We start from the raw sequence: 72,089 nt of genomic DNA, 5'->3' as shown, positions 1-72,089 counted from the left end.
GTTAATTTTACAAATAAAATCTAGGGAGTCCACCTTAAAAGACTTAGATGTGGTTGCCTCCTAATCTCCAGATAAGAAGCATGAGAAAAACGACCTTTTTTGTCTGAGATATATATCAATCTGTATGTAGACTTAGTGTCTTAAATATACTAAATGCTTAATAATTTTTTGTCACATGAAACAAATCATCTTTCTTCTCTTGACTTCCTGAGGAAGTAGAAAGTTGGGTAAACAAGGGCAATGAGGGCAAATAAGTTGCATAAGCACAATGAACACATATAGTAAGTACAACATGGGAAAATACCACAAATGACCCTGTATCCTTGGCTTTCCTCTAATATTTTGCTTCTGAATGTCCATCAATGAAGATGTTACTAGGTAAAGCTAGAGTCTCTCTCCATGACTTTGATATTAGTAAGAGACAGATGCAAATCTGAAATTCTTTATATCCCAATGAAATGAAGTGACACAGATGGGAAGAGTGGATATTTTAGCAGATTTTACTGGTTTGAAAAAGTGATAATTCCTTATTTGAAAATCACAGAATAGAAACCAGAACATTTTCCTTATGGTTGTAGGGTTGCTTCTTTTCTATGATTGAAAGTCTCCTTCATTTGATTTTTCTCTGCTTCCTTTTCCACCTTCCTCTTTCAGTTAGTGCAACTCCCAATGTAGTAGCATGAGATAGATAACTAATGAAAGGACCAAAAGAAAAAAAAAAAAAAAAAAAGAAGGTTAGAAGAATCTGAGTTCAGCGATTAAAAGAGTAGCCTCTGGAACTCTGGGTTTGAACAGTGGTTTTGCCTCTGAAGATCCTGAGAAAATGATCTTATTTCTCTAAGTGTGAATTTCATTATCTGTACAAGGAAGATAATAATGGTCTACAACTCATAGGATTAAATGACCTATGAAAATAAATGCTCTCAGCCCAGTAATAATAAATAATAGATACCACTTTTTAATAGTAAGCAAGTTTCTCAAACCTTCTAAAAGAAACTTCAGATTCATTGCAAATGCTAATGAACTGAAATGAACTCAACACTATCTGTGAGTTGAGATAAATCCTAGTTGGGTCTGTTTTATACAAATATTCAAGCATCAGCAGGGTAATGCACCTAAAATAGAAAGATTTAGAGCTCTGCACAAACTGTACCATTGCTGCTTATCAAGACAGCAGAAGAGAACAATCATTCAAAAGTCTGTAGAAGAGCCAGAGTATCTTGACTACACATTGAGCAATTAATGTTCCATATGAATGTCAATCTGAAGAGAAATAGTGCGTGCTGTTCTCATGGCTGGAGAGCAAGGGTAACAGCAGGACACTCAACTAGCAATAGGAGGTTGTTCTCATTTAAGTTCAGATGATACATTACAGCTTATTGATTGGCACAAGCAGATTCTTTCTACAATAAAATGGAAAACTGAGCCCAAATCACAGGATGTAAACTGAAAAACACACGATACATCTGATCAAATCCAGCTGATAAGATAGATAGTGAATTCTTTTTTATAGCTTTTTTTTGTCTGAAGAATAAAATTTCTTCTTTTAAAAAGTTATCTTTTTATCTTATCACCAATAAATCATAAATGCTTTATTTAATATACCTTTACCTTTCATGTTAGTGCTGTTTACATTTTTATACTTAAAATGATACCTAGATATTTAAGGAACAATTTCAAACTGAGGAATAATTAAGTCTTGCAGATAATTTTTAGAGATCATGTGACTTCAGTGGTTCTATGTGAACTTTCAAAGATGTAGAGAGTATATCTATGTTTACCTGGACATTTGTTTGGTGGTGGTGGTTGTTGTTTTGTATGCTTGTTTTATTAGTCAGAATATGAGATTTCTTCCTGAATTGGGGATTCCCAAATTGAAAATTCTAGATTTCTACTTTATCAGAATCTTATAATCTTGTCACCTTAATTCAGCAACAGAGGGTTGATAATGTAGAAACTGAACAGTAGGCTCTGAACACTGAAAATATTTGATGCAACATAGACATTTCCTTAACACAGACTATTATACACACACGCACACACACACACATGCACACACACACACACACACACACACAATGTGCACACACAAAGTTGGAATGTGTTTATGTTTCTAACAATTTTGATTCAAAACCAAATATGACAGTCAAATAATATTTTTTCTATTATAGACAAAAATAAGAAAAGTTTTGCACTGTAGCAGCTACTGCTAACCAGTCCTTAGGGGAGATTTATAGTTGTGATACAAGCATACAAATTTACTATATTAAAATATAAAAAATTTTTCAAATTCATGATCTAAAATTCCAGTTTATGAAACTTAAAAAAATAAGAGCAAACCAAACCCATAGTAAATAAAGGAAGAAAATCACAAAGATCAGAGTAAAAATAAATGAAATAGAAACAAGAAAAACAATAGAAAAAGACAATGAAACCCCAAGTTTGTTCTTTGAAAAGATCAACAAAATTGACAGAATTTTAGCTAGATTGACCAAGGTTAAGAGAACAAACACTCAAATTACTCAAATCAGAAATGAAATTAGGGATACCATTACTAATCTTACAGAAATTAAAAGAATTATAGGGGACTATAATGAATAATTGTATGCTGACAAATTTAATTAGGATGAAACAGATAAATTCCTAGAAAAAAAAAGATGAGATGAAAAAAATCAAGAAAGATGAGCTGTGGAAACTAAGTGAGGAAGAACTAGAAAGTTTGAATAGACTTATAAAGAATAAAGTGATTGAATTTGTAATTTGGAAACTTTACACAAATAAAAGTATGGGAATAGTAGACTGAACTCGTGAATCTATCAAGCATTTTAAGAGTTAATGCCACTCCTTGACAACTATTGGAAAAAAAAAAAAAACAGAAGACAAAGGTGAACTTCCCAACTCATTCTATGAGGCCAATATTACTGATACCAAGATCAAAGTCCATCCAAAACCAAAAAATTACAGAACAATATAAAAAAAATCAAATAATGCAAAAGTAGATACTAATTAGCAAAAATTCAGCCTTATTGGCTCTGATGTCAGAGAACTCTAAGAGTTAAAATTGTTTATGTAGAACAGATTAGTCCAAATAGCCCCCAAACATCTGCAACTTTGGTTGCTATGTTATTGGCTGCTGAATAAACTGTAATCTGAATGAGAAAGCATGATGGAAATTTGTTCTTATCCCATTCCATCATATTTTTCTTCCACTCCTGAATTCAATTGTTCAATATTTTACACATGCATGAGGAACTACCATGAGTCACATTTCTAGGTTCTAGGTAATAGCCTTTGGAAAAACAAACAATAGACATAAATCCCTCTCTTCTTGGGTTAATGTACCAAAAATAGAAAGTCTCAGCAAAGGAATACGTTATAAGAAAGACCCAAATAATCATTTTAGAACTAAATGAAATATTGAAAATGAAATAAAAAGTTTAGTGGATGAGTTCAGCTCTAGAATGAGTGGGGAAAAGGAAAAAATCAGTGAACTGGGAGACAAAACAATCCAAATCAACTAATAAAAAATAAGCAGATAATACAAACAAAGTGTCAAAGATCTATAGGATTCAATGAAAGGCTATAATGTTTATTGATCAGAGCCTAGGAAGGAAAGTATTAAGAGGGCACAGCTTAAAAAGTAGTAGAAGTTTACAATGCTAAAAACCTTCCAAAGTCAACAAGAGAAATAAATCTACAGAATCAGGAATGCAGAAATGGCCCAAACATGATACACCCAAAGAAACCCATTCTATGACACGTTATAATGAAACTTCTGAAAACCAAAGACAAAAAAAAAGAAGAAGAAGAAGAAGTTGAAAACAGTGAGGAATCAAATAATACCTTTTCTGGAGGGAACCACAATTCTCATAAAAGGAAATTTCTCATCAGTAGACAGAAGCTAGAAGGATGTGACAAGATGTTATTCAAGTACTTAGACAAAAAAGAACCATCAACCTATCATACACAGTGAAAATATCCTTTAGGAGAGTAGGAAAAATTAAGATACTTTCAGATTAAATTAAAATAAGAGAATTTGTTTCTGGCAGATTAACCCAAAATGAAAGGTTTAAGGCAATTATCTTAACAGAAAGGAAGTAATAATGGAAGCTTGGGACAACAGAAAGGAAAATATAATAATAATAAACAATATGAGCAAATGCAAGAGGTGTATCTTAAATTTCTAAATTGTGTTTGAGATTGAAGCAAACATTATAAGACTGTCTGACGTGGTTGTGAATGTACGTAGAGAAAATATTTAAGACTGTTTTGAATGAGAAAGGGTAAAGGTGAGTAATGTTTGTATACTTCACTCCAATGGTGATACATAAAGAGATAACTTATGTATATATAGTGTAACATATAGAACAAGCACTGGAAAACCCTACAGAGAGATACATTTGAAGACATTACAAATAAAAGACTCAAAAGTGTTCAAGTAACAATAAAGCATAAAAAGAAAAAAGTGGAAAAACACAAAAAACAAAAAATAAAATTGTAAATAGCAGCCTTAACCCCTAGTACATAAATTATTATATGACATTTAAATAGTTGCAGTACACCAATTAAAGGACAAAAGTTTTCAGAGTGGATTATAGATATTGCTGGTGGGAAAACAAAATGGTGCTCTGGAATAATAGTTTGGTAATTTCTTAAAAGATAATAAATGTAACTACCATAAATGTAAACTACCATAAGACCTAGCAAATGTACTCCTGGGCATTTGTCCAGAGAAATAAAGATGTATGCTCACACACACATACATATACACATATATATGCACACACAAAGTACATATGTTTGTGACAGCTTTATTCACAATGGGTCAAAATTTGGAAACCATGCTAGAAACTGTTCAAATAGCCTTTGTTGAGTGCATGGTTAAAAAAACCATGGGGCATTCATAATATGGAATACTACTCAGTAGTAAAGATGTATTGGTACATTCAAAAACCTGGGTAAATATTGAAAAGAATGTACTGTGTAATTCCATCTACATAACTTTCTTGAAAAATTATAAAATGGAAAACAAACTCATGATGCAGTAGAGCTGTGGCTATACCTGGTCAACATTAAGAACACTTGCAGTTAAGGAAATATGATGTATCTTGAATACATAAGGTCAATGCCCTGGTTGTAAAGTGGTGTGACAGTTTTTCAAGATGTTACCAATGGGGAATATTAGCTAAAGGGTATATTGATCACTCCATATTACTTCTTACAACTGCATACCCATCTACAATGATCTAAAAAAATACAAATAAAATTGTAATTCATCAATATGCCTTCTGAGTTCCATTGTTTCTTTTGAAAAGTCTCATTATATTGTACATTGAGCTACGTTCAAAAATGAAGAAAACCATTTTCCTTGCCCAAGGAAGCACTTGATGTGTGGGAAAAAACTGAGTATAAACACATGACTGCTGGGTAGTAAGTGCTCTGAGAAATCTCTAAATAAGGGATGTGGATACTCAGGACAGATTAAATTACATTTTCCAAACTAGGGAAAATATTATCTTGGACTAAATGGTGAGTTCATTAATCAGAAAAGGGAAAGGAGGTAGGTTAGCCTAAGCAATGGGAGTAGGTATTCATCAGGTTTCTCAGGAACTTCTAGAGTTCCCCAAACAAGAGTGTGATGAGGAAAAGGGGTGGGTCCCTAGAAATGATAGGAAACCAAGGTAAGAACTGAAAATACTTAGAAGTCACAGTGTGAAAAACAAATGTCCTTGATAAGGAATATCCTTTAAGAATATACAGAAAGCCACCACAGTGAAGCAGGTAAAAGGTGAGAAGTCCTCAATGAAGTGATGAAGAGGATGAAGAGAAACAGAACTTGAACTGGAATCCGATCCTCTCATTACCACTAAAAAGCTTGAATTAATGTTGTCTTTTATGTACTTTTAAAAAACTCTACTTAGGATGCAATGTACGTGGGTGGTTAAGACTTCCTTCTGTGTTTTCTTCTGCCTGTACTTTTCTCTCCTCAAATCCTCTACCACTCTGCTCCAGCCTGGGGGACCCACTTCTGATTACGCCATTGCTCCGCCTGCAGGGAGTTTGTTCCAATTATCCCAAAGGTGCCTGAAACCATGGATAGCACATCCCTATAAATACTGTGTTTTTTCCTATATATGTGCAGGCCTATGATAAAGTTTAATTTATAAATTAGGTACCATAAGAGATGAACAATAACCAATAATAAGATGGAATTATCATACTACAGTAACAGTTTTATGAATTTGGTCCCTCTTGAAAGAGTCAATATAAATACTTATGAATATTTTTGGATTGCAGTTGACTGTAGGTCACTGAAATTGTGGAAAGTAAAAATGTGGATGGGGTTGAGGGAGTAGTGTTGTCTCAAACAGAAATAAATGAATCTCAGACCCTTCTTGATGTATTGTGCTTCATGATCTAATAACACGCTACTGTTCAGATTTCCTAAGATGGCAGAATTCAGGGTTCTTCCCAAATGATTCTCTGCTTGACTCCAGCTTGGTTTCTTGGAAAGGAAAAGTTATTTTATGTTGAAGTTTTAAAAAACATAATTATCACTTCGTTACTGGAATCTCATCTTCTTAGAATTAAATCACTTGTATTTGAGGGTTGGTGAGTTTTATTTAACCTGAGTGATCTGTGAATGGATCTTGGAAGTAAAAACCCCGCCTATCTATAGGATTAAGAATCGAAGCTCAAATTGTTTTTGAAAATAGTCTGAATAATTGCATCCATCCTCAGCTAATATTTCAAATTCATTTTGACTTAGATGAGTTAGTTTCAATTTACATAAAAGTGCATTCAGAGTTATGCATGCAGCGGAACTGCATGAACATTCAAAAAATAAGTGATTAAGGAAGCAAAATACAGGATTTGGTGAGAAGTGAAAATACCCACATCCTAACGTTGTAAGGATGAGTGAATTGAGTAATTACTTTCCAGTTCTACATGAATCGTAGGCATTTTCCAGAGACCAAACATTTGGCAACCCATAAATTTCTAGCATCAATGGGGCTCAGATATTTCCTCCTATGCAGTTTGTGATTCCTTGCAATTTGCTGTACCATTACCACCACTAACAGAGGGGAGAGGTTAGGAGGTGAATGGCCTGCCTAAGTAATAGCTGTTAGATTGTCCCCTGTATGGCCAAATTACTCTCCATAGTACATTAGATCTGATTAATACAACAAATTAGTCACTTGTCTTCCAAAGCAACTGTGCCAGAGAGGTCACTTGTAATCTGCCAGTTTTCAAACACTAAATTCAGTAGCTCGTATGAGGTCCTCGGGTAAACAGCAAAGGACACAGTTGATTCCTTCCCTTTTTGCACTGAACTCACCTTCCGGTTTTAACCCTTCTTTATGTGTGTTTCCCCATCAGAGGCCCTTCCTCCTACAAGTCCATGTTTTAAAATGTGACTAGGTTACAAGTTGTAGAGAGAAACTCAAATTGATGAAAGCAATTACTCCTATATGTGGAAAGCTGGCAAGTTTGATTCTCCTGAAGGACATCCACTGGTGTGCCCAGGCAGATCAGGAATATTGAATGTGCTTCTGTCCTAGCTATGTCCCCTTTTATGTCGCTTTGGGAATTCCCCAAAGAAATAGGCACTTCCACTATGGATCAACCTGTGCTTCCTAAGATTTCTTCAGTTTTTATTCTCCAAATATTTGTTAATTTAGCATAATTTATCATAGTAGCATAATGTGTCTTTGGCATTGAAATGAACCTGACTCATAAAATAATGTTAAAATCAATATATGATTTAGTTATCTTAATTCTAGCTCTGTGTCATCTCTGCTTAATTCAAATTTGGGGACTGAATTACAGTAAGACAAGCAAAACCTGAATACGAATACTTCCTACTCCAATCCCCCCCAACATAATATTTCTAATTTCATCAAGATTCCTTAGAATTCTATGGATGTTCATACAATTTTATTCTGTTACCTATAAAAAAAAGAGCTATTCTTTCTGACATATGTTCTCACTAAATCACAGAAATTGATATTCTGCACATAAAAGTTGCCTATTCTTTCAATTTTATTTACCTTCTAAGCATGTTCCGTAGATTCGAATCTACTTTCAAAACTATTCAGTAGTTTCAGAAAGTACAGGATAAAGTTCAAAGACAATTCCCAGGGATCACCACTGTGAATTCTTTAAAGTAGGAGTTTGGGGTCAGGGCAGAGGGCTGCATATTGAGAGAATAGTCTTCATCTAGCCACTCCAACATTTCTGAACTCCAGTTTTCTGCACTATAATGAAGGAAATGTGTTGAGTATTTTCTCAAAGGCCTCCTTTTGATTCAAAGCTTCCCTTGAATCATCTGACTAGTGGAATATGCCTGCCTGGTTTGGTGGCATCTTGATCAAGCAGCCTCTTTATGTTACTGTTCTTAAGATCCTCTGTCATAGTCTTAAAGGGCAAATCTTTGGAAGAAGTATTTTCCCTTCCAAACTCAAATAAACATCCACAAAGCTACTCATCCTTCTCAGTAGCTAACAACCAACAAGCAAAGTTTGTAAAAATGAAAGCTTGAATATGTTGGTGACCTTTAACTTGGTTCACCTTACAGGCAGATGTATCTCATAGGCAGATGACTTGAGCCAGAACAAAAATCTGAGCATTAGTAATAGCCAGAAAGGATGTTGGATGTCTGTGTGTAATGTCGCCATCATATATGCTTTGAAATCAAACCCAGTAATGCTGATGATGTTCTCCTGGATTTTGATTAGACAAAAGACACTGGATTTCTGGATTTAGGTTCTAGACAAAAGACACTGATTTATGTATAATATGTGTGCATCCCAGGCAGGCTTAAATACATATATAAGTATTTACTAATGGTTTTATGAATAACCAGAAGTTGTGCACGTATAGTAATTGACAACTTACAGTGTATAAAGGAGTTTACTTTTGGGGAAAAAAACTTCATAGATGGTGCCAGATACTTTGTGTTGCATCACTTAGGGTGGTAACTGTATCTGGTTTGAATGAGGCTAAGATGAACTGGCTAGCTCATGTGAAGACAGCTTGAGCATCCCATCATTAAGTTTTCCATCTACCTTTCATCAAGTATTTTCTATTTATAACTTAATCAATTATTTTATTCCATGATGGCAAATTCTATTTTTATAATCCCATCCTTTTCATATTTATCAATGAGAATCCTTCTATAAAAAACACTCCTCATTAATCAGGTTTCTTTGGTCACCTTTAAACACAGCTAACAAAGGAAAAGTATAGGTAATTCTTAATTTGTTCTTTCTAGCCACCAATTTTCAAAGTAAAATATTAGTGTTCTAGTTTTTTCTATAGTGGTTAATGTGTTAATGTTTGTTATTGTATTAGTCAACATATTTAATATCATTGTGAATTAATAGGCTAGCATAAATAAAATGTTTCTAAAATTACACTCATTATCATTCTTGCATCAATTGCTAGTGTTTGGTCGATGAATGTAACTTGTTGAAACACATTGAACAGTATCTTCTATAGTCACTTGAAGTAATTTCTCTGTGAAATTACTTTACCAAATTACCATATAATTAGTTAATGTTTATTTAAGATTTTTCTGTTTTACTGTTTATTTAAGTTTTTCCGGTTATTTTCAATATTAGTCATGTCTTTTTGTTATTTTGATTTAATATTTTTTGAAATATAAAATATATAGTTGTTGAAAGTGTCACCTGGGATTTTTTTTAAACTCACGATCCCTCAAAGGTTAAATAATTTTATTTAGTGGAGAAGCAAATGGAGAGAGAAAGAAAGCGAGCACATGCCAGCTCAAGATGGAGATGTTTCCTCTATGCTTAGAGACAAATGATTATAGTGAGGAGATTGCTTGCCTGAAGGAAACAGAAAGAGAGGGCTTATTCAATCTATTAATAAAAGATAAACCAGTAGTGTACTATTAATTTGTGCAGCAGTAGTTAATGTTGGAGGAAGCCACTGACAAGGAGAGCAAATATGAAATAGTTATTGAGAAAATCAATAAAAGCTAACATTGAAGTTTTGTCTTTAGATCACTCTAAGAGTTGCTTCAATGCAGAGATTAAATTAACCACATGGGAAAGGGGACTCCAGTCCTGTGTCCTTAGAGATGTATTAGAGGTTCCAATTAAGCTCAATAACACATGAACAAGTAACTTATTTAAAATCAACTGAAAAGAGACCAGTGGGATTAACTTTCCATTTCTTCAAACTCCACACTTATTCACTGTATAATTTTTACTTCTCACATTTTAGTACTTCAAATTTGGTAGAAATGCCAAAACTTCTAGTTCCAGGTCTCTTACTTTTGAACCTTCATCAGTGCTAATCATCAAAGCTCCAGCTTATAAAGGGATGACAAACCTCTCAAAGGCAAGTGAAGAAGTAAACCCATGGAGAACACTATCATTATGGAGAATAAGGGACTGAGAATGAAGTACATCTGTTTTCAAAACAAAATGTGTTTATGATCAAATTGAACACTTATGTCTTTCCATAATCTCTACTGAGCTAATAATTCCAAAAAAGAGATTGTATGATAATAAAATTTTATTTTTGTTTGGCCAACCACCCAAATCATTCTGAGGTTCCAACTCTGCACCAGAACTCACCCTCCTTGTTTGCTGTTCATCCCCACAAGTGAAGGGACACTCCCAAACATGGGAAAGCATTTCTATTTCTCCCATCACACTGTGGCAAACATGTTGTTAGTGTCTTCTGTATTTTCCTCAATTCATGGGTATAGGTTGTGTTCTGTCTGTTGTTACCCTGTTTTACTTCAATACGTTTTTCAAAAATAATTTTCAAATAAGTTTTGGAAATGCTGATTTTGATAACTGAAATGTTCCCTTTTAATTTTAATGTATGAATGTGGTATTGATTGAATCATAAAATTATTTTGCTTTACTTGAGGAATATAGTACCATAAGTCTACGAAGTCTCAAAGCAAGGTCAGCAGGGTTGAGGATATAACTCAGTTGGTAGAGTGCTTGCCTCACAAGTACAAGGCCCTGGGTTCAATCCCCAGCACCACACAAAACAAGCAAACAAACAAAAAATGTCAACACTGGGGATTTTGCTTTGAATACTATGCGTTCCAGCTTATCTGAAGTGGACATAATACCTGACAACTGAGAGACATGTGAATGTATTTATTGCCTGGGTCCTGAAGCCTTGGTGTTTTAGTCTGCTCTTTCATCACTGTGACTAGAAGATCCACCAGCACAATTTTAGGGGAGGAGAAGTTTGAGGGTGCACAATTTCAGAGGTCTCAATGTATAGACAGCTAGCTCCATTCCTTGGGGCTTGAGATGAGGCTGAACATCATGGTGGAAAAGTGTGGCAGAGGGAAGCAGCTCACATGATGATCAGGAGAGAGAGAGACTCCACTCTCCAGATTAAAAAATAGATACCCCATAGTCATACCCCCAATGAACCACTTCCTCCAGCCACATCCCACCTGCCTCCAGTTACCACGCAGTTATTCCCATTAGGGATTAATCCACTGATTAGTTTAATGATGTGACCCAATCATTTTCCTCCAAACCTTCTTGCATTGTCTCACACACGAGCTTTTGGGGGACACAATATCTAAACTATAACACTTGGCCAATTAGATAGAAGACAGGTTGGGTATGACTCACAGATGATTGGAGAAACCCAAACAAGTATGCAAGGAAGCTCCATTTGACAAAGAAGTCATGCAAACCCAGGGGTCTGATTCCTCCCTGACTGCTACTTCAGGGACTGCTTTACAGATAAAAGAAAGTTTGCCAGACAGCTGTTCCTGAGAGTTGTTTTATTTTGTGTTTTCTGGTTTTGTTTTGTGGAAAAGACCTAGACAACCAAATATTTGTTCTGGAATTATTTTCTTGTCCTGCCTCTGCCAGATACAAAGCCAAGAGAACATTCTATTTGTTTGCACCACAGGAACTGTAGATAGATGATTTAACCAAATGGAAGGCACTGAGCTATCTGAAAAACAAAAGCAAGAGGCATACTTTGTTTGGATGATAAAGGAGGGTGGGGGAGAAATAAATCTTTGTCTCACTGTTTCATTTAAGGACAATATTAAATACTAAAATTCTTTTTGTTTTCAAAGTTTCAGGTGGTCACCTTTGCAAGAAAATATATGCTTCTGTGTTTCCAGTACAAATTCCTATTTTCAATTGAGATGGTAGAAAATACAACCATGGGTTAACAGAATATACCTACACCCACCCATGCCTCACTCACTCACTCCAGCAACAAAAACAAAGTTTTACATACATATACTCAGTGTTCAGAACTGTTATAAATATTCCATTTGGGAGCTATTTTCACCTGGCTTAGAGAGTTAATGTTTTTCTAAACATTATTTTAGGAAGGACACAATTTTTCATCTACATCATTTTATATTGTTTAATAATAATAATAATTGCCTGTGTCAATAAAAAAAAAAAATTCCCTAGATGTAAAGGTCGGGATCTTTATTTTGAAAGTGTCCTATTAAATAAAAGAGATCCCCTGAAATCTGGGGAACGTTTTATTCAGGCTTAGGAAGGGACAATCAAGGGAGTTGCTGATGAAATTGATCATCAAGATTACCATCCCTATTTTAAAGTTGTCTAAAGAAATCTATCAGGATATCTCCTTTAAAGAGGGAGGCCAATATGAAGCAGTGTGAAAGGCACCTCCCAGATACAGTGAAATACAGAGAAAATCCTTCACAAAAGTATTCCAGATGTCATGGAACACTCAATGAAAAGTAAAATGTAGAAGAACTCAACTTCTTCTAAACACAACAACTGCTGTAACACAGGAACAAAGGAGTGCATATAGGATTTCAAAAAGGAGGAAAGAATTCCGGCTACTAAAATTGGGAAATCATTGGATTTGATGGCATTTGTGATCTCTGTGAACTATAAAGTCCTGTGATGTAAGCATTATAGGAGCAGAATGTTTATTGCTAAATAAACAGAATGTTAATGTTTATTAACTGTGCCCTCGGCAGAACATCTGATGATCAGATTGATGGCAACTTATACATATTTATTTGCTAGTTTTTCTAGTAGACAGATGTAAGTGTCCTCTTCAGCTCTTCTCATCTCAAGACCTTTGACTAGGAGGTATTTCGTGTTGCTAATGGACGAGGGGATGCCAATGAGAAATTATTCTTTGGGATGAACTGCTCCAGAATTATATCATCACACCGGATCATTGTACAAATCTCTCAGAAACATTGTGTTAAGGACAAAGTGTCTGCAGGAAGAAGAAAAATTAAGAAAATGAATACAATAGCATTAAAATTTTAAAAGCTCATAGAAAAGGAAAGGAGACCAACCAAGAAAATACCACAATGATGCTATTTGAGATTGAAGGAAAGTTTGATGTCTTGACACCCTAACTCAGGTAATCACCCAAAGCAACAGGTGGTTAATAATTGTCAATATGAAGTGAAAACCCAGTGACAGAATCTTATCTATTTTAGTGGACACCTTCCATTTCCTTTTCTTCACCCAGGCATGGTTCCTGCTCTTTGCAGGAAGAAATTTGGTCATCCACAGATAGATACATTGTGAAATTCTGCCTGTCAGACTTTATTTGGAAATAGGATCTGCCAATCTTGCTTGTGATTTTAAGCTTACAGAGAATTTTCTGAAGAGACTTACTCCCGCTCTATTGATGACAAATTCTAACAGGTGTTATTTTCCCATCAAACTTTTCATTCCTTGTATGACTGTTAGAGACCACCTCCAAATTCAATTTTGAAGGTTCACGGTCTACCTTCTATTTTTATCTCCCTCTTGCACCCCTTCCTTTCCTGTGATATTTATGATATTTCAAAAACCTCCATTCTGTGTCTTTCTATTGCCTGTAGACATTTTGAAGCTTCTGTTACTTCTGTGTCCATGTTCAAATCTCTTGCTATCCATTTCCTTCTCAACCCTGAATGTGATATACTAAATGATACCATCCACTAGGAGTTTATTCCTTATAAAAATATTAATGTCTTTATTTGCCAGGCTATAAGTGCCTTCTAATAAAAGATAGGGGCTAACTTTATGAAGATGATAGGCTCTGAGGTATTTGGGCAGAAAAACATTTTTTTTAAATATGCAACTTTCAAAAAGTCACTAAAAATATTGACCAAAAGCTGTTATGGATCTTCCAAAGGTCACATCTGAGATTACATCACCTAAAGGAATCTATCACAGTGAAATGACTTTTCTTCTAAACTATCTCTTATGATTTATAGTGTCTCTGTTTGAATTAAGGGTATTTTTGGAAAATATTTGATTTTTATAATGACTTGGAAATATTGATTTGGGTAACTACCCCACATGAATTTTTTTGTCCAAAAGCATCCCAATTTTGTTTTCTTACACCTGAATTTTTTGTATAAAGTGCAAGATTTTTCATCATTTTTAGCATTATGAAAATCTGGTTTGTGTAAGGTTTTCCTACTGGAACTTGGGCTACTACATAAGTTAATGTGCCACTTTAAGAATGTAGTCAGAGTTAGGTACTGTGGCACATGCCTGTAATCCCAGCAGCTCAAGAGACTGAGACAAGAGAATCACAAGTTCAAAACCAGCCTTAGCAACTTAACAAGGCCCTAAGCGACTTACTGAGACCCTGTCTCAAGATAAAAATAAAGGGACTGGAAATGTGGCTCAGTAGTTAAGGCCCTCTGGGTTTGATCTTTAGTACCACAAAAAATAAACAAACAAACAAAAAAGATAATGGTCAGGAAAAGTAATTTCTTTTGTTGTCTCCTACTTGAAAATTATTAACTTGCATTATTTCCTTTCCATCTATTGATTAAGGGTCCTACTACTCTCATGCAGTGGTTTACTTATTATGGACAATTATGTACATCTTAAGCATTCCTAATCACATATATGATCTCAGGTTTCTGAAAAGATGATCTTATTCCATGTTAATAAGACCATTGTTAAAAATTCCATCAGAAACAAAAGATCATATTCTCAAAATTAACCTCATTTATTTTTGTGTGTGCATGCATGTGTGTGTGTGTGTGTGTGTGTGTGTGTGAGTTTGCATTTGTGTGTGGCAAGATTTACCAGGCTCTACATGCAGCAAGGAGACTTTTAGACAACTAATCTTTAATTGTTTCTCCTTCATATGTAAAATAGCTTTTGTGAAGAAACATATTAAACTCTTTTGGTAGTAATGTCATAGGAGAAGAGGTGTCTCTGGAGAAGGATCTGAGGAGTTCTCAGAGAGAGGAGAAACCTGACTCATGACCAGAGGGGTCCTTGGCTTACATGACAAAAAAATTACAGTACAAACCAGGCAGAGGCATAGACAAATATTTCTTTAGAAAAGTAGGTACACATAAGGGAGAATGCAAGCCATCTTGAGAGAGATGATTTTTTTGGCTGGGGGTCAGGGGTACTCTTCTTTTAAAGGAAATTTGGTGAGAGGTCAGTATGGGAAGGTGTGGAGGAATGATATCAGTCTGTTGATTACAAGATGGTTAATGGAGGTCTGGCCATTGACAGGATCCCTGGGCTGATGTCTCCATTTTCTGGTCAATAGATAATGTTGGAAGGTCCCCTAAATTATAGTTTTCTCAAGGTATTTTATTTCTCTTTCTTAGTCTATTTATGGGGGAAATTCACAGTGTATAAGGTTGATTTACAGATTTCCCAGGAATTTGGGAGTGATTGACCTGGGAGAGAAACTGGCTTAGGAAGTGAGTGACAGGCCTGGAAAAATATGTAGAACTTCTGAATTAAAATTTTATTTCCTGGCCCTTCTTTTATGTCTCTTTTCTACCTACTTTTTCTTTCTTTTCAATTTTTTAATTTTATTTGTTCTAATTAGTTGTACATGACAGTAGAATTCATTTATGCATTTTGATAGATCATACATAAATGGAGTATAATCTCCCAATTTTCTGATTATACATATTGTAGGATCACATTAGTCATGCAGTCATATATGTACATGAGGTAATAGTGTCTGTTTCACTCTACTCTTCTTCCTACCCCCATATCCCTTCCCCTCCCTCAACTCCCCTCTACCTAATGTAAAGTAACTCTATTCTTCCCTATTCACCTCTTTATTGTAAATTAGCATCTGACCTCACTAACACTGTAATTAGTCTTAGGAGGTTTTATGTTGGACATAACTCAGGTGTGTGAGTGAGCATGCTACTTCTTCCTTTATAAAAAAAAAATACAGCAAAGTATGTGACTTTGTAGAAGTTGGATGATCGGCATTTCCATTTGCATCCTGCCAAGGCCACTGATCTCTTCACAAGATATTATGCCTTCTGGTACTATCTAACAATTTCTCTTCTCTTTGATACCACAATGCCATGTAAGTGTAAGTTATTTATTTAGACTGTTTTGGTGTGTACAATGAGGTTTTTTTTTTTTTTAATGTTCTTTTGTTGATGGTGGTGCTGTTTTCAGAATTTGGAAATGTTAATCCAAGTTGACACCTACAATTATCAAAATTTTGTAGGATAATATGATGGCCTCTTCACTGTATTTTTCATTCCTTTTCTTCATTTTGGATCACTGGCCTTTGAGAATAAATGAACACGAAGTTTTAGGTATTTTCCATCTGGGCATTATCCTTGAGTTCATTCTAAATGTTGCATTTGAATTGGTCTTTAAAATGTCTTACATTCTTGGATTAGGAAGACCAAAGACTAAATTTGACACACTGTCTAAATACCCAGATTCACAGAATTCTGATTAATCTGGCTTTGAAAGATAAGAATTGCATAGCAGGAAGATTTCTACATCTCCAGAAATGTATTCAGCCTCTGAAGTGACTCGGTAAAGCCATCTATACTGAACTGAGTCTAGAATTTTAATCTGTATGGCAAAGCTAATTTTAGTTGCTAAGATAAGTACTGAACCTTCTGAGAATGTGACATAAAGATGCAATTCCATGCTTATACTGAAAGGTCATATGTGAACTTACCAGATTTTCCATTTTAGCTATTATGGTAATCCCAAAGGAAACTTCTATGATGGTTTGTTGTATGTGCTGTGGAAATATTCTAAGAAAAGTTATTTACTATTTTGGATTGTTTCTGGAAACTGTCCTGCACTTTACTATTAAGGTAACCACTACAATTATTACAATCTTGTTCTTTCTTTTCTGTCACTTACAAACTTCTCTTACCTAAATACTGTCAGAAGTAGCAATTGGACTTTTTATTTCTTCCCTTTGTAATTTTTTCTCCAAAGCAGATTCAGAGAAGGAAATAGAGGAAGAATTTCCTCCTGCCTAATAAGATCCTCTCATCCAATAAAATAAATGCTGCTGCTACTGTGTTGATATGCTATGTAAATCAACTTCAGAAAATTATATTTTCATCTCAGACATGAAGTTACAAAGCAAAAAATGGACCTGTTTTAAGGAAGATAAACTAATTATACACAAGGATGTGCTTGAAAATAAGCAGCAATCATAGCAAATTATTTGTTTTCATGTTGCAATCTAATCCTTCTTGCTTTCAATGGGGAAGAGGGTTTATTGGCATCCACATCATTTGCTGTGAAGATAATGAAAATCATTTTATTTTCTAATGCTTAGTCAAGTGACTATTATCAACAAAAAATTATGTGTTAACTGTGTAGTCTGAGAGTAAGATATTTTTCAAAGATATTCAAAATCCAAAATGTCAAGGTAAAAACTCTTACTTTCAAATAGCCCATTTTCCCCAAATTAAAAAAGGGATAAATGGTTGAATTTTAGAATATACAAGATGATGTATTCCAAGGATTGATTATTTTTGTCAGCTTAGTTATTTTTAGAGAGGTTTATTTATATTAAGATATCAGGTATATTTCAAAGAAATGACTGCCACAATATTAAAAGACAAGTTAATTTCATTAAATCTTATTATAAGAATTCTCAATTTCACCAGAGACTTCCTATGGACTCATTAAGAAATTATCTCAAATGTATTATTAAAGAAAATGACTACTTATCGTGTTTCCCTTCAAGTCTCTAAACATTAGCTATAAATGCATTTATTTTCTTGAGTACTGAAAGCTTGATTGTATTAAGTGAAAAATAAATGCCATATTTTATTTCTGAAAAGGACATAGTATTTCTTCTTTGGTATTTCTATCTTACTTTCTAGTCAGATAAAATGCGCAGCCACATGAATTCAAATAGAAGATATTTAGATGTCATCCACCAATTAAAACATAAACTTTAGTATATACAATGTGGTATGATGGGTAGAACCATTTTAAAGGCTATTAGAAAATATGAATTTTCAAATTAGTAGAAACAAAAGGGCAATTTTTGCTAAATTTATATGAATTTATATACTGTAGAAGTAGATATGATGGAATAGGGTTTTCAGTATATATTTTTCTTTTTATATTTGTACATTATAGTTTTATATAATATTTGGGTTTATTTCAACATAACTACACATACATGGAGTATTTGCTCCAATTCAGTCCCTAGTATGTCCCCTTTCCCTCCCTTCCTCCCTCCACTTGTTCCATTTCCCCTACTTTACTGATCTTTCTTCTGTTTATAGTTTTTTAAAATTAGTGTATTATGGATATATATAAAGGTGAAAGTCATTGTGGTATATTCATATATGTACATAGAAAAGTTTGGTCAGATTTCATGGAATGGTTTTAAATTCAAATTTACCACTTACATTTATCTGAACTATAACTTTCCAAAACCTTACAGCCTCTGGAGCTATGTAGACTGACTGTGATGACTAAAACAGTTTGAATTTTCAATGATACTTAACTTTTTATTTGCTTATTTATTCATCTCCTCTCACTTATTCTATATATATTTACTGAGCATTTACCATATGTCATGCACCGTATTAAGCATTAGAAATACAGAGATAAGACCAAAACTTGCCCTTTAGTAGCTCCCACAGTCCCTGCAGGGACGTGTTAGCAGTAGAAGAGCAATAATAAAAGTACGTATGAAAATCAGCGAGCTTAGAGAATAGAGCTTGATTTGCTCTATACAGAAAAACCAGGAAATAATTCACCTGTTGAGTTTTGAAGCATCATTAAAAGGAATTGACAGTCAACTAGATCTTTAAACACCTATTGAATGTGATGAAATTTTAAGAAGACCTGGGATGAGAAAATGCACAGAAACATGGAAATAAATTGATTTATGCAGTGAGAAAGAAAAAATAAGAAAAGACTGATGGAGATAGAACCCTGGGAAGTACCACCACTGGAGGGAAGAAAATCCAGTTAAGCAAACAGAAAAGATGTGGCAGAGATAGGGGAGAGCTGGTTAGAGAGCTGTGGTTTCAAATCCAAGGAAAGAGAACATTTCAGAAGGAAGCAGGCAATGTATGACTGTTGAGGAAGTGACAAGAGCGATAAACTTAAAAAATATGTATATGGGGCTGGGATTGTGGCTGAGTGGTACAGCGCTTGCCTGGCATGCATGAGGCACTGGGTTTAAATGAAATGGCAGTACTATGTCTGTCTCCAACTAAAAAATATTTCAAAAAATCCACATGAATGGAAAATAACAGATTAACAGTGCTTTACCAAAAGCAATTTCAGATGAGTGCGGAGGGCAGAATTATCAGCTATATTTCCTGTTTTAGTGGAAAACTGAAGATAAAGATGTCTATAATCAAAAGGCTCACATTCTATTTGAGGACATAAAACATAAATGCACTGAGCATATGAGTTAGCTCTGCATGCTATTGAAAAGTAAGCTTTATGAAGTGGTAATTATAGAAAGGATAAATTTTGAGCCCACACCTGTAATCCCAGTGACTTTGGAGTTTGAGGCAGGAGGATTACAAGTTCAAGGCCAGTCTCAGAAACTTAGTGACCCTCTCCCTGCCAAAAAAAAAAAAAAAAAAAAAAAAAAAAAATCAAATCAAAAGGACTGGAGATGTGGCTCAGTGGTAGAGAGACCCTGGTTCAATCCCTGGTACCCCATACCCTACCCCCCCAAAAAAGAAAGGCAAATTTTATAGAGGTTGGAAGAGGAATGGGGAAAGAAGTAGGGTTTTCTATAGATAAGGGAGCCCCAGGTCATAAAAGTAGAATATAGAAATCCACAGGAACATTGTGGGAATTGCACAAAGGAGTAAAGATAAAATTTAATAATTTCCCTAAACTATAATAGACACAATATGTCTATACATAAAAGTAAAAACTGACCAAATTATGCTATGCTATGTACATATATGAATAGACCACAGTGAATTTAACTTTTATGTATATCTATGAAGCACAACTTAAATTATATATATATGTAATATATATATATATACATATATATATGAATATATATGTGAGTAGAAGTAAGACCAAGAGAAAGGCAGGCAGGGGGAGGGAAGAGGGATGGGAAGGAGAAAGTACTCAGGACCGAAGTGGAGCAAATCATATTCCAGGCATGTGTGATTAGGTCAAAAGGTACGATTAGGTCAAAATGAACCCCAATATTTTGTATAACTATAATGCACTACTAAAAATATTTTTTTAAAGTACTTGAGATTATCCTGCTTACAAAATGACATCTAATCATCTCTAAACAGAGAATGTATTTGTATCAGGGCAGATCCATGAAAACTGAAACAACTGACAGAATATTTGGAAGAACAACATCATTGAGGATATTTAACTTCATTTTAATACTTAGTGTTCTGTAAGATTTCATTTTACTTATGTCCTTAAAAATCAGAAATGTAAATACTTAGTTTAGGTTTGACTTCTACAAATTAAAAGGTCCAACAAACCTCTTATATATTCATCCATGGCAGAATGAGTTGCTGTCTAGAAAATGTGGTTTACGGTACCAAAAATCTTTTAAAACACAAGTCTGTGGAAGAAGAAAATAATGGGAAAAGAGTTTTTTTTTTTTTTTTTCTGTATGTGTAGAAAGTTTGGGAAAATGCCATTATGTGCTATTTAAAATTGATGCTGATAAACAAAAATCAACAGTTTGCAGAGTCAAAGTTCAAACCAACTGGAGAGGAGATTTAAGTTATGTCCATCTACATTTAGGACATTTGGACAATTTAGCACTTGAATTCTCAGTAGGAAAGAGAATCTTAAATGAACTATAATATCAGTTACCTATTTCCAAAAAATAGGTAACCGATACAATTTAAATTCCTTAAAGGTCAATGAAATAACATTTAGTGGTGAAAGAGGAAATGACTCAAGATTTAACCAGATTCTCTTCCTGAATCTACACATAAAAACAAAATAATGTGAGGATATTCACTGAAGAAAGAGAAGCTGGTATACTTTGAAAAGGTCATAAATTATATATATATATATATATATATATTTCCAACCATTATCAGTGTAAGTAAGTAGTAAGTCTCTATCCTTGGACAAATATGTCTCTATACATAAAAGAAGATTTGCTGATCCAAGAGTTGAAACTCAGATATTTTATTTCACACTATAATCAAGAGCAAAAATTTGCTAAAGATAAATAGAAGTTGACTTTGGCTGTTCTTTGCTTCTTTTAAAAATTCTTATATTAAGTCAGCCATGGCTGGAGCTGCACAACTGCCAATCAATTTTGGTAAGCTGCAAAAGAGAAAAGAATAAGCAGATCAGAAACATGTAGACTGCCACACTTCCGTATTGTGATATTACACGTTGTTCTTCCATAGCAGTCAGTCTTTTGCCCTGGTTCCTGCTCTTCACTCAATTTCTATGGAAAGACAACATAAGTTAAAACTGTTTACCTTGACTCTTTAACAATGCCCTGCTAAGAGACGCTGCATTGACTCCTTGCATATGAACAATCAGTGCCTCAATCCACAGAGACTCAGATGCGAAATTTTCAGCACAAAGCAGATTATTGACTAGGTTAATTCCAGTCCTTGATGGCTACCAACTCAGAATTGCAATGATTTTCATTTATAAGAGGGACATGTCAAGCAGATCATTTCTTCCCCATTCAGTTTAAGGTAGTCACAGGTATTATTTGAATCCACTGTCATTTAATAACTACTTTACTATGAGCTGTTCAATTTCAAAAGTCTTGATAAAGGCATGTGGAATAATAGAGGAGAAGGCTATGGAGCTGGAGGAAGAGTGTGCATGAGAATAACCATCCTGCAGATATCAATTACAATCTCTGGACAAAGCATAAAACAGAACTTTTTGACTCCCTCCCCCATCATTAAACCTTATGAGAATAAGATTATACAGTTTGTGGCAGCCATGATGATGCAAAGTAAGAGTGAACCCGTACACACACACACACACACACACACACACACACACACACAAATGAGGGAGCCATAAAGAGGAAAGCACAAACATGAGCATAAACCCAGAAAACTGACCCTGAGTCCTCTCTAAAGATTAGTGGGGATTCTAAAAAATGTGAGTGGAGAATTTAACTTCTGCCCTTCACAGGGGATACAACATGGAATGCTGAGGACAAGGCACTTCTGACTAGAATAAAAAACACCCTTCAGAGGAAGGTAACAGAAAGTAGGGTCTCTATCATGCACATGGCTAATACTAAAACAACCGATTGTGCCAACGGTTGGTGAGGATGCTACACAACTAGAACTCAAAGGTACTGTTTAATGTATTGCTAAGTGCAGCTACCCCTTTGTAAAACACAGTTTTGCAGTTTCCTAAAAAGATAAACATACAACTACCATATGACCCAGCAGCTCTCTCTCTCTCTTCTTCACAGACACACACACACACACACACACACACACGTGCATATAAAATTTGTATGAGTGCCCTAGTTTTGTTATAATTCTCAAACTGGAAAGTCCCAAAAGTCTATCAACAAGTGAATGGATAAACAAATGTGGGTAGCTATATAATGCAATAAAAAGAAAAAATACCACACAAAACATAGATACCAAAATAATTCTGCTGTGTGAAAGAAGGCAAACAAGACAATATACTGTATGATTCCCTATATATAAAATATACTCATTCCATATATTTCTAGATAATACAAACAATCCATTTTGGCAAAAAGAAGATTTGAAGTTCCTGGAGAAGTAGAATAGTAGATGAATGGATGGATTGTTACTAAGAACCAAAAGGAAAATAAAGTTGGGTATGGTTTAGAATGTGGTGGTAGTTTCAGACACAAACATGTGCATGCTACATAAAACACCATAATTATGTGGAATTTCTTGAAGCTGAATTACAGTTCAATAAAGGTGCAAATTATTACTAAACAGTAAAAATAGAGTAACCTGTGTTATACAAGAAAAGGAGCTATAAATGGAAACAAACCCCAATATAATGTAGATGTTGAGGTCAGAGACAAGAATTATATTCTCTAAAAACTGTGAAATAATAATTTTCAAGGGCATTTGTAACACTGACTACACACTGTTACGAAAAGTCTTATGCCTGTAATCCCAGTGGCTTGTGAGGTTGAGACAGGAGGATCACAAGTTCAAGGCCAGCCATAGCAAAATTAGCGAGGCCCTAAGGAACTTAGTGAGAACGTGTCTCAAAATAAAAAAACAAAAAGGGCTGGGAATGTAGCTCTGTGGTAAAGAGGAGCCCCCCTGGGCTCTGTAACAACAACAACAAAATTTCAAAAGGTCTTAGTAAATATCTAAGATTGAGTTTTTACAGAATATATACTCAGAAAAATTAAAATTAAATTAGAAATCAATAACAATAAAATATTTGTAAGTTCTTAAAAATATGAAAATTAGGACTGGGGAGATAGCTCAGCTGGTAGAGTGCTTGCCTCACAAACACAAGGCCCTCAGTTCGATACCCAGTACCGCAAAAAAAAAAAACAAAAAACAAAAAAAAAATATGAAAATTAAACAATACCTTTATAAGTAAGCCATGAAACTAGAAAATATATTAAATGAATAAAAATAATACATCAATATTTTGTGATGCAGCTAATACAAGATTTAGAGAGAAATTTATAGTCTTAAATGTTTATATTTGGAAAGCAGAAAGTTTTAAGATTGATTGTTTAATATTCCACAAGGTAGAAAAAATGAGCAAAGTAAGCCTAGAGTACATAAGGAAGGAAATATTAAATAAAAGGACAGGAACCAATTAAATAAAACACAGAAGAACAATGGGTAAAACTAACCATGTCAACATTAATTCATTGAGAACATTTATAAAATTGATAAACCCATATTAAGATTGATTTAAAAACAAATGACCAATATCAGGAAATTGAAAGAGGAGATCCCATAGACACTAAGAAGATACTAAGAACACTGGAGAATCTTGTTCCAGGGCTTCTTATGACAGAATCCCACACTCTGCCTTACATTGTCCTTGTCCTGACCCCTCTTTGGTTTACCCCTGGGAGGGTGGCTATGTTGGCCACTTCCTTTCATCCCTCCCATCTCAGCTTTGTTTTGCAATTGAGAGAAACTTACTCCTCCATAACATCTGAACCCATGACCTGTGTGCCAAACACACTGATCAGAGGCGATTATGCTACTATGACATTAATTATACATAGCTCACTTATCTACACAACGTGGTTTATGTATTTGGGGGTATGAGCCTCAACATTGAGCAATCTGAATCTCTGTTTAATTATACTTGGCATTACTACAAAGGAAAAGTGACTATTTTTTTCTTCTTAACATTAGAAGAAATGTAAAATCATTTTGAAGGAACAAAGTTGATTTTTCCCCCTAACAAATGTAGCTTTGCAATTTCTATAGAAAATCAAAGTATCTACTTGTAATCATCCACTATTCATAGTCTAGGAAAAATTTTAATAAGGAAAGGCAAAAATTACCATTATTATAAGCTAACTTGTATTTCTTAACTCCTTTCCCCCTATATATCTTCATTCTGAAAGTAATAGACCTGGAATCCCATCGAATTTAAACTGATCTTCTTTTCTCTCACTTTGTGATTGAAGGGCATGAACTTAGCATTTCCTGCTCCTGACTTTCTCCAGAAGAAAGAATGTTTGTAGTAGTTGATTTGTAAGTTTCACAGTGACCAAGTAATGTCTATACACAACTGTGGTCTTGGTTGTGATCAATCTCTAGATAAGAATGCAAACTGGGCAGGTAGAGGAAGCCACACTAGTAAGTTCTTGCTCATAATTAATAACTATGGCAAACAAGCAATAATTAAGACACTCTGACAAAAATTAACTTCTGCTTTTTATTCCCAAGAAAGGAATATTTGGCCATTTATTTAACTGTGTAATTACCACACATTAAAACTGATTTTTCAAGTCTTTTTTTTTTTTTTTTTTTTTTTTTTAACAAACCAAGGGGTCCAATCTGAAATAGAGGGAACTATAATATAAGCATATAAGGAAGTCTTGAAATGTGACTTTTTCCTGGAAATCTTTATTTATTCATTCATTCAAAAATAGTTACTGATTGCCAAAAATTTATTAGGTATTATGCTAAACATTTAAAATCTACAAAGAAAAATAGAAATAATAAGAAAATTTTTTCTGAATACATCTAAAGATACTAGTTTCAGCTAGGCTAACAACTTATTGTTTAAGGTACCATGTCAAGGGCAGTCTGTCATGAATCAAAAGTAAATGAAGAAGAATAATGGTCCAGAAAAGATGACATAGATCCATTTTCCCCTGCTCCTCCCCTGTAAGAACAAATAGAGTCCCCTGAAATAGCATAAGACAACTAAGGGAAAATTCTGGAAGTCATTACGAAAGAATGAGACCCTGTTTAAGAACCCAGGAGTAAAGAAATAACACAAGGAGTCTTATGTCCAGTTCACTGAACAGAATAAGACAAATCAAATCCATTATTTCTTTATCCAAAAGGAACTTGCAGGATAATTACAAAACTAAAAAATACAATATTAGAAACAAATAACTCACTGGATGTATTCAATAATACAGTGGATATGACTGAGCATATTATCAGTAAACTTGAAGACTGATGAAAAGAATTTACCCAATCTAAAAAGCATGAGGAAAAAGAATAAACAAACAAAAACAAAAACCAGAGTCTAGAAACCATGCATGCAGTTCATAACAAAAGATAACTCTAATATCATTGGGATCTCAGAAGGAAAGAAGTAAGAGAGCTGGAAGAAAGAATATTTGATGAAATAATGAAAGCTCCCCAAACTGGAAAAAGCTACAGATTCAAGAAGTTAAGCAAACCAAAAACAGGCTAAACTCAAAGAAATCCATACTATCATAAACAAGTTATTAAAAGTAAAGACAAAGAAAATGTTATAAAAGCAGCTAGTGAAAAAAAAAATGTCTATAGTGAACATCAATTTGCGTGATAAAGGACTGCTTATTTAAAATCATGGAGGCCAGAAGGAAGCAGGGTACTTTTCAAGTGCTGAAAGTAAAAGAACTTTCAACTGCATATTCTCTGTCCTGTAAAACTACCCTTCAGTAATTAAACAGAAGATATAGCAGATGAAAGAATACTAAAAGAATCTTTTCTGTGAACAGACATACCTTTAAAGATTGTAAAAGCATGTATTCAGACAGAAAGGAAATTTGTATAAAAGTGTATAAAATTTATAAACTTATAAAATTTATTTTAAAAATTCTGTCCTAGCAGGAAGGAAAGAGGAACAACAGAAAGGGGACAAATAGTATATATATACTAGACCATAATGTACATAAGTATGTAAATCACATGTGATGACTGAAACAAAAATTGTAAGACTATCTGATACTGATATATTTAAAAGTGGGAAAAGTAAAGAGACATATTTAGAAATTGACTTTCCACACTTCACTTGAAGTGCTAAAATGTTGATACCAATAGGCTACCACATATGTATATTATAATACCCAAGGTAACTGCTATGAAAACTATACAAAAAGATATGTTCCAAAGAACCTTTAATAAATCATAATTGGAATCCTAAAATGTTGAAATGTCCACAGGAAAGCAAGAAAAAAGAACCAAAACAAGAACAAACAAATAACAAATAAGGTTGCAGTGTGTCAAAAATTACTGTAAAAGTATACAGTTGAAACACTGAGCAAAACAGGTCTATTTGTAAGGTGAAAAAAAAAAATGTCCTAACAATATACTGGTCATGGGAAACTCACCTTCAAAATCAATGACTTAGGTAGGTTGAAAAGATAAATCATTTAAACATTAATTTTTTAAAGAGAAGGAATGGTTATATTAACATCCAATTAAAAGAGACTTCAGAGCCAAGAAAACTGTAGAAGGAAAAAGGGATATTATATAGGCTACTAGGTAATAAAAGGATTGATCTACCAGAAATACACAATGATGCTAAATGTGTGTACATCAGACAAAAGACTCTTCAAATACATAAATAAAAAAAAAAAAGTGCAGCTGAAAAACAAAGAAATTCACTCTCACAGTTGGGAAATGTTCACCAAAATATCATATCCTGAACCATAAATACATTTAAAATAATTGAAATCATAAATAATTGTATTATAGGAATTCTGTTTAAAATTTGAGTCAGACTAGCAAATCTTAACATTTCCCAAATGGTTACAAAAATATCTACAAATATACAGAAAAATAAAGCAACTGATAAAGGCACCAAAAACTGAAGAAAACTTATTAGAATGTGAAAGAAATTTGCACTAATTGAAAAACTATAGGAATTTATTAGAACACATAAAAACAACAGAATTATGTCTAATTGAATATATTCATTTAAAAACCTAATAAAGTGGACAAAGTTATAATAATCAAAGATAAAATAATGAGAAGTTCTTTTTCAAAAGACAAAGTAATTTGAAAGAACTTCAAATTAGTTTAAAGGGAAAAAACTGAGAAAACCTAAAAAAATCAAGAGAGATAAATAAAAGAGGCTAGCACAGAATTTTCTCTAAAAATAGTATTAAGCTAAAATAGTTTGTGTGATTTATTAAAATTCTTCAAAAACCAAATAAATAATCCTTATATAATCCCAGAACATCACAAAAGGTGGAATATTTAGAGTATATTTTTTTTGTGTAGCAATATACTAATGAAAAAAATGTGATAGGGCACTAAAGAAAAAGAATTCAGATTATTGGCAAAAGTCCTTTAAAAATTAAAAGATTGAATTCAGCACTATATCAAAAGTTTTAATGTTCATATATGGATTATTTTCAGAATTTGTAGATAAATCCATACTGAGTTATCAATTAGATAATTTATATCAAAAGGTCAAAAGTGAAAAAAGATCACATTTATATGCTAAAAAATCTAACTAAATCCATTATCTATTTTTAAGTAAAAACCTCCTAGTAAATTAAATGATTATATTTCATTAATCTGAAAAATAATATTCAATTCAAGCCCATGGCCAACAGCATAATTACTTGTAAGACAAAAAGGTATGTTTGTAAGTGGGAGTAAACAAAAATCCATTTCTATCATGTGTCATTATTTCTAGAAATTTTAGCCAATACAAAAAGAAAAAGTTTAGATATTGCTAATAAGGTCATACGATTACTATTTGCGGATTTATTACTGTTTCTGTGAAAAAAGTTAATAATAATAATAATAATAATAATAATAATAATAGAATCAACTGAAATTGTACCCAGGAAATCTTTGGTGTTTTTCAGGTATCCTGTCCTATAGACAGGCTCATGTGTGTTTCACTCCTTTCCTTACCTTTAAGACAGTAAGGAGAATTTATCTTTGAGGAAAACAGGTGGCCAACCCTGGAAAGGAGTGAGATGCATGGACAGTTAACGTCCTCAGAATGTTGGCCCTAATCCCACTGAAGGGAAAGAGTTTCATCAGCCTTTTATTTCCATAGGGTTTAACAAACAGAGTGGGATCCTGAGAAGTTAGTAGCACAGGTAGAGAACGTGAGTCCCAGAGGCTGTGATTAAACCAGAGACCCTTCAGAAGGTAGCCGTGAGGGAGAGGAGAAGGTGGATGTGTCTGAACTAAGCACAGGCATCCTGGCTCCAACATACCAAGCAGCAGCACATGGATTCAGTATGAGCCTAAATTCTTTTGAAGGATCAATTTATCTGGACAAATAATTGAGCAAACAACTCCATTACAGCACAGAGACGTGAAACTCACCAGAGGCAAGAAAGATTACTAGATAAAGCATCCTGTTATGTAAAAGGATAAACAAGGTCAGGAGGGTTATCCTTCAAATATCTGGAGCTGGCATCTGTGACTGAAGAAGCCTCCCAGCTTCCAGTAATCCTAAACTATCCAAGTGAAGCATAAAAATTCTCATAGATTGGTTCTGCACCTTCCATTGGACTTAATGGTGAAATCTAGAAAAATTTTGAGTATAATTTGCATTATTCATAATATTGACAAATTTCTTTCATTTTCTTTTTGGTGGTACTGGGGAATGAACTGAGGGGTTGCTCTATCATTTGAGCTACAGCCCCAGAGCCCTTCTTTTAATGAGACAGGGTTTCACTAAGTTGCTGAGCCTGACCTCAAACTGGCAAACCTAATGCCTCATCCTCCCAAGTTACTGGAATTACAGGTGTGTGCCATGGAACTCAGCCAATATTAAAATTTTTTACACTACAGATACTGACTTTTTGGAAATAAAAAATAGACACGCAAACCCAATTAATGGATGGTATTTCTTAACTGTAAAAATCAGATTCTATAGTTAACCTGAAAAACAAACGCAAATAGCTAAGAAATTACTTTTAAAGCACAATAAAACACTGTTACATTAATACAAAATCAATATAAAGAAGGGCAAATACCTGTCCTTGGTACTTAAATGTTTGTTTTAACATGTCTTAGCACAATTGATTTAATTTTGAAATATCCTGATTTAAATGATACTTTGGAGCATAATAGTTAATCTTAAGGTTAGACTAACCTTGATTATTAGTCATGAGAAATAGCACTTATATACAAATCTGGATTTAGAAGATACATTTTATTAGACATAGCAAAGTTGTCCGAAAGTGGTAAATTGTTTTGCTTGTTCACTTAAAACTGTAGACTACATTTGAAACAAATTTGCTTTCCTCATGTAGTAATTAACCTGATTATATAACAGCTAATGAACTCAAGAAATAAAAAGTCTGAGAACATATTCTTAAATTAAAAATTATAGGGGAGCAACTTCTCTAAGTAAAAATACAATGGATTTTACAAGTAAAGTTTATGCTAAAAGATTAACTTTAAAATATAATAGAGAATATCAAATTGCCATGAGAATTGTAGTGCTATGATTCAGATGAAAAATTCCCAGGAGAGGATGCTAAAAACAGAGGGCATGCCTCTTCAGTATCAAATATCAAAAGAGCTGTCTACACAAAAAACGTAGATTAATATAAGATTAACATTCATTTCAGTCTCAGAGGGGAGCATGTGGCCTCTAATGCAAAACTGTAGTTTAGAGCCATATCAATTTATCTCTTTGCTCAAGAATCTATTAGCATCAAATACTAGGTATGGTAAGGTTATTAATGCATATGGGGGTTAAGGAGCTCAGGTCTTGAAGTCAGTGTTCTTGAACCAAGGAACATAGTAAGCCAAACCTAATGCTCCATGGGAACACTGGTCGTTACTGATCCAAGAAAATCCAAGACATTTTGTAAGGAAGAAAAAAATCAAACAACATTTATATCTGTTACTGTAAGAAAAAGAAAGTGAGACTCATTTTTAATTTAATTAAAATATTCCTAAAACACAACAGAAAAAAATTTTGATGCAACACTTAAATATAAAGTCTAACACTCAACAAGTAATGACAAAGGTATGTGCATTCAGGTATACACATGTGGTCTCTAAATAAAAAATCATACTTACCAACATATATGTTACACATATATCCCACTGAAAGCAATATCCTTTCTTCTCAATAGCACATGAAAATTGAAATTATATTGTCATAAAGAAAATCTGAATAACTCCCATAACAAAGAAATAATGTAAAAAAATTGACAGTTAAAAATTATAACAGTAGTAAAAACAATTATAAAAATTGCCTTTCATCATAAATATACCTAACAATTCATTCAAAACAAATTAAAGATGTAAACATAAGACCTGAAACTATAAAGTTCCTAGGAAAAATTGGTATTGGCCTCAGCAAAAATTTCTTGTATGTCACAACAGAAGCTCTGGTAACGAAAGTAAAAATAAAGAAGGCGACAACATCAAAATAAAAAGCTTCTGCATGGCAAAGAAAACAACAAATGAAAAGACATCCTATGGGTTGAGAGAAAATATTTGTGAGTCACATATCTGATGGGATTTAGTATCCAAAATATCTAATGAACTCACTCAACGCAAGACCAAAAATAATAGGCAAAGGACCTGAAAAAAATTTTCAAAAAAGACATAAAAATGGCCAACAAGTACATGAAAAGATGCTACGAATCACTCATATCAGGGGATTGCCAACCAAAACCACAAAGAAATATCACCGTACCCCCATTAGAATGACTGTCACCTAAAAGTCAAAAGATAATAAGTGAAGAGGAGGGCATAAAGAAATGGGAATCCAAGTACTGAACAGAAATGTAACTTGGTACACCATTATGCAGAGCAGTACATAAGTTCAAATTTTTGAAAATATAACTACTATGTATAATCCAGTTATCCTCTTCTGGGATTTCTTCCCAAAGAAAATCAAAGCAATACCTCAAAAACATATTTGTATTCCCTTGTTCACTGCAGCATTATTCACTATAGCCAAGAAATGAAGACAATCTGAGTGTTTACCAACTTAGGACACTTAAGTTTGGTATACACACACACACACACACACACACACACACATATATATATATATACACACATATATATACACACACACACACATATGTGTACATATATATATATATATATATATATATATTCAGTCAAGATATCATCTGCCTTTAAAATGGTGATACTGTAATTTGCAGCAACATGGATGGTCCTGGAAGACATTATGCTAAGTAAATGAGGAAGCCACAGGAAGACACAGAAAGAAAAATACTATTATTATGACACATGTGGAAACCAAAGAGAGAGAGAGAGAACGGTGGTTAACAGGAACAGGGAGGAAGAAGAATTGGGGTGATGTTGGTAAAAGGTTACAAACTTGCAGTTAGGTAGAATAAATAGGTCTAGAGATCTTATGTTCAGCTGGAGAATTATAGTTAATATTGTATATTGAAAATTTACTAAGAGTTGAATTTAGGTGCTCTTACCTGAAAAATATAGGTATAAGAGGTAATGGGTATATTAAAGTGTATATCTATAGTAATCATTGTATCATGTTGATCAAAACATTATGTTGTACACCTTAAATTTAAATCAAAAATGCTTAACCCTAGTAGTAATTTTAGAAATATCAATTAACTAACATAAAAATACCATATTGTCCAAAGAAGTGATTTCTTCTTATTTTCATACATTTTTAGTAAAATGCAATTTTTCAATATATACCAAGAGCATTAAAGTGCTTTTTCACTTCTTGGCTAGGTTATTTCTACTTCAAGAAAACTAAAATGTGGTTATTAATCATATGAGAGTGAACTTCTAGATGTTTTTATTTTCTATATAATATAGAGAAAATACAATAATGTAGTTTAAAATGAAAATAACCATTAATTTTACACAAAAAACTTAGATATCTTAACAACACAACTTCTAGGAAAATAATTAAATACTGTTTTAGTGCACCTAGGAAGCTGCACTAGGTTGAGCCAAGATGTTAGGATAAGTGATTAAACCTGCTTGAGAATGTCAAGGAATGCTTTGTCAACAGGAAGATTCACTGTCAAATATTTGCTAGGAGGGAAGATTTCTTTTTCCAAAGGGAAAAAAAATTTTTGGTAAAGTGTAAAACAATATTCCTCAAAGGACCTTGCAAGTGTACATCCTAATCTTCTGGAGTCATTGTTTACAGTGAAACATGTTTGAGCACCATCTCAAACCCACTAAATCAAAACCCCTGGGCACAGAGAATAGGGTAGGAGTGTGTTATATACATGGCTCCTCACATGGCTCTCATGCACAAAAGTTGAGAACCACATTATAGAAAGGTAAAGTAGTATGACATGCTTTGGAAACCACAGATAAGTTCAAGTCGTTGAACTCCAAATTACAGATGGGTTACCGGTGATGATGAAATAGGGGAAGATGAACCTGGAGAGAACTGTCATGGACCACTCATCAGAAGGCTCATATGACATGCTAGAAAACCACCAATAAATTTTAAGCAAACAAGTTACCTGAGATTTTTTTTCCCCAGAAGAGTACCTGAGCAGAAACAGGCAGGAAAGAAAACTGGGTAATGTTTTAATTTTCCTGGCATAAGATAAGATTAGAACAGACTTAAATACATATGTTAGGTGAATAATTGGATACGTAGGTCAAGAGGAAAGAAGTAGTTTTGGACAATGCTTATTCCTATGTTTGCTTGCCTCTAAATATATAATAATATATAGATAGATATCTTAAAAGTTACAACTCTGCTTTTCCCCTCTTTTATTTTTTTCCAAGACCTATATTTTACTAGAAACATTAACTTGTAAAGATGAGTTCCTAGCTTGGTGTGGTGGTGAATGTCTGTTATCTCAGTTACTATGGAGGCTGAGGTAGAACTATGAGTTTAAGTCCAGCCTTGACAACTCAGTGAGAGTGTCTCAAAATAAAATTAAAAGGACTGGGGGTGCAGTTCAGTGGTAAAGTACTTCCCTAGCATGTGCAAGGCCCCTAGCATGAGTTCAATCCCCAGTAACACAAATAAAACAAAACCAAAAACTGAGTTCCTGCCACCATAATGCAGTCCACAAGATCATAAGGGTCCAAAGAAGGACCAATATACATCCTTCTAATGATTTTGTCTTAGGTCCATTCCCAAGGATCGCTGTAGAGCTTTCAGCTGAAATTTCTACAGCCCCTGTACCGTAGAGAGACAGACATTGTGAAGGATTTTCCTTAGTGGATAAAACTAAAGGTTTATAAGACTTAGTGGAGACAAGATGTACACTTGAGTGTGGAAGGCCCCATTGCAGTTTCCACGATTGAATGTTGTGACAATGTGTGTGTTTAAGAGAGACACGAAAAGACTGTTTTCTTATTAAAAGCCACCCCATCCACCCATTCTTGCTTTTAAAAATCTTTTGGTGTCAATGAATGAGAAAGACATTCCTTTTAATCAGGCTGTCTGGCAAAACCACAGTAGTTGGGTTGTGTTCATGCTGACTGTGGTGAGAAGGAATTTCCTTTTGACTACAGCACATTCTATGATTACTTTATATATTCTTTCTCCCCCCTTATGTTAAAAATTATTCTTTAATTATATTGATAAATAATGATTATATATATTTATGGAGTACAATGTGATATCTGGTATATATTTAATAAAATGGTAGAGGGTCTGGGCATTTGAGAATTTGTATGTGAAGGATCTCCTTCCCACCCATACTGAATAGACAGGTGAGTTATGTTCATGATCCCCTAAGGGCTGTAGCTGCAGAGAAATTACAGGCAACAATAGCAAATTAAGGTTCTTTTTTGGAGACTGAAGAAGCCCCTAGAATAGTATGCAACTGCAAAACACACAAGAAATCTACTATAATTTTGCTCAAAATCCACCAAAAACAGTAATAAACCCAGGCCTTATTCAACCAAAACCTTTCAGTGGCATGCTGCTTTTTGTTGCTCTTAAGTCACATATTCTATGAAAGCACTACCTCCCCTCCTTGCCTTTTAAAAAGTTTTCGAATGAATTCTTGGAGAAACCTGGATATTTTTCCTGTACATACCATTGTAGAGTTGGCAGAGTCTTTTCCCCTGACTTCTTATAAGTTGCTCCTGTATCTCCAATATTTCCTGATAATCTGGAAATACAACTGTAAGATCTAGAGGTTTGACTAACTCTAGTCTCATTTTTTTTCTTTCTGCAAGAATATCTTGTGGAGGGTTTGCACTTATTGCACCATTATCAGGAGGCAGGTAATGTCTGTCAACACACTTTTATGGATGTTAAAATTATCTGTTGATTAAAATAGTTGTTTGATCCCCATAATACTGTTTCCCACCAGCCTTCTACACAAGTTTCAGCACCCTCTGATAATTTTCAACTAGACTCATGCTTTCATGAGGGCTATCTTCTAACATCTTAATGCATATATTAGGTGGAATTCTATGAATAACTTTCCCTAATATATTATTTAGTATTTCTATGGTATAGTTTTTAAAACATAAACTAAAAAAGAATAAATGCTTTATTGTTAATTCAGTTTCATTTTCAAAGTAATGAGAAAATGCCCTAACAGCTTACAAGTTATCAAAAGAATTTATTTATTGTTTATTTTTGGTGCTGGGGATTTAACCCAGGGGCACTTTACCACTGAGCCACAACCCCAGCCCTTTTTAATATTTTATCTAGGGACAGGGTCTTGCCGAGTTGCTTAGGGCCTCAATAAGTGGCTGAGGCTGACTTTCAATTCTCGATCCTCCTGCCACAGCCTCCCAAATTGCTGGGATTACATGCATGGGCCACCATGCCCAGGACCAAGAAAGTTTTCTATGTGTGCGCATGTGCTCACATGTGTATGTAATTATGAACTCATGGAGTTTTATATATTTATGTTTTTGTCTACGTGTATTGAGGTCATTATTTTATTGTTCACATAGTCTCCTTTTAGGTCAGGGGAAGCTACATAATGTTACACCCCTGTTAGTAACACAATTCATTAGCTTTTGACAACTTCCCTGATTTTTGGAGTACTATAGCCCTATATTTTTGGCCCAGACCTGTATTGAGAGAGTTCTAATAGCCCTGGTTATCTTCACTGAGATATAATATTGGGAGACTGAACTCTGGATGGTAAGTATATACTTGCTGCTATCAGTATGTCAATACTTCAAGACTTTTCAATAGAAGGATGGGGGAAATTTTTCTTTAAAGAGAAAAAATTATGTTTGTACCATTATTCTTAATTTTTTAAGTTAAATGTTTTTACAGTTTAATTTTTTAATCTTTTCTCTTAAAACTAGAAACTATGACTTATAAAAAAGTAAATACTTGTTTTCTATAAAATATATAGATAATATTCTATTCATAATAAATTAAAAGTAACAGTGGCAGTATTACTATTAGTCACAATAGGATTTCTTCAGAAGTTTTGACCCTTAGGTTATATACCCCAAAAGATATATGGTCAAAAAAATGTTTTTGAAGGAAAATAAGTATATATACCCCTTGTGTAGTTATGCCACTATTTGATATAAAATTTGAATGCATTATTTTGGTTTGTTTTCAATGTTTAAAGAAATGCTTTTTTATTTTTAAATTTAATTTATTTAAATTATGTAAAATATTTATGTAGTTCAAGATAAAAATTAGAGAAGGGATATTCACAGAAATTTTTATTATATATCTGTCCAATCCTGTCCTCTCCCTTCCCATACAGATAGCCATTTTTAATATTTTTAGATCTTCTGTGATGCTTATATGTATGTATACATGTGTGCTTATTCACACTGGGGTTTTTGTTGTTGTTATTGTTTTTTGGTTTTTTGGTACCAGGATTGAACCCAGGGGTGCTTAACCACTGAGTCACATTCCCAGCACTTCTTATATTTTATGTAGAGATAGGGTCTTGTTGAGTTGCTTAGGGCCTTTCTAATTTGCTGAGACTGGCTTTGAACTAGCAATCCTTCTGCCTCAGCCTCCTGAGCCACTGGGATTATAGGGTATGCACTACTGTACTCAGCTTACTCATATTGTTTAGGCCCTATTTTTAAAATATATTCTTGGGGTCAGATGTTATCTATAGGTAAATATTTATTCATTACTCCTCCATAATTTTTTCAAATAGTTGAGTATCTAGTTTGTTTCTAGTTTTCAGTATCAACCACCATACTCAGGCATAGACTTTTCTTAAAACTAACATTCAGACAGGTTTTCAAAAGAGATATTGCTCAAGCAAAGGGCAAATGCAATTGCCAATTTTGCTAAATAAGGGACATAATTTTAAATATTTTAATTTTGCCAAGAAAACATAGGAATTTTAAAAATTTATTACAGAGAAAGAAAAAAACTCATTTTATTGATCCTATTTATAAGAAACAATTTATTGGTAGAATTTAAATTATTAAATCATGCATGATTTTTGGTATAATAGAAACACAAACAGTACAAAAATTTTAACAACTTTAGTGGTCTGCCACCCATTTTGTCTTAGGAAATAATGTAACAAAAGGATAACTTTTTAAGACCACCTATCTATATGTATACACACATATATATGTAATTGAGGACAGAAAGAGACAGACAACTATGGAAAAAGAGATACAGAGACATAATTTCCCCAGGACAATATTTCTGATTTTAATAATTTGACTAGCTTTTTAATTCATTAAAAAGTTATTAAATTATCTTTTAAATAAATTCCCTTACTCAATACACTGCAATCTGCCACAATAGAAATGGGAGTATCATCAGTAGGGCCTATGTTAACATGATTTGGGATAATTTTTAAAGTGTTGGTAAATCTGCAATTTTGTCTCCTTGGATTTAATATACAACCCAACATTTTAAGTTCATAATGAAATAAAAGTATTTGCCAGTTCTTTTTATGCTCACCTATTTTCAAAATACATGATTCTCATGCTACTTCAGTTACTATAATCTTCTGAAATTAGGACTAGCAACCCCGAGAACTGGGTGAGTCATTTTTTTTTTATCTTTTGCAATGTAAGAATTCGATCTCATAAACAGGTGAACAGTAAATTAAAAATAGATTAGCATTTGAATTGCGGCAAGTTGTGTATAAAGAAGTAACTTGATTGATACAAGTTCAATGAAAACTGTGATTGAATCACTAATGATTAGTTTCCTCATGCTTCCGTATTTTTCTTCAGATATAACCATAAAGACAATAATCATTCGCATGATGACATACAAGAAAATGCTTAAAATTGCTTCCTCTTAATTTTCAGGCCTCTATTGGCAAAGCGAAGCCTTGGCCTCTTCTTTTTCTTCCCTTTCTTCGATGCTAAAGTCAATAAAATAACAATCAACACCATACGTCTCTAGTCTGTAGGCTCATTTTAAATCACCTTTCCCAATGCTTCAAAGCTCACCTCATCTTATGATTACTGATGATAAATTTAGTTAAGTTCTTTATATACTCAGCTTATAACCTTCTTCCTTTAAAAATACTAGTATACAGCTACTGTCCAATATAAGCATTTGGACAAAATGGATCAGCACATAAGTGCTATTTATGTAGAAATGGTCAAGAAATGTCAATTTGTTATTAGTAAAATGGATACATAAAATATAATGTTGCTTATGAATTATTTATAAAATTTATTTAAAAACTGAGTAAGAAAAAATTCACTACCTTTTGCACAAACACGTGTGCAATCCTTCATGTTAACAAAGTTATTGTCATTCCCTCCACAGCCACTATAGGTGAAGGCCACGCAAGCTTTGTATCTTGTGTTAAAATAATAGCGAGTCACATTAGCAGAGCACAGACCCTCATCTTTTGGGCTGTAGCAAAATATTGGACCTTTATGGAAAAGAAAATAAAATTAGAAATGTTCAAATACAAAAATTAATGAAAAGTGATGACTGCTGAAGTAATCTAATCCCAAAGAGGCTTCATTCTGAATCCAAAATATCATATTAAACCATTTGAGAAGATATGTCTCAAATTACAGGTAAACTTGAGTGCCATATTTTGCTAATCCTAAATTTTATAAACTGACAGAATTCCTTCTGAATGTTTGTCCAGAATTCCTTCTGAATGTATGTTCTGAATGTATGTTTTATCCTTTAAATGTAAAAAGAAATTAAACCCCTAAACCAGACATGGTCAAGTAGAAAATCCCCTAAGTTTCAAGGGACAATACATAACATATTTTGGTGAACTTTCTTGTGTTGACAGTTTTATTTTAAATGTTTTCATCAGCTCCCCTTCCTTTACTAATCAAGATATATATATTATATATATTATTATATATATCTTCCCAAATTACCAACCGACATCTACACAAATGACTTAAGAGAACATCAGCAGCAACCATTTCCCCCTTTTGCATATTTAACACACTATAACTGGAACTTTATCAAATTCTCTGCCAAAGCATAATTTCTTGATGGCTCAATGTTTTTAATTTATATATCTCTGGTGTATCTGGGAGAAATGCATACATCATCTCTTTCCACAAATATTAAAATACTTACCAAGTAACCTAGGAGTTCAAGGATGGGGATGTGGGAGGTAAGAAACAGAAAAAAGGGTAGAGAACTCTTTGTGCTGCAGATTTGTAATTCCTATAGAGAAATCTAACAGAAATCTTGTCTGTATACATTCTGCTGTCTCATACACAAACCTGATTCCACACAAAGCTGATGTCATGCTATTCATTAATGAATACTATAATTTTTATATGTAAATTGAGATGAGAAGTGCAGGTATTAGAATATTGAATATTCCTTAAACAAAATGCTTGAAAAATAAAATGTTTCAGATTTCATATTTCTTTGAATTTTGGACTATTTTCACATGCATAATAAGTTATCTTGGGGAGGGGACCCAAGTCCAAACCTGAAATTCACTTCTGTTTCATATATGCCCTAGATGAATAGCCTAAAGGTAATTTTATATATTTTATTTAGAGTGTCTGTTTTTTGAAGGCAATCCGTCACAGGAGGTCAGGTGCAGCATTTTCCACTTATGACAATATGACAGTGCTCAAAAAGTTTCCTATTATGAAGCATTTAGAATTTCAGAGTTTCAGATTAGACATGCTCAATCAGTGGTTCTAAAGAGACAACACGGAAAAGGAAGCAAAAATTTGAATAACAGCTCCATCACTTATCAGCCCTGAGAACTTGGCAAGTCATTAACTTCTAGCTTATAAACTCTCAAAAGTAAAAAAAAAAAAAAAAAAAAAAAAGGGGGGGGGACAAATAAAACATTCTTAAGAATGATATTATATTATATATGAAATCACCAGGACCCAAACCTTTATTGATTTTTTCATCCAAAAGTCTTGATAGAAAAATGAAATAGAAATACCATAAAAAATAGTACGTACTTTTCTTGGGTGCACAGAAGTCCATACAAGAAGCTTCATCAGAGAACTGGTTCTCATTACGGTTACACCCACCAGACATGAATTTTTCACATGTCATGGTCATTAGATTGAAGAAATACATTTCTCTGGGCTCCTCACATATATTCTCATTGACTTCCAACCGGCAAATGTGGGGAACTTCTAGAGAAAAAAAAACAATAAAACAATGTTGGTCAAAAGTAGCTTTCTTGGGGCTGAGGATGCTGCTCAGTGTTGGGGTGCTTATCCACCAGGCACAAGACCCTGGGTTCAACGCCAGTGAAGCAAAAACAATCAAAACTTTACTGTGATTTCAGAAACAAATGGAGGAAAAGTAATCATATTAGCCCTGGAAAAGTAAATTCCCAGAAGACTGCCCCTTAGTCTGGTGATTTGACTTGTTTTAAACCGCAATATATTCAAATTTGACTCAGTTGTGATGTATCTTTCAAGTTCAAAGACTCCCTGTTCTCTGTTTCTCCATATAAAGTGAATCAAATCATGTTTATATGAATACCCCATTAAAGGCAAAGCCCTGATACAGCCCTTAAGAGTTATAATAAAAACAAAAGTAGTAAAATTGAACAAAGCTTTGTTAATCACCATATTCCCTACACTAACTCAAGACAAGTTTAGGTATCAGGACAAAAAGTTACATAATGAGCTAAGTCACACTTTAATAGTGAAATCCACTGCTGAGTCCCCGGCACGGTGTCGCATGCCTGTAATTCCAGCGGCTCTGGAGGTTGAGGCAGATCTTGAGTTCAAAGCCAGCCTCAGCAAAATCAAGGCGCTAAGCAACTCAGTGAGACCTTGTCTCTAAATAAAATACAAAACAAGGCTGGGGATGTGACTCAGTGGTCGAGTACTCCTGAGTTCAATCCCCCGGTACCCTTCCCAAGAAAAAAAAAAATCCACTGCTGGCTTCGGTGGTACATGCCTGTACTCCCAGCGGCTTCGAAGGCTGAGGCAGGAGGCTAACAAATTCAAAGCCAATCTCAGTAATTTAGCAAGGCCCTAAGCAATTTAGTGTGACTCTGTCTCTAAATAAAAGATAAAAGGGTTGGGGATGTGGCTCAGTGGTTAACCGCCTCTGTGTTCAATTCCTAGTACCAAAACAAAACAAAACAAAAAATTAAAAAAACACAAAGTATTTTAGATTGATGGATAATTCTCAAGGAGAGAAAAACCGTAGGTTTGGAACGATGATAAATATAAAGAAGCACTTATGTTGCACTTCTGGGGTTCCCTCACTCCAGAAAAAGTTCTCTCATACTCCCCTTTTGTTTTTGGTACCAGGGATTGAACCTAGGGGTGCTTCACCACTGAGTCATATGCCCAGCCTTTTTATTTTTTTGTTTTGAAACAGGATCTCGCTACATCTCCGAGGCTGACTTATGAATCTGTCATCCTCCTGCCTCAGCCTCCTCCGCAGCCGTTGGGATTACAGGCATGCGCGCCACAGTGACCGGTTTATTCTCTCGAATTTTTATGGCCCCTGTTGAACTAACCTCTTTCCCAGAGTCCACCGAGGCACTGAATCGTGATGTCAGTTAGGTGAGGGAAACTGTATTCGTGGTGGTAGATTTGGGATCACTTACGGGAAACTAAAAGCGAGTGGGGTTTGCTTAACATCTGAGAAAATTTCGGGCCAACTTTCGCTGTGAGAAAATGAGATCTGGCCAAGTTTGCTAAATCCCTACCCGCCCTGGAGTGCGGGCGGGAGAGGCGAGCCAGAGTGCTAGGAGCACTTACTCTCGATCCTCCAGCAAGCTTCGTCGCAGGCCGCCCAAGTTTCGAAGTTGTTGGCGTTACCCTTGCAGCCCCCATAGATGAACTGGCGGCAGCTCTGCGTGTGCCTGTCGTAGTAGTAGCTGGGGATTCGGGCCCTACAGGGCCCTTCCTCGGGGGGCAGGAGGCAGATCTCCGCGTTATTTCCTACGGGAGGGGCAGAAGGAGGGCAAAAGAGAGGGAGGGAGTCAGACTCCGCTCCTGGGAGGCCGAGGCTTCCCGGGGAGTTCTGTCCCAGCAACTGTCAACTGGGGCGCGACGCGGGGGCTTGGGGACAGCCGGGCGGAGAGAGCGGGCCGAAAGGTCCAGGATGGCGGGTGCCAAGAACGGCTCCTGGACCGGGCCGGATACCTATGTGCGCCTGACCCAGGCGGCCGGGCACGGCCCCGATCAGGAGCAGCGGCAGAAACATCAGCGCCAGGCGGCGAACAGTGTCCATGGTGCCGGGTCCGAGCGAACCACGGGACGACGCGTCCCAGGAGAGCGCAGGCGGGACCAAGGTGCGCAGCGTCCCACCGTCGGGCAGCGGGTGCCGTTTTTATGCCGGGCGAGCGTCCGACCGACCCCCCAGGGGCGGAGCGCGCATGTGCGGAGCCGCGAGGGGCCGCTGACTCACGCGCCCGGGCTGTGACCCACCCCCAGCCCCTGGCTGCCAAGTGTGGCCTGGGGAGAGGAATTCCCCACCGAGTTGAAAAGTTCAACCTGTCTCCCAAACTTTCTCCTGTGGCCAGATGGGGATGCCCCGAGAGTGCCTTGAGGGACATCGGAAAGCTGAAGGGAAATGACCTGCAAGTGATTGCTCAATACTCCAATTTGCAGCATCGAGGAAGCCTTGAATCCACATCTAGAGAGCGGGGCGTGCACGTCTGAGAAGGGCTGAGAGAAAGTGTGAGTCACGAGTCACGGTGTGGCCAGAGAGGTACAATGGACTCTGTAGATTAGACTCAAAATTTATATGTATTTATATCTGTTTTTCAGTTGAATTCTAATATACATTTAAGAAAAGGCTCATCCTGTATCTTAAGTGTTTGAATGTTTTCACGACTGTTTATCCACGACTCCAATCAAGAATTAGAACATTTCCCTCACCCCAGAAAGTTTTCTCATACCTTTCCCAGAGTCAATCCTTCCATCCCCAAGCCAGGAGCAACCACTTCTGATTTCTATCACCATATATTAGTTTTGCCTGTTCTTGAATTTCATAGAAATGGAATCAGAAAGTATGTACCATTCTGCATTACTTTTGCTCAACTATTTTACACCCATGTAACTGTGTCAATAATTCATTCCTTTTAATCTGATATAAGGATATACCACAAATATCATGTTATTGATTATATACCACGAATGAACTGTTTTTCTAGTTTGGGGCTATGAAGTAAAGTGTGTGGATATGCAATTTTTATTACTCTGAAGAGAATACTTAGAAATATTAGAAACTGTCACAGAGTTTTCTGAAGTGGTTGCACTGTTTTACATCCCCATCAGACATGAATAAGAGTCAGAGCTATGTTTTTGGAAAGGAGCATAAAAGTCCAGAGAAGTCCTTTTGAAGGATCCTGAGGCATTGACCAGATCAGCCCCTTCCTAGTTATTGCCTAATGTCACTACATGTATTAAAGTTCATTGCTCTTTTGATATATAAACCTGTAACCGGCTTTTTGTTTATGCAAACAAAAAAAAACCATATTGAGATGTTAAATGAAATACAGAAGATATTTTTGGAGGGCAGTTTAAAGGTTTCTCTTGAAGAATGTGTGTTCCCTTCCTCCCCTTTCCCTATTGTTTTATTTGACATTCTGTAATTAATAATTATTCCTGACTTTTCCTGGAGAAGCTGGAGGGAGTTGAAAGAAGTTATTTTGCACATTTCTGGAAAACCCTGCAAAGCACAGGACACTTGCTCATAGTGGGTCAGTGGCCTGTAATATTTTGCACATCATGTCCTTTGTGTCAGTTTTCAACAGCCCTGACATCATACTTTAGAATCATATTCTTAAGAAGACTAACCTGGTCTGGAAATGCTGTCACTTTGGATTACCAGATATCTGTGATTAAGAATGATAGTCAATTGAAGGGCATTTGTTTACAATAAAATAAACAAATAAATAAATAAAAAAGAATGAGTTATTAGAATAAATTCCTAACTACAAACTCTAAAGGAGTGGGGGAAAGGGGGATTGTATGGTTTCCATGGTGTAATGCTCTCACTATGGTCAATTTCAAGCTGCCACTGCAGGATCAGTGAATACAGAGTCAGGTAGAGATGGATAGAGTCAATTCTCCAGAGCCACCAGAGCATCATCCACCGAGGCAGCCAGTTTGGGAAGGACAAGAATCAGATTAGGCCTTCCCAGTACCTTCCAAATACTATTAGAGGAGGTAGATTTTAGCAAACATTTAGCAGTGATCATATTCAGAAGAAAAGTTAACTTCAAACTTACTTGTTCCCATTGTTTGAATATAACAAAACATATCTCCAAAACGGACATAAATAGGATTCAAAGATTAATACAGAGTTGTTACTTGGTGTTGACTATTGCCATTTCTTTTCTTTGTTCTCAGCTACTGGACATTTTTTGATCATGTACTGCTCATATTTAAAAAAACAAGTCTTTTGAATCAAGGTAGATATTTTGGGAAATTGCATGTTGTGTTGGAGAAATAGACTTGAGAGTCAGAGGAGACCTGAATTGTATTCCTTGCTCTTTGGAACAAGTTAAACTCTCAGCGTTTCAGTTTTGTTCTCTATTTTAAAAAAAAAAAAAAAAAAAAAGGACATAATCACTCTACCACACAGATGTTATGAGGATTAAATGGAAAGTGCCTAAGTATCCAAAGACATTGTTTCAGTCTCTTACACCATGGCATAAAGTCATCCAAGCCTGGCACAATTTTAAGATGGCACATTGATTCTAAATTGAACTGGACTTGTGGGACCGAAACCTGTAGCCTCTTCTTGGTGAAGCTCACAGGCCACCCTTCTGCCTGGAAGGGGTTACACCAACCAGTCATCACTTTATGGTAGTTTCTTCTACGAGAATGAGCTTCAGAGTGCCCTCAGGCAGAACAGAATACTCAGTGCACTGTAGGCTATGGTGTTACCTATCGGTTAGGAGCGGGAGTAGGACAGAGCAGGCCTCGTGCTTCTTCGAAATAGTGGATAGGCACAGGTTAAGCTTAGTGCTCGGAGAGGCACTTTAGAAATTTAGATTCCTTTCCTTTTTCTGTGTCAAACAGGTGCATCTTTAATGACTCTGTGGCCACCAGAGGAGGAAGGAGAATTAAACAAGAGGGGTAGTTGGAAGATTGGGATTGTCAGGCCAGGTTAGCACTAAGGAAATTACTCCTTTTAATAGAGGTATACTTGAGTATTTTTGTGTCCATGAAAAAGACATCTTCTAATGTAAAAGGGGTCTAAATTCTGGGAATTACTCTGCCATCACTGAATTTACACTGAGGACTATCTGTGAGGAGCAAAGTGACTTATATGACTTTCAGAGGCATGTCATGTCTCCATGTCCTTACATGCATATCTAGACCAAAAGATTGCCACAAGCCTGAGGGGAATATTTCCTTTGTCCAAAGTCAACAGGAAATGCCAGACTGGGAGGGAACCGTGAAAACAGTCATCCAGATTGACTTGTTATTACCATACCAACTGACAGTTACAATGGCCATGGCTAAAGAGAGAAGCTTGAAATAGTTTAAAATTCGATAAAATTTAAGGTATGGAGTTCCTATAATGTGAATGCCAAATGCTGAAAGAAATTTTAAGTGTGTTCATTTTACAGGGGTATAAACTGAACCAAGAATGACAAAATATCTGGTCATGTTTAACTTAATGTGGTTATCAACAGAGTTGAGACCAGAACCCACAGTTCTTGGTTCTCGTTCCTATGATCTTTCTAACACGCCCAGGTCTCGGCTCTTCCTACTGTACCAAAACCTTAGAGTAGAATGCCACTAGAATTAAAAAGCATGCAGCCACAGTGAGTCGGGAGCATCTCCGGACATCAGATTTTGACTCTAATCTCTCTTCCATCTTCTGTCCCCGAACAAATGAATCTGAAGTTCATCTGGATCACACTGGCCCATAGAATTTCCAAGCTTCAGTAAGATCCCCTGTCCTCTGAGATCCCCACAGGTTTCACAGGCCATGAAGAATTTATAGACAGGACTGAAGCAGATGGTTTTTCTCTCTGCAGACACCTTAGGGAGATGTGGCATGTCTGGTATATGAGAATTAATTGAGCTCAGTGATTTGGGGATACATCTTATATAACAGTCATTGAAGGAGTAACGTTGGCAACTCCTTAATAAACACACAGTTCTTGCTGCCTGGTAGTCTAAGCCCTATCAAAATAAAACCTGAAATGAGTCTGGCTGGCACTAAGAGGAGTTCACACATCTACTAAGAAAGGTAGTAAGTCTCCTCTGAGAGATAAACAGGAGGATTTTGTTAAAGTTTGGGCAACTCCTTTACTAACTAGGCATATTTCTAGCAGTTGGGCCCAATAAGAAGCATTGACTCTTAAAGCGCCCTCTGTCGGACAGAGTGTACTTGAGAGTATTATGTAATAAAGGAGCCACACCAAAGGATGGGACAGTCTCTGTGAGGAATGTTTGCCTTCCTGTTCTCTCTAGAGATAATAGAAGATACAATGTACCTCCAGCTGTCATTATTCATTCATTCACCTATTTAAAAAGTAAGTTGATTAAATAATTAAAATGTGCCAGACTTGTGCTACATATTTAGGATACAAAGATAAACACATTAGGGGTTTCATAGCATAGTAGGATAAACAAACAAACTCTATATAACCCAGTTACAATCTGGTGTTTTTATTACAATATTAAAAATATGTTCCAGGGTCTGTGGGCTCACAGAGGAGGACATGTACATTCAAAATAAATCCAATGCATACAAACATACCTGACACTGCCTCTTCTGTGTCCATGGCATGCAGAAACTCATTCTGTAATCAGCTAGGTGCTTTGCTTGGTCATTTTAGGTGCTATGACTCTCTCAGAATATTGCCTTCTTAGAAGTTCAGAATGATAGAAACCCCTTTTCTCTGTTTCCTGAGTGTGTGTTCCTTCAAATGCCTACTCAGGATGTAGACCACCTTTTCTCTCACTTAATGAGGCAAATTTTTAATTGTTTATGACACCCAGAAAGATGGGACCAATTTTTGACCATTTTATCCAAGACCTTCCACAGCCTCCTGTCTACTCAAAACTGCCACCTGGCTTGTCAAGCAACTGGAGAGTGGCAGATGAAGAATGGGGAAAGAGAAATTTCTCCCTAATTGTGGGAAGCTCAACAGCAGTAGCAATAGTAAGGAACACTGTAATGTTTATTGAGAGTTTGCATTCTACCTTGCCTTCCTTAGCTCAGTGTGTCCCCCAACCATAACCACTTGAGGACAATTCTTCATTCTCCTTACTCTCTGATAAGTTAACCAAAGCTTCAAATAAACATGTGACTTTCCCCACATTACATAGCCAGCACAGGCAGTCTGAGTCCTGATTCCTGGTCTCACTCACTGTATGCACATCCTTTTCTTTTGTATTTCTAAAAGCTGAAGTCAGGCCTATCATAGACAGGCTGAGTATTCCTTATCTCGAATGCTTGAGACAATAAGTGGTTTGAATTTGGGATTTTGCTTATTTTAGAATTTTGCATACACATAATAAAATATCTTGGGGGTGGGACCCAAGTCTAAACACAGATTCATTTATGTTTGGTATACACCTTATTACATAGCCAGAAGGTAATTATATGTAATATTTTTAGTGCATTTGCATTTTGACTATGATCAATAACAGGTCAGGTATGGAATTTTCCACTTGTGATATCATGTAAATGCTCAAAAAGTTTTGGATTTTGGAGCATTTTGGATTTTGGATTTAGGGATTAGATTTGCTTAATCTGTATGAAGTGTTCAGGACCCTGGTTCAGTAACTGGACAGCCATATCTCAGATCTCATTTTTAACCAAACATGAGGTTTACAATTCATTCAAGAGAAAACAGACAGCTACAATGCAAATATGTTGCTGTAACGCTCTAAGAGGAACATCTGCCAAAAATTGATAATCAGATTAGAGGATTGAGAGAGCTAATCACAGAAGTCCTCATTTTCAGGGTTATATTTAGCATGAATTAATAGACCTTGACCTTTCAAATGTAGAGACACCTTTTTCTTGCAAAAAGTATTTTCATTTTTATAGGAGACCCAAAATCTGACATTAGTTATACATTAATTACTGAAGTACCACATGCCCTTCAAATGTCTATTTGTTCCAGTTTTATGTGGAAAAGCTTTTGTATCTTAAATCAAACAGGAGGAACAAGCTGTCATTCAGGGTACAGGAGGCAGTAGATGCAGTTTGAAAGGGATATTCATCTCCTTGGACCCTCACCATTACCTTTTTATCTTATTGACTGTTAATTGAGGGAAAACTTAGTTAACTGAGTCTTCTGTATCACAAGAGAGTTGCATACGCTGGCCTGGACCACACATACCTCCCAGCCAGGGAAGTGTGAGCTGTCCAACTGAATCTCCTGCGTCCCTATCTTCCTTTCTCTTACAATGGAAGTAATACTCTGGTCATTCAGAAACGAAACCCACAGCCATTGCTGTGGGTACTTTCTCTTCTTGCCCTTTCAAGGACTTCATTCTCCTTATTCCTACAAAATCAGCTCCGCCCCTCTCTAACCCTTAGGCACTCACCCCAGGCTTTAAGAGTTTCCATTTGTAGTGCTCTCTGATGTATTTTCAACCCAAACTTAAAGTTCCATGACTCTATGTCCCTTTTCCATTTGAGTTGTATTTCACTGCTTGCTTTTTCACCAAACTTAATGAAAATTGTTCTGCCACTACCCACCTCCACTTCTTATCTGCTCTTTCTCCCACTTTCTCTTCTAATTAAACTTCCGTATTGGGAAGAGAAAGAACAGGAAATGCCTCTCAAGGACAGCCATTAAATTGCCACATACTACAGGACTGCTGAGTACACGTACACCCCTGCAGAGCAGCTGTCACTAAGGTCACCCAAGACCACATTTCCATCTGCATTTTGTCCAACTTATCACTTGTGACTGGCAATTTCAAATTCTTCCTCATTCCTGAAACATTTTCCTTTAGTCTTCATGATAACCCATTCTTCTGGTTTTCCCCTCCTGAACTGACTACAGTTTCTCAATTCATCTGTCCCTTTCCTCTGACTGAACATTAAAAATTGGGATGACTCCAAGGCTCAATCTTGAGAACTCTCCTCTAAATGTACTCTTTTTTTTATGTGATTTTGAAAAACTAGAAGTATCAACTTTACATGCACATACATCTACAAAAACATAAAATTGTGTTGCCTTTGATCTCTACTCTCCTCTGAATTCAAATATTAACTTCTCCTTAACATCTCCACTTGATGTCTAGTAGATATCTCCAGCATTATATTTCCTAAGCTGAAGTCTTGCTTATACATCCCTAATCTTTCTCTTTTCTGATAAATGACACTTACACACTAGAATCTCAAGGCAAAAACTCTTTCAGTACTCTTCACACCTCCATCCTGTCTTCATCAAATCCATTAATGGTCCCATCAGTTCCACCTCCAAGTCATATTTTTAATCTATGCATATTTTATAGCCATGGCAAGTAACCATTGAAATTTAAATCTGTCAGCTCTTAAGAGACCACTAGTTTAGGTTCTTATGTTAGGTTCTTACTGAAACTCTAATTTCACTTGTTCCCCACTCAACCCCCACACAGCAGTCAGAGTCATTTTTCATATATCAGACCATGTCACAATGCCCTACTCCTTCAAAATAAAATCACAACTCTTCAGTAGTTTCTCATTTTATCCCTTACCATGGTCTACAAGGCTCTTTGTGATCCTATACTGTCTCCCTTCATTCACTGTTATGTGATTTTACTGTGTTTTCTAATCTCCTAGATCAATCAGCTGGCTCCCACCTTACACCCTGGTGTGAACCATTCCCTCTGCTGAGCCCTTCTCCCTGAACCAAATTCTCATCGCCTGATCTTCACTGGAGCTGAGGAGACAACAGGAGCTAAGAAAGCTGATTTTGTTTTGCTGTTTCAGCCCCAAAGGAATCAGAAGAGTGCTTGGTCCTTGGTAATTATTTGGTAAATATTTGCTGAATAACAAATACTGTTAGCTACTCTCATTTGATCAGCCCAAATAGAAAGACAGAAAGAAAAATGAGAAGATAAAGAATACCCGGATATACATGTATTGCATGTGAGTATTCAGCAGAGTGACTGGCAGATAGTAAGGGGGCAAATATAATGAGCTATAGCATCTCATTTAATCCTTAGAACTCAAACTCTTACGGCTCTCTCCTGGACTCTGGCCTGTCCCCCAAACTCAAGACTGCTTATTGAAATGAATGACTAATAGTTGTTTCAAACTTGGTGTTCCCTTTTCAGAGACTTCCTGATCCCAGGAAATAGCAAATGTCTTCTTTTTTGCTCAGGCTGAGAAAAAAAAAAATCAGATTTGTTTTTCCCTTTTCACTTTCTTTTTCACTCAGCATTTGATCTGTCAGCATATCCTATTATATTTACTTTAAAAATATATCTAGGATCTTGCCTCCTGTCTCTGAATCCACTCCGAACATTCTGGTTTTACCTATCATCCTATCTCCCCTCAGTTATTGCAGTTGCTTCTCCCTGTCACCCTTGACCTTCTATGATCTAATCTCCTATTAGCTGCCAGAATGACCCAGCCAAAATATGCGACAGATAATGTCACCATGTTACTGAAAACCCTCCAATGTTCCCAAGTCACTCAGAATACAGCACATCTTCACAGCAGCCTATAAGAGCCCCATAGGCACTGATTTCATGTACTGCTCTCCCTTGTAATCACTGGGATCCCCAGTTTCACACCTGCCTACTGCTACCCTGCACTTGCTGTGCCCTGGAATGAACATCTCTTAGATACCTGAATAGCCCACTCCCTCGGGTCTTCCCTCCAGTACCATTATCTCAGAGAGGCCTCCATAACCACCCTATGTAATTAAAACATTTTTTTTTCTTTTTGGCATCAGGGATTGAACCCAGGGGCACTCAACCACTGAGCCACATCACCAGCCCTTTTTTTTTTTTTTTTTTGAGACAGGGTTTCACTAAGTTGCTTAGGGCCTCACTAAGTTACTGTGGCTGACCTTGAACTTGCAGTCCTCCTGCCTTTATAGTAGAAACATTTCTAACACTACTGTTCTTACTCTTTTCCTGATTTACATTTCTCCTTAGCAGTTATTCCAATTTAAATGAGGTATGATTTACTTTTGTATATTGTTATTGTTTATCTTCCTCACTAGAATAAGATTTGTTTGTTTGTTTGTTTGTTTCTTCACCCTCTCCTACTCCCAACCATCTAGAACTGTGTCTGGCATGTACTAGGTGCTCACTACATATTTGTTGGATGAATGAACAAAATGTTAACTGTTAATCTTTTGTAGTCCTAAGTAGAATATTAGGATGAAAAAGAATAGTATAAAGTAAGTTATATCCATATGATTTCAAAATTAATATAATGGAATTGTTTATGAAGAATTTGTGTCAAACTGAGTGTTTACAAATCAAATATTTGGAATGTGCTGGCAATATTTCTATTTCAACAGGTGATTAATTCTCTGTATAAAACAAAGGACTTTTGAGCAATAACTTGAATGACTTATCTTCAGTCTAGTCCCTCATAAATTAAATATTTTATTTACCAAATTTTTTGATGCACACTGAAGTGTAATATGTAAAAACTGGCAACCTTTGAACCTTTCTCCAGCTCACTTTAATTCTAAAATAAATTCACAAGAAACTTAATGGAAACTTTGAAAGATAATAAGAGACCCTTAACCCACCCTATAGTTCTATCCTCCCAAAATGTTCAAAACACATTTTGAAAAAATAAATCACTAATGCATGGTGCACCAAAGGAAGCCCCTGCCCTCTGTCCGCAGTCAGCAGGACTTGCTTGCATTGCTAAGTGCATCTGCCTTTCTTTTCTATACATGGTCAATGTAAACTATTTTTAAAACAATCAATTTATGAAGTGTATGCATAAAAAATACTATGTGTTTACAGAAGTTGCATCATGAACTATGCTGTTTAGCTTCCATTTCCCAATAAGAAGCTGCCCCCTTGGCAAACCTTTAAATAGATATTACCATTGTTGGCCATATTTGGCTAGTAAGAACTCATCCTGGTATTTAAAACCAAGAAGATTCAAGACAATGTGTATTTTCTCTTTCTCTTCTGGGGCTCTATGACCATGAATCTCATCTAACCCAGAGCCTGGTTTGTGTAAGAAATATTTCATAGTGGTCCATTTAAAACCATCAATATGGTGCCTGGATTGTAATTAAGGAATTTTTTTAAATCAGCAAATTATAAAGAATGAAAATGAAAATCTTCATCATGACTGCACATAATAAAGTGGTCAGATGTTTCTAATGTTTAGAATCACCAAGGACGCAGCATCTAAGAATACCAACTGACATATATACCGTGCTCACAGTTGCAGTAAGTGATATGATTTTCTGGAAACAATGTAAGCAATTTCTGCAGACAATTATTTGTGCACAATCTCTAATTTATTTAGTAAATATTTTCATTATTGTAAAATTCAGTGTATATAACAACCATGAAATACATTTTATGTTTTTATCTAAAACAAAGCTAGATTCAAGCTTAAATAACTATAATTTTTTTTGTCTATGTAGATGTTTGACATGACGTTTGACAGTCATGTTGGATGTGGAAGAGTTCAACTTATGCATCCAGATTTCGGGAAATGCAAGATATCTGACATCCAGCATTTACACCCACAAAAACCATTAAAAACCACAATAACCTGACTTATTTTCAAAAATCTCCTGTAGGGAGCAGTATTGCTCCCATTGAGAACTTCTATGAATGGCGTGCAGCTCTGAGATTCTTCCTCCCCCTCCTCTCTGCTTTGCTTTTGGGGAACCCTGGATCCTCTAATGGTAGTGCAAGATGAAAGAAAAGGTAAAAGTAAAGAAAAGGTAAAACATACCCTTCTTAATGGCTATTTTTCCCCCCTGGGTAAGCTTATTGGGCTACGGGTCTTCTGGTGGATTGAGGATGGTTAGTAGTTGGATCAGTAATCTTATCTAGCTCCTTTTAAGATCTCCTATGAAGGGGTAGACTAACCTGAGTAGAATACAAGGGAAAGGGATAGAATTTAGTCGTGTTTATTGTCAATTCTGAATTTTGTATGTAATTCTATGGAATTGTGTGAAAACCAGTTCCTCTCCTTTAACATGGTTTGAGAGAAGTGCACTGAAATGGAAAACACCCCAAAACAGAAATCAAATACCTGGTGTGGTAAGCTCAACTTACTGCCTGTCATTGGGTGACATTGAACTCTTAAACTCTCTGTGCCACCTTTGCCTCATCTGAAAAACACAATAGACAGTAAAGGAGATGACATTATATCTGAATTTGATCCTTTGACTGTAATATAACTGTATATATACATGTATGTAACTGTATATAATTGTCTCCATGCAGACAATGTCCACTGTCTGCCCTTGTGCAGCCGAGTGTCCTTGAAGGAAGTGAAAATTGTGCTGTACTCTTTGAGTTTTTTCATACAAGAACTGTGGAATCAAGCTTGGCAAGCTTCCTAGAGTCTTCCTCAAAATGAAATGATCATTTTTTTGAGATCAAATGTTATTAAATATGGCAAATCACAGAATTTTAGAGTTGAGAGATGACTTGTTAATACGATGAAGTTAGACAATTTGCAGGTTTTTTTTAATATCTAGGTGAATATTATGACAGGTTAGATAACCGTATCACCACTTGCTGATTCTGTTCTGTATACCTGACAATATCCAGAATAGTAGATAGAAGTGAGGACACAGAAGTTATGAAATGTATGGCCTCTCTACTAACAGTTTATTATTTCAGACTGGGTTTTCTAGAAGCAAAGCTTAAGACAGGGATTCTTACCCAGATGGTTTATTGAGGGTAAGCACTCAAGGAAAAATCTCTGAAGCAGTGAGGAAAACTGGATGGGGCAGAAATTATTCAAAAACGTGATCTCAAAATCAAGTATTATCCGAAATTCTGGAACTCTGGTAATTTCTTAATTACAATCAAGATTTTCAGCCAAGAAGCAAAGGCCAAAGCTGTTAGATTCAGCCAGCCATTTGCTACAAGCCGATCACCCTCAGGAATAGATAGGAACACAGTCTTCCAGGTGTTACCAGGTGAAATTATTCCAGTCAGTCAAGAGACAACTTGCACAGAAGGTCTGCCTATTGTAGTTAATACCTGCAGCTGCTAGAGAATGGGTACCTCAACCTGGAAAGGAGATTTTCTTTTTTTTTTTTTTTTTAAAGAATAGAATATCTGCAAGATGGGCTTGTTGGCACATACCTCTAATCCCAGCAACTCTGGAGGTGAGGCAAGAGGATCGGAAGTTTGAGGCCAGATTCAGCAACTTAGTGAAAACCTCAGCAACTTAAGGAGACCATGTCTCAAAATAAAATAAATAAATAAAAAGGGATAAGGACGTAGCTCAGTGGTTAAAGTGCCCCTGGGTTCAATGCACAGTACAAAAACAACAAAAACAGCAACAACAACGTAGTACTGCTCCTATTTTCAGGTAAACAGAGGCACAGCCAGGTTAGATAATTTGATCAAGTGATCAAGGCCACAGAACTAGCAAGTGAATGACCTGTTTTTTTTTTTTTTTTTTTTTTTTTTTTTGTTTTTTTTTTTGCAATCATACAGTAAGGCTTCCTGGAAGAGAGAAAAAGAAATCTCCCAGATCTGCTAAGTCAAAAACTCTGACTGGGCTCATGTTTTAACACGAAATGGCCTCTCTTGTTTAGGCATTAGAAATACACTGTGATTACTATACACATGGAAATTCTTATACACACTACAGTGTGAGGTCTGAAAAGTTTTCCAATGTGGAGAAAAGTTGTACAAAGGACAAAATAAGCAGATAAAACTAGCAGAAGTACTTGTGATGTTTTCTATATAGCCTGAAATTGGGTGAGAAGGAAGACTAAATTTGAGAATGGCTATTAAATATCAGACAATTATTGCATAGGAAGAAATGATCTTTTTGTTGTCAGATTGTTTCTTAAAGAACAGAATACCAAAAACAAAAGTATACATGAAACACGGGGCTCAGGTGCCCAAAGGGTGCTCTTTTCTATCTTTGCTGGCTTATGCAGACATTTAGCCCCCAAAATATCCTAAACTACCTCTTTCCCAAAGAGGAAAAGGATATTATGAGACTGGGAAGGGAAATAGTATTTCCTTAAAGATCCTGGAAATGAAAACACTGTATCAATACAAGGAAATAAGTTCATTACTGATATATTATTAGCAGAGTATTTTCACGCAGACATTCAATGTCATGATTTCTGAAATGGCATGTGACCTGAATATGTGTACTTTCAAAAAATACTTCCTTATAATAATAAAACTAAAGAGACAAAATGGAAAAAGAGAAAACAGAGAAGGAAAAATTTAAGCATGATGCCAGTGAAATTCTTTCCAGACAATTTCATAGGAGTACCAGGCTAGGAAGCATCTTCCCCATTGCATGTTGGTTTAGTTGAGGAAAAGAAAGCACAAAGAAGTCAGAAGAGTCTGTTCTTCTTATGTGATGTGCATTGGTAGATCAGACTCCCTGTGTTCCCTTTAACCTGTTACATCTGCCAGTCATTGTTACTCAATTCATTGTGACAGCTACATACAAATTCCAGGTATTGTGTGGAGAAACACTTCTAAGTAATACACTGGTTTATTTATGATTAAGATTGTTTACTCTAATTTCATTCTGTTGGTTCACATTTCAGTCCATTAATTATAATAAATTTATACTGACACTTTTTAGATTCTTCTCTTTTAATACCAGATTAAATACTGTAGCCATTTAGGGGATTAATCAGTAGTCCTCAAAATGACCTCAAACTAAGTTAAATGGCATAAATTATGGGGTGGAGGGTTTTGACACCAGAGTTGAGAGTTGAAAGTCCCAAAGTTCACCAAGTGCAAAAGACGGGGGGGAAAGGAGAAGCCTTAAGTATGTGGGATTATATGCTAACTAAATGGACCCCTCCTACAAACCTGCTAGCAGGTGTGTGAGTCAAATGCTTGCTTTAATCATATTAGCGAAGATTATAGAGAAGCTTTAAAGCCCAAGGCTAGTATGCAGTGCTAGAGTTGTTCGGAGAGAGCTCGCAAGAAATTGACTGTCTTAGGAAATTTAAAATAAAACCAAGAGCAGTTTGCTTAGTAAGTTAAGAGCCAAGGGAAGAGCTAAGACTGGATTGAAGGGAGTCCAGCAAAATTCAGGTGTATGAGCTAACACTCTACTTTCACAGCAGGCAAAAGATGCCAGTGATCAATATTGAGGACCTATCAGAAAAGGACAAATTGAAGATGGAGGTTGACCAACTCAAGAAGGAACTGGCACTGGAAAGGATGCTGGTAAGTTGCTGCTCTCTTTAGAATTTTATTTTAAGCAAGAGATGCTGTGGGAACGCCCAGTTATAAAACATTGACTGTTCTTGCTGTTTATCTATTATATACCAAAACAGCTCAGTTGTACTTAAAAACAAACTATTCATTCAAAAATTCATTAGAGATTAAGAAAGTTAATAACCAAAATTATGTCTCGATTTAGACTCTAGGTCAAGGGGTTAAAAAACTATTGTCCCTAGGTCAAGGCCAGCCCTTCTTTAGCCTGTTTTTTGTATGACCACTAAACTAAAAAAACATTTTTTTAAACGAAATTCACATTTTATTTAGATTGAAATAAACTGTGCAGAATTGATTTTCTTCACCCAAAGTAACAGCAATATCTTCTATATGATTTCTAGATAAACTGCAAAACATTTATTTTGGTAGGTTTTCCAGGTTTTGCTTATAAATCAAGTCATGGAAAATGAAAACAGACAACTTGTCCATATCAAGGGCCTCTGATTCTGTCTTGACCAGGAAGCAGAAGTGTTCAACATTTACATGCTAAAGTGAAGGTGTAGGCTTATGAAGATGTAGGCTCAACAAAGGAATGTAAACAGCCACAACCAGATGTGAAGCAACAATGGCAGACTCTCCACTCAAACTGTAACTTGTTCTTTAAGTTCATTTGATAAAGACAAAAAATCTATACTGAAATCTGTTTGGTGAACTCTGGTTAATTCCCTTAACTGTCCATTACAGATTTTAATACACTTTAAACTTGTAGTCAAAGGTCAACAGTAGATTTCATTGTAACATTTCATAAGATGCATTCTTTTCTTATATCTCCTCAAAATTTATTTCTTCAAAATCAATAATACCTAACATTTTAGAAGAGTTGTTAAAAATAAAAAGAAACAGAAAGGAAAGTAAGAGGGAGGGAGGAGAAAGGAAGGAAGGAAGAGGGGAAGTAAAGAACAGGAGAGAGGAAAGGAGGGGAAGAAAAAAATTCGAGATAAGAGACCACATTTTAGTGAAGCATTAAAATGAAACAACGCATATACTTTTTAAAATTCTCTTTACATGCAATATTTTGATGTTGTTGACATCTTTAAATTATGACTTCATCCTCTCCAGCACTGTCCTGGGCGGTAATGAATGAGTACATTCTATTCTTCTTTTGCAAATAAAGATGAGTTCTGGCACAAAAACTCACTGGTTTCTTCCAAAAGCCTCTGAGAACTCTTGGAAATGGTTACCAAGAGTTCTCTGCCACTAGAAGGGGCACAAATAGCAAAGTAATTAATTTTCCACCAAACAAATAGTGACTAAAGCTTGGAAAATGCAGATCTGTACTTTAGATTTCTTTGTTTTAGGAAAGTTAGCAGAACTCAAACTCCTCCACAAGTGATAGCAGCATATCTTATGTTTGTTAAGAATATATCGTTTTATCAGGACAAAGTGAAAAGGGAGTTTGTATTCTTTTCATACCTTGCTCAAAATTCTTAGTCCCAATCAAAATTAGGATTTTAGCTTGTTTTATGCTTATAATCACCTCAAATTCCCCTGTTGCCCTTTCCATACAGGCAACACATGTTTTTCTATAAAGATAAAATTGAATCCATAGCCAGCACAAAAGCTTGGAAAACACTCATCAACTTAAAGTTCTTATCTTTATAATTTGAGGAAAATAAAGTTTTGGTGGTTCCTTTTCTCCATTACTCAACATCTCCCAGCTATTAGAAGTCAAAGTGATTTAATATCATACTGCAAGAACCTTCTCTCTTTCTCGCTCTAGAGATAACCACACACCTACCACCCCCACATATGCACTCCCCCCATACACGCAAACATCCCCATTTGTCTTAGTCTGCTGAGGCTGCTGGAACAGAATATCATGTACTGGGTGGCTTATAAACAACAGAAATCTTGTCTCACAGTTCTGGAACATGGTAATGCCAAGATCTCCCTAGTTCATACACTGCAATGAATGTCCTGTCTTTTCACTGTCTCCTTTCCTGGGGAAAGGCCAAGGGAGCTCTCTGGGTCTCTTGTATGAGGACACTAATCCCATTTGTGAGGACTCTGCCTTCATGTTGTAATTGCTTCCCTAAGACTCCATCTTCCAATACCTTCACATTGAGGCTTAGGATTTTAACATATAAATCTGGGGAGACACAAACATTCAGTCACATTCATACACATAATATAAATATATATATATGACATAAAGATTTTACTTGAAAAAATCAATTAATTGGTTAATATCTTAAGAAATGGTCACTGACTGCCAAAAATGAAGTACTTCTGCATTACTGTCATGAAAAACATTAACTGAAAACAAAACAAATTAAGCTAAAAAGCATGAATAAGTGGATCCCATATGTGCATATATATGTATATACCTACTACTACTACTACACATATTTATAATTACATTATAGAACATTGCCTGAACTCTGGTTGAGTCCATTAAAACACTGAAGCCTGATTTTTTTTTTTTTTTTTTTTTAACTAAGCCATGATTATGTTGCAGGTGAGATGGGGGCAAACTGATAAACACAACTGACTCAGTTTAGCACATAATTACTTACTGAGTACTAACTAAGTGCACACTCTGCTCTGGATGCCTGGGATACAGCCAAAGTTCCTGACCCCTCGGAACTCACGTAGAGCACTGTCATGGCCGAGCCTTGCAGAGTTTAAAGTGAAGTGCATGTATGTACTTCTGTGAATCCAGGACCTATGATAAGCTGTAATTTAAAATTATTCATTACCTTCCGCCTTTACTAGTCACATTTTTGGAATGAGGAAGAAGATTTAATCAATATTCACGTGTACGCCAGGCTGTTTGGATCCCTGGATCTTGTCTCCATTGAGGCTGGAGGCAGGGTCTGCTGGGAACCTTCCCTGGAATGTGGCCAGCTGTGTTTCCTTTGTCTGGAGATATCCAGGCCAGGCCCCGGGCAGCTGGCTCTTCTTCTGTCCTAAAAAGCACATATGCATCTGCAGAAAGCAGAAAAAATCATTCTTAAAAGATACAACATGAAAATTATTGTAATAAATAAATTCTCAAAATTCTGTTTTAAACCAAATGAATTGTCGTCTCTTTCTCTTTCCTCTTAAGGTGTCTAAATGTTGTGAAGCAGTAAGGGATTATGTTGAAGAAAGATCTGGGGAAGATCCACTAGTAAAAGGTATCCCAGAGGACAAAAATCCCTTCAAAGAGCTCAAAGGAGGCTGTGTGATTTCGTAAAGGAAAAAAAACAAAATCTTTAGAATACCTGTAATTGTAAAAACAATGTGAATTTTTCTCATGTATAATTAAACATGCATGTGTAGTTTAAATTTTTAAATGTAAACTTAATAAAAATTGTGATTAATAACATAATTTATGTTTTTCTTAAGATTTTTAGCACAGGGTTTAACATATAATTGACAATAAATTTTGATGGATCTTCTTTAAAAAGTTACAATGGTTTTTTAAGGAATCTCTTAGTATTGGAAGTTATCAGCAGACAGTAAATGTTTTGTTTCTTCACTTCCCTTTCAATACTCATAATATTCTACTTTGAAATGTTACAATTAGACATGTTTTTCTCAACTTTTCTCTTGCTTACAGAATTAGGAAGTCTATTGTTTTGACACACAGATGACCTATCTCAGCAGGATTTGTGCCACAAAGGTTTTTGTTGTTGATGATTTTTGTCCGTTTCCCTTTCTCCTTACCACCAGTCAATGGGGATGGTTTTAACGTAACCTCTTTCTCCATTCTTACCCAACTCTACTTCTCACAAGTGATGTGATTTCCCCGCAGAATGCTAACAGGATTAAGGGTTTAGTCTACGGTCATCAAAGCACAGTGAATTCAACCAGCAATGGAATAAAAGTTATTAGAATGGACTTAGAAGCCAAAAAGTTCTGATTCTGGCACTTTACATCCACTGACTTTGGATGTTTCTTAAGTCTTTCTAAATCTCAGTTTGCTTTAGTCAGCTTTTGTGTTGCTGCGACTGAAAAACCCATTGTGAACAACTCAGATGAGGAAAAATTTATTTTGGCTCATAGTTGCAGAAGTCTTAGTCCATAGACATCCAGCTCCATTGCTCTGGGTCCAAAATGAGGCAGAACATCATGGGGGAAGGGCCCAGCAGAAAAAAGAGGTCCTCAGCTCCTGGTGGGGTCAGGAAGCAGATATGGGGAGCACAGGAAGAACAACCCTTCCAGAGCATACCCCCAGTGACCTACCTCCTCTAGTCATGCCTCACCTGCCTATTGTCACCATCCAGTCTGAATCAACATTCAACCTAGGGTAATTAGGTTACAGCTCTCATAACCTAGTCATTTACTTCTGAATATTCCTGCATTAACAGGAACTTTTGGGAGAGATCTCATGTCCAAACCATAATGCAGTTCTACTGGAGATTGAAATGATAATGGTTTTATCTACTATTTCTTGTGGGATTTAAATAATATAATAGAGCAACTATAATATATAACCTATTTCCTGGCCCACAGTGAGACCCAATAAATGTTAACTAGTATTATTACTATGAAAGAAACTAGGTAAAATTTCAGAATTCTCTAAGGTATATGCTACTTCATCCCATCTCCATGAAAACCCTCTCCAGCAATCTTCTCTACTGAAAGGTGAAAGCAAATATAGAAAATTTGCTATTCCTAACTTTCTAACTCTGCTTCTGTAACAAATGGTAGACATCATTACCACAAATCAGAAATTTTTGTTGTCAGTGTTTCCTTCTTACTAACTTCCAATGCTATTCTGGATGCTTCAGTCTTCAGAATACTCAAATGTTAATTGACTGTCATCATTCAAAAACAAGATAAATATCATCCATTATTTGGTCTGGAAGGGAGTCTGAAGGTTATCCCAAATTTGACTCCCAACTCAGTAACCTTCCTTTCTGACTGTAGTAAATGCTCAACAAATATCTGTTGATTCTTGTCCAACCCCTTCATTTTGAAATGGAGAAAATAATGACTCAGAGAAATAAATTGGCAAAATTCTCAGGTCAAGACTCTGCATTTCTGGCTAAATAACAGCACACTCCACCACATATCTTCATCAAGTATGCTTTGCATGTTAAGGGATTCCAGGATAAACCATGGATTCTCTTAACACTTGTTTCCTGAAGAGAAATTCTTTCCTTCTATTTAAAATTGCAAAAAATCCCTCCTCACCCATCACCAGCACTTCCTATCTGACTTCTGAGCTTTATTTTCTTCCACAGCACCTATCACCATCTAGCATATCATATATTTTATTTCATTGTGGTCTGTTTCTAAGAGTTTTCCATCTACAACTTGGTATTTAGTGAGGTGGTCCATATATTCCTTTTTTTTTTTTTTTTTTTCTGATGGAAATAGACACAGAGTCAATGCCATTGAATTCAGTAACATGTAAAGTATCATCCTAACCAATTACCTCTAGTTTTCATCTTCCAACTGGAGGTAGATTTGGGAGCCTGATGATTCTCAGTTAAAACCTTTGCTCTTCTACTTTACTGAGGACTTTGGACAAGCAACTTTACCTCTGTGAAACTCCTTCTTTTCCTTCCTTCATGTACAAAATGAAGGATTATGGTAGATCTGTACTAGCATATCTATAACCCTTTAGATCAGTGACTAGCATATAGAAAAAGCCTGCATAAATGTCATCCATTATTGTAAGCCCTGTGGACTTCTTGTAGTGAACAAATAGTCCCTGACATGATCCCATGTTTTCGCACTTAAAACTTGGTCATACTGACCCTTCCACCTGAAATGTCCCTCCACCCCATCTCATTCCAGTCTGAAATTCTTGTTCTCTTCTGAGGTTAGCTATTATTCACTCACTCAAGAGTATTTTGTGTGTCTCTTAAGTCATTTAACATTACATTATTTTCTGTTATTATGCTTTGTATGGTTGTCTTAATTTCAATGCTATATTGTACATTTCCCAAGCCTGAAGCTCTATCTTTGAAACTGCCATACCAACTAATAAACTGCCTCAACAATTTCATTGACTTCATAAATATTTAATTCAATTAAAAACAGGCAAGCTCAGTACTTGTGAAATGTTTATATTGGATAATTCAGAATTCTTATGGCTTAATTAATGATTAAATCAACAGTAGGGTGAAAATCCTATTGCTTAAAAACACAGATTGTCAGCAGAGTTTTGAGTAAGAGAGAAGTCATAGGAAGGTAGGAAATGTAGAGAAAGTCAGCCCATGAAATCATGACTCCCAGAGGCTGCATAGCTATAACTGGCAGACTGTTTTGTTCAGAAGTTGTTATTTCAGGGCCACTGGTTACTGGGTTAAATGGAATGAGGTATGACTCTAGGGAAACAAAAAAATACTCCTGGCACAACCATACCAATTGGCTTTTCAACAAAACTTTCTGATATCATTAGTTAGAATGAGTTGTTAAAAATATTACAATATATCATTTGAATGACTTGCAGTTTGAGATTATTTTGCACATACTTGCACACGTAGGTGAGTTCAAGCTTAAGTAAACAAATAGAAAACAAAACAAAATGCTCTCCTGTTATTTTTATTTGAGCTGATTTGATTTGATCCAAATTTCAAAACAAAAATAAACTCAAGCTTCCTAAATTCCTAAAAGAATGTTATAAACATGAAGAAAATAGTAAACTAAGCAATGAGAATGAATTATATATGATGGAATTAAAGAATTGTAGGAACAAAATTGATAAATCATTTTGGTATTGTGTTTTCAAAGTGTTGAAGTTATGGGAGCATCAGATTCAGATCATCCTGTGACCTGACATCATCTCTATCCAGAAAAGGAATCTTAAGAAATGACCAAGTTCCTGGAAATTGACATGTGATTGTTTTAACAAACAAAATCAAATGAACTAAGAGTGCATCAAATGTACGTTAAATACTTCCCTAGGTTCAATTGACCTAAACAGTTTCTATTTTATAAATATAAGAATGGCAGAATTGGGAGGTAACCTAGTTTATATCCATGAAAGGGAGGCAGACAAAGCGTGCTTGGCAAACATACCAGATAAAATAAGACTAGAACAATGATTTTTTTTTATTAAACTTGAGTTAATATTAAATCAATTCCAACATAACTTCCTTCAATATTCTCATATAGTTTTGTTCATATGAACTTTTAGTAATACACTTAATAAATCATGAAAATAGTTTAAAAAAACATTTCTCTCCTTATTGCATGCCAAAGCAAAACCATTATGGTTATTGTTCTTATAATTTAAAAGTTACTTTTACTTTTATAAAGCAAATTTATCTAAAAACAATGGGCTACTTAATAAGTTAATTTCTGGTTATACTTATCATATTTAATCCAGAATGTTTTCATATTATACTCATATTATTTTGTAAAATGATTTTCATTAGGGATAATATGTAAAATGTAAGTAAAAAGTTAATACTACACTCAGACACAACTAATATGAATTTTAAAATGTATTTATTCAAAAACTGTGTTTACTCTGGGCTGGGAATGCAGCTTCAGTAGTAGAGCACTTGCTTAGCATGCAGGAGGCCCTGGGTTTGATCCCCAGTAGTGAAAACAAAAAAGCTTACTCAAAACTTTTGAATATTGTTGATAGTAATTGCTTACCATGATTCTTCTCTGGGAGATAAACTATAATGCCTAAGGAATAGGAGACTATATACCCTTTTGTTTAGAAAACAAAGTTTCCCCATTATTTTACTCTTTAAAAATCAAATAACAAAAGGCAGTTTGCATAATGCATGGAATTTCAACATTTTATAATTAATTTTAGATTAATTTACTTAATAAGACATTAACATATATTATTTGATATATAAACTAAAAAAATAGTGTAGACTAATGCACAGTTTTCTCTAATGTAAGTCTCTTAAAACTGTGGAAAAAGTTAAAGAACCAAACCAGTACCACTTGATAGATATCCCTGCATGTAATTAAATTATTTCATAGGAAAAAAATTTCCATAAGAAAATGCTTCCAATTTTATAGAATTCTATTTTTATGACTTCTATATTAAAAATAGAAAATGAAGCTACTAAACATTTTCTTTGTGAAAGTGATTTATTGTATTTAGACATATAAATACTTTTAGAGATACAATATACCTCAGGGAATTCATCCTCTCCCGTTCTCTATTATACATTTTACAAACTAGAAAGCAAAACCCAGAAAAATCTAAGTGACTTTTCCCATGGTGGCCAGGAGCAGAACTGAAACTACAACAGGGTAGTGCTCAATAAATAGCTCCTGGTTCTTTTCATTTTAATATAGACATTAAGGATAAGTGGGTGGAGCTTCTGTTTACTAAACAGGGAACGATTGTGCTAAATTCAAGTTGTTAAGGGGCGCAACTTAAGAACAGACTGATCACCACTGAGAAGTCCAAATTTGAGAGTCTTTATTAAACCGACTCACTATCTGTCTCACACAATGCCCCAAAAAATGGCTATTGGGAGAACAGCCCCGACCACAGGGTTGTAGGGGTTCTTATATCAAAAATCACATTAATCATAAGTGTCTGTTGCTATGATTCAAAATTACACATTAACATCATGAGATCATCGACAGAGGGGGAAGTGGGTCAAAATGACCCTTACCTAGGTACAAACTAAAGAATGGTTACTAACATCCACACAATCACTGTTCACATGGTACATTGTTTAGGAGCAATAGGAATCGAAAGAGAGCAATTCTTTACTACATAGGAGTGCCATTGTATATTATTAAACATGTCACACCAAGTAACTGATGATGGGCACAGAGGTGGGGTGTTCCCATGGGAGAAGTTTATTTCCTACATAACATGGAGTCTCAGAGCAAAATGGAGTCTGTTTAGTCATTTCCCTTAGAGTCTGGCCTATAACATTCTCATGGAGTCAGATCTGTCAGCCCATCACAAAGTGCCCTGAAATAGTTAATGCTTCCATATTTCACCTGGATTTAATTCTCTCAGGTTGCCTCTAGAGAGAAAGAGAAACATTTGCATGGGAAGATTTCTTACATTTATATTTTTTCTTCTAGTCTTTTGAGTACTGTTAAAGTTTTAGTTTATAGTCAAAGGGAAAGTTCCCATTGCACATAAAATTTTCACGACACACACTTCCTGGCTGTACAAAGTGGCAGCTAGATGAACATTACTTTCCAGAAAGTGGAGAAACCCATATTAAGTGACTCCACTGCCTATATCCAGGAAGTGACTGAGCCAGGAATTCAAAATCCTCAGTGTTCAGCATCAACCCAGTCTTAAGGGATGAGGAGTGGAGAGATTCCTGCCCTGTCTCCCCACATCATTTCCTTATCCTCTAAGGGTCACAAAACATTCTGTATGTGAAAAAAATGAAAACTATTATTGTTAAAGATGCAGATGCTTAGTTAATGACAGAAATTGTCCATGCAAGTTGTAAATATAGGTCACATCCCAATCTCCCTCTTCCCTCTCAAAAAGTATAAAATTCCTTTTAGGTCTTACAGGGGCTGGATGGGGGCCACATCAATAATGTACCAACTGAGTTTCATTTTTCCGCTGGGCTTTTCCTGTGGCATCCACATTTCCCACTGTATGTATATATGGAAAAGTTATATACTGTATTTTTTAAAACTTTTGGAGAGGTGAATGACCGTTATTTCCTGCTGGGCAGTGTCCTTTTCCTTGTTTCACAAACAAAACCCGGATGTGACTTGGAAACGGGAGAAAAAAAAAAAAAAAAGAACAAAAAGTAAAACTTTTGTTGTGCCCAGCCCAGCGGGTCCACCGCGGGCGGGCGTGGCAGGTCCTGGGCAGGGCTGCCCCGGGGCCAGCATCTCTGCTGCGGGGATCCAGCAGCTGGAAGCTGCTGGGACCGGGACCGTGACTGGACCCTGACCCTAACCGAGTTCCCCGGGCAGGCCCCCGGGGGTTGTTGTAGGGACTGGAGGAAAAGCGACCGGGCTTAGGCTCCCGGGACTCTGGGAAGGGCCGGCGTGACGAGGCGTCCCAGAGGAAGCGGAGCCCCCGGGAGCTGGGACAGCGGCGCTGGGAGGCAGTCACGTCCTGCGCAGGCGGGCGGGAGGCCAGGGCCCGCAGTTATTTCGGGAGGCGCCCTGGTTCGCAGCATTTCCAGCCGCTCCACTGCCTGAGCTCCCCCTGGGCCAGGGGCTGGAGCAAAAATGCCTGCCCTTCACATCGAAGATTTGCCAGAGAAGGAAAAGCTGAAGATGGAAGTTGAGCAACTTCGCAAAGAAGTGAAGCTGCAGAGACAACAGGTAAATGTGGCTGTTCCAGAATCCTTCCTTCTCCGAAAGGAGGGAGGGTTCGCTTTTCCTGGTTAGTTGCATTTAGTTGTATTTCTTCTTGCAGCTTCTCTTGAAGTAGGACTATGGTTGGCAGTGCCTTGGAACTGCCAGTGGACGTGGGGGATAGGAGGTAGAGGAGAGCAAGGACCTCATGAAGAATGTCACATTCAGCCAAGTATCTAAGTGGATGGAGCCTGTGCCTGGGAAGCAGACAAGGAATCTTGCCCTGGGCTAGACAACAGCTGGTTTTTAAAACCCGGTTGTAGGAAGAGGGCCATGACTAGTTGGTTCTGGAAAGGATGACATTTGAAAGAATTTTTCTAAAACCACATTTTAAAGTCTCCCAACTACCTCACCTAGTTTTGAATTTCACCAATGGTCTTCAGTGATGTGATAGTTCAGGCCATTTTGGGAACAAAATGTCCGAGTTTCTGTTTTTATTTATTTGTAAATCTTATACTTTCCAGTTTTATAAGTATGCATAATGAATCAATACAGTAGAACCTGTATTTATTTATAAATAATTATATCTCTACTGAGATGTACATGAGCACAATTAAAAATTTTTAGACAGTACTGAGAGGGATTACTATTTCAGGGAAAAACTATGCCCCTGTATTCTGAGGTCTCCCCTGGAACTTGATGAAGTTTTAGTAGTTTTTACTTCAATTTCTTACTGGTAATGGGAGACATAATTAGGAAACTAATCTTCCTTTTATACACCATCAAGCAATCTGTGGTATAGGAAAAGACTTTTGGATAGAATTTTGTTTTTTAAAGGAAGTTATCTAATCTTTTCTCTACAGCAAGGATGTTTTGAGCTGATTTTATTTATTTACCATTTAATATGTGAAAATTTTAAGAAAAAAATGGAAATGAAGCAAATCTTATAAATATTGTTATTTGTTTTCCTATTCTATTTCAATCTGTGATGATCAGAAGATGTAGGCTTTTCTTAGTTTTACTTTTGACGCATGTTTTTTTTCTCAAATTTAACCTTCCACTTCTTAATTCCAAATCTGGACTCCTCCTAGAGTTTGCAGTGGAATATCCTTCTTCATCCTGAAGCTTTCAAAATGTCAAGTTCTCAGGGATAAGCTAAGTTACAGGACCCAGTTAATAAACTTATTTCTTGAAGGGTCTCATTTCACCCATGGCAAATCCCCCAGCATAGCAAGTGGTGGCCACCTAGATTTTTTTCCACAGAGTGAGCCTTCGTATTACAAATCAAACAGAACTGCATATACCGAAGTCATACATTGACTGTACAAAGTTGTAATATCCTAATATTTGGTATCACTCTGCAGAGCTCTAAAGGGGAAAAAAGAAACAAGTCTCTCTTATTTATTTCATGTTTCAAATTAGATATTAGGCAGGGTCCTGACTTTAGTGACACTGTAGAAGGCAAGCATCATTCCTTAGCAGTTTCTCCCTGCCAGCCACTGCTGCCCCTTAGGACATGCCCTGTCACGTCAATTTTCAACTCCAGGTGTATGCCAGAGGAAGAGAAAACTTCAGGGTTATGCTTGCTGGGCATAGGCAGAGACATCCAAGTCTAATAACAATTTTCAAATATATTTTATTCTGCACTATAGAGTATTAGTGATAGGCAAGTGTTGTGACTCCTGGAGACCATTCAACTCCTTCACTTTAAGGATGAAAACACACAAACAAAAACCTAAGTCTCAGAGCTGCTGACTAGTTCCTTACAAAAGACCACTGAGAGTGATAAGGCAGATACCTGAAAATGCTTTTCCTGATGCCCAGTCCATTACTTTGTCACTCAACTGTTAACATCTGAACTATGTGCTCTGCTCAGGCCAAGGAGACAAATTCACAAGTTACATCTGGCTCCAGCTAATTAATTGTTGGTCAAACATATTCCCTTGATCATGGAAAGAAATGTATCAGCGGAACAATTATTCACTTTCAGAGATTACAGACCTCTTCGGAGATCTAATGAAAAAGCCTCTATAAGAACAAATATAATGTGGAGAACTTGAATCTTATCCAGAAATTTCCCTGGGGCCACAGACTGCAGTTACCGCCACTTGCTTCATCAATTCTGATAATTCATTTATAATAACACACACTATGAATGTCAGCAAATTGAGAGTAAATGTTATCTGAAAGAATGGTCCTTGAAAAGATTTTATTCTGCCACGTTTTAAGTTATATAACTACCTTTTTAGTTATATCACCTCGTTTTAAATTTTAGATCAGTAGCCTCCACACTACTGTGCAAAGAATAACCCTTTAGGCTATGTGAGTGAAAATAATGAAATCTTTATTTTTGTTTAGTTTTAAGTCTCACACCTTCATAATTATCATTTGTGCTTTAAAATTATGCATATTATATTAACACTGTGGTATCTGCACTTATTTATAAGTAAGTTATTATATATATGTTGGGATGCATATGAAAACATCTTATAGCAGTATCCATTAAAACAGTTTGACACTACTAATCCAGCTAACAAATTCAATAGGAACATTTGCCAGCTTTCAACAGATCTTCATTGCAATTGGTTAAAGCATCTATAATTTTTACTTCTTATTACTACTAATTTTATTTTTGCCTTTATTAAGACATTACATTCTTTTTTTCCCTTATCTATTTCTTTCTTTTTTTTTTTTTTTGAACTCACTCTTTCAACCTGCCCCTTATGGAGCGACTTTCTGAAGAAACTATTCAATCCTTTCTCCATTGTAGAAAAAGTTTAAACTGATTACATGAACCCAAGAGTTTCAGATAAACTTAATAGGCCTTTGATAAGGCTTTTATTATGATCATTGCCTTCATGCATCAGGAAGAGATTATGAACAGAGACACAGAATGAGATATGTGGGCAACTCCACCCTTCCCAGAATGAGTTTTTCTCTAATGCTGCTATCACTGTGTGAAGTTCCAGACATGGCATGCACCACTCAGTGAGAATTGGGGCATGACACACCCCTAAACTTGGGGATTATTTCCTGCTGCATTTCTTAGTTATTATGAAAATTTAAAAGTAGAATATGTTTTAGTTCCCAAAATATGATAAACATGTCAAAATTATTTTTTAACCAAGGAAGGAACTCATATTTAAGTCAGAATGGATAGAAATTTCTGGGAATGATCTATTTAATACAGTGACTTTGAAACATTTTTGACCTTGACAAATAGTAAGAAATATATTTACATAGATTGTATCTTGCATAGAAATAGAACAGAATAAGAATATTAGTGTTTAGCACAGAAATTATATACAAATATAAATTTTTAAGAAATTAAAGCTGGTTTACTCAACTATAATAATTTCACTAAAAGGTGGTGATAAAGTTTAAACATTTCTGACCTAATTCTTTTTTTTTTTTTTTCTGTGCAACAGGTGTCTAAGTGTTCTGAAGAAATAAAGAACTATATTGAAGAACGTTCTGGAGAGGATCCCCTGGTGAAGGGAATTCCAGAAGACAAGAATCCCTTTAAGGAAAAAGGCAGCTGCATTATTTCATAAATAACTGGGGAGAAACTTCATCCTCAGTTTAAGAGCTATTTGTTTTAGTTTCCCTTAATAAAACCTACCAGCCTTTTAAGGAAGAAAAGACTGAAATCTAAAGGAGAATCTCTTAAGCACTATATTGATAGGTTTATGTATAAAAGCATATCTGCTTCTCATCTTTGCTCACTGTACACCCTTTTTTAAGAGGACAGAATATTTGATGTACAATTATGGAATTAAGGACATGAATTGTGCATGACTCACCTCTTTTAATATGTTGCTTGATGCCCCAAATAAAGTTTCATCTTGGGAAAATAAGTGTTGGTGATTTATGAAAGCACTTTTCATGCATGAGCTCCTATTCCTTTCTGTAACCTTCTGAGTGTTCGGGACATGTATGAGAAGATCAGGTGGTGTGTGGATCAGGTCTCCAAATCAGCTCTCTCCACTTCACATGTTTACTGTGCTGCATTCTGACTTCTGGAAATGTGTTTGATCTAACCTTAACTATTAGGAAACTGAGTAGGTAGAATTCCTAATAATGTTGACAGGAATCCGATTGTCTAAGTCAGGAACCAGGCCCAGTCATGTCTATATTAGCACTTTCCCCAGTTTATCATCATTTAGATTTTGTTCGAAATGCTTCTGCATCAGTGGCTTTGTGAAAAGGCCCATGCTGGGAATCAGAAAGAATACCCCTCCTCCCTGCAGTGTAGTGGGACAACCAGCCCCGACTTTGGGGACAGGGCCAGTACTTTTGCCAAAACAGAATTGTATCTTCCAGGTGCTTTCCAGCAGATCCAGGTCAAACATGACTGTTTTTTTTGTGTGTGTGTGTGTTTGTTTTGTTTTATTTTGTTTTGTTTTTCATCTCCAACAGAAACAATGAATCCTGGTCCATTTAAAAAATTGATTTGCTTTTTTAATGCTGATGTGTAGGAATTCTTTACATATTTTGGGCATTCATCCTTCATTGATGATAATGTGTTGCAAATACCTTTTCCTACTCCATAGCTTCGGTTTTCACAGTGATGATAGCTGCAGTGGTTTTTAGCTGGAGAGTACCAAATGCAAGTCCTTCAATGAAGACCTCAAAAAAAGGGACCTTTCTTCCTCTCTATGCAGTTTCCCTCTTTTCCCCTCTGTCTTTAGTTAAAAATTGCTCCTGATTTGGGCAAAAGAAAAACAGAAGTTCCCACTCTTCCTGTGATTTAAACTGTGGCACTGGAAGCCCACACTTCTTACCTTTTCTCCCACTCACATAAGTGTGCCTTCCTGGTTAAGCCAGAGAGGTACCTGTGGTCTATAACAGCTTTCTAAAGTATATTAGCCTCCTTACTCTGACATATTTGAACAAAACAGGATACCAAGGCTTTTGAAAAACTAGATTACATCAAACTCAAAGCTGAGACTGTTTCCTGCAGTTTCTTGCCATTTTCCAAGTGATGACATCAATTGGAATAACAGAGCCCAGGGAAAATTCTAGTCCAAAGCATGATCCATCCAAGGTAAGATTTAAGGGTAGTAAAATATATTTCTTCCAAGCACCATAGAAAGAATAGTATTGAGAGTGTTGCTATTATTAGTCATTTAATACTTCATAAGACATGGAATTTTATTATCTTGGTGCTTACACAGTTTTACTTTGATGAGCTGCTTCATTTCTTTATAGTTATCCAATTTCATTGTATAATAAAGAAAACATCTACTCTGGTCACTGGTAAGGCAGATCAAGTCACCTGATCCCTTCCTGGAGGGCCAAGACAACACCATTTATCTTCTAACTTCTTTTTTTTTTTTTTTTAAATTCTTCTCTTGTATATATATTTATTTATTTATTTTTTTAGTTGTCAATGAATCTTTTATTTCATTTATTTATATGCAGTGCTGAGGCTCGAACCCAGGGCCTCACACATGCCAGGCAAGCGCTCTGCCACTGAGCCACCATCCCAGCCCTATCTTCTAACTTCTTGAGAGTTGTATTACCAGGCTGTCTCCTAATCAGGATATCAGCCATATTCAGCTATCTAATCATGGGCACCCCCAAGTCTTACCTTTTGTTCTTCATGTCTCAACTATATGACAAGTTAGTC

At 35.7% G+C, this 72,089-nt stretch overlaps 3 protein-coding genes across 6 annotated transcripts; 2 read left to right on the top strand and 1 right to left on the bottom strand.

Moving 5' to 3' along the window:
* Nucleotides 1-21,381: 21,381 nt before the first annotated feature.
* Tfpi2 (tissue factor pathway inhibitor 2) lies at nt 21,382-42,304 on the bottom strand. Of its 2 annotated transcripts, none has more exons than XM_047559854.1 (5): nt 42,089-42,304; nt 41,702-41,884; nt 39,929-40,108; nt 38,224-38,394; nt 21,382-21,533 (listed from the first exon to the last, which is right to left on the bottom strand). In XM_047559854.1, the coding sequence occupies exons 1-5, from the start codon at nt 42,174-42,176 to the stop codon at nt 21,520-21,522; spliced, it is 636 nt and encodes a 211-aa protein (XP_047415810.1). In that variant the 5' UTR covers nt 42,177-42,304; the 3' UTR covers nt 21,382-21,519. The 2 variants fall into 2 exon arrangements, with proteins under 2 accessions (XP_047415810.1, XP_047415809.1); XM_047559853.1 differs by lacking the exon at nt 21,382-21,533 and adding an exon at nt 36,929-37,872.
* Nucleotides 41,902-59,518, top strand: Gngt1 (G protein subunit gamma transducin 1). 3 transcript variants are annotated; one of them, XM_047559856.1, is made up of 6 exons: nt 41,902-42,237; nt 42,469-42,625; nt 49,701-50,009; nt 52,495-52,783; nt 56,149-56,254; nt 59,355-59,518. In XM_047559856.1, the coding sequence occupies exons 5-6, from the start codon at nt 56,159-56,161 to the stop codon at nt 59,481-59,483; spliced, it is 225 nt and encodes a 74-aa protein (XP_047415812.1). In that variant the 5' UTR covers nt 41,902-42,237; nt 42,469-42,625; nt 49,701-50,009; nt 52,495-52,783; nt 56,149-56,158; the 3' UTR covers nt 59,484-59,518. The 3 variants fall into 3 exon arrangements, with proteins under 3 accessions (XP_047415812.1, XP_047415813.1, XP_047415811.1); XM_047559857.1 differs by having other exon boundaries at nt 42,469-42,656; nt 49,701-49,894; XM_047559855.1 differs by having other exon boundaries at nt 42,469-42,656.
* Nucleotides 59,519-65,978: 6,460 nt separating this feature from the next.
* Nucleotides 65,979-70,308, top strand: Gng11 (G protein subunit gamma 11). The gene is made up of 2 exons (XM_047561748.1): nt 65,979-66,484; nt 69,886-70,308. The coding sequence occupies exons 1-2, from the start codon at nt 66,389-66,391 to the stop codon at nt 70,009-70,011; spliced, it is 222 nt and encodes a 73-aa protein (XP_047417704.1). The 5' UTR covers nt 65,979-66,388; the 3' UTR covers nt 70,012-70,308.
* Nucleotides 70,309-72,089: the final 1,781 nt, after the last annotated feature.

This window comes from Sciurus carolinensis, chromosome 8 (assembly GCF_902686445.1).
Source record: "Sciurus carolinensis chromosome 8, mSciCar1.2, whole genome shotgun sequence".
NCBI classification, from domain to species: domain Eukaryota; kingdom Metazoa; phylum Chordata; class Mammalia; order Rodentia; family Sciuridae; genus Sciurus; species Sciurus carolinensis.
This window is presented reverse-complemented; position numbering and strand designations above follow the sequence as displayed.

Coding starts and splice junctions, on each gene's coding strand:
- Tfpi2 (XM_047559853.1), bottom strand. CDS start 42,176: ATGGACACTGTTCGCCGCCTGGCGCTGATGTTTCTGCCGCTGCTCCTG. Junction 38,395..39,928: donor CTTCTGTGCACCCAAGAAAA/GTACGTACTATT, acceptor TTTTCCATAAAG/GTCCAATATTTTGCTACAGC. Junction 37,873..38,223: donor CACACGTGTTTGTGCAAAAG/GTAGTGAATTTT, acceptor TATTGACTTTAG/CATCGAAGAAAGGGAAGAAA.
- Gngt1 (XM_047559856.1), top strand. CDS start 56,159: ATGCCAGTGATCAATATTGAGGACCTATCAGAAAAGGACAAATTGAAG. Junction 56,255..59,354: donor TGGCACTGGAAAGGATGCTG/GTAAGTTGCTGC, acceptor TTTCCTCTTAAG/GTGTCTAAATGTTGTGAAGC.
- Gng11 (XM_047561748.1), top strand. CDS start 66,389: ATGCCTGCCCTTCACATCGAAGATTTGCCAGAGAAGGAAAAGCTGAAG. Junction 66,485..69,885: donor TGAAGCTGCAGAGACAACAG/GTAAATGTGGCT, acceptor TCTGTGCAACAG/GTGTCTAAGTGTTCTGAAGA.